This window comes from Equus caballus, chromosome 4, assembly GCF_041296265.1.
Source record: "Equus caballus isolate H_3958 breed thoroughbred chromosome 4, TB-T2T, whole genome shotgun sequence".
Classification (NCBI taxonomy): Eukaryota; Metazoa; Chordata; class Mammalia; order Perissodactyla; family Equidae; genus Equus; species Equus caballus.
The window spans coordinates 44865155-44937243 of NC_091687.1; the positions used below are offsets into that span (position 1 = coordinate 44865155).

Genomic DNA, 72089 nt, shown 5'->3' on the forward strand with positions numbered 1-72089 from the left:
AATTACTAGATTTTGTTTGCTGTCTCTAAGGATTTTTCATTTTACATGTTGAGTTTCAAAATAAGTGGAAACCTGAGAAACTTTCAAAAATTATAAATAAGCAAAAATAAGAATATGCTTTACAAGCACTCAGGCTGTCATGACACCCTTCACATACTGCTTTCCAGCCACACTGCCTCTCAAACTGACTTTAAATCTCATAGACTCTTTTCATTTCATTGAGAATTTGTTGTTAAAAAAGTCAATGTATTTAACCCTCAGATCATGTCTATCTACTAAGTGAAGCTTAAAATCTAGGGCCAGAAAGTGCTCATTGGTGCATCTCTAATCTGAAATTCTAGCAGTGACCACAAATGTGTATCCCTATGAACACCCTCCCTCCTAGTTTTAGTGGGTTTGCAGTCATGTATCCAATCCTACTTTTCATAGACCTACCAAGGTGCTTTGTCATCCCTTAGATACGCTTCCCCTGTTCCCACCTCTCCATCTTTTCCTGTGCTCCTCCCTTTCCACACATCCAAGTTCACAACCCATTCTTCCTTCCAAGAACTACTTGTCTGGGGCCCGATCAGGTTAACAATGCCACCTCTGTCATCTTTGAGTTCCTGTAGCATTTGTATTTGTACTCTACACTTGGATGCTTGGCTGAATACTAATAGCCTCCATCCACTGAGGAGGAGGAAGTGTCTCAATCAATTAATGAAATATTATAGTACAGGGACACTTGACCTACACTTAACACCTAGGCTTTAGAAGGAAAGTGAAAGTCCTCTTTCTTGCAGTAAATGCCTAACTTTTTCTCTGCTTTTCTCATTTTTAAAAATCTGACCTCAAATCACAACAGGAAACTCTGAACCTAAAAGGTAAAGGGTCCTCTGTCCTTCCTTGTTTCAAGTCATTTGTCCTTGTTCCAAGTATGTTCTAATTTAATCATTATTCAAACTAAACTTGCCCTGGGAAATTATGAAATAAGCCAAGTTTTCCCACAGTGCATCTCACCTCTCCTTTTTAACCTAGACTCTAAGTCACTTTTTCTTCCCAACAATCTCAAAGTAGAACAGACATCTGCTGTGGAGGTCAGGTAAGCTGATCTGCTCTACTGAGTGTAGTGGAGCCAAGGATCAGGGGAGATTCCCTTCTCTTTGCCAGGCCCCAACTTAATTAGTAATTTTTTGGAGAACAGTGAGTCAATGTTCAGATCTCCACTAGAGTGACATTTAGCAGAAAGAGTTTTCAATAAAATCGCTCTATTTGCTATCAAAGGTGGCATCCAGGAACAATAATAGCTACAATTATTTGAGCACTTGAATAAGATACTCATTTAATCCTTTTAACCTTTAATGCAGATCCTACTTTTAATGCCTGTCCACCCTTGCCCCACACAATCCCAACCTATTCACGACACAGCAGTCATAGTGACTTTTTGTTTTTCTGTTTGTTTTTTTGCTGAGGAAGATTTGCCCTGAGCTAACACCTGCTACCAATCTTCTTCTTTTTGTATGTGAGCCGCCACCACAGCATGGCCACTAACAGATGAGTGGTGTAAAGCCATGCCCGGGAACCGAACCTGGGCTGCTGAAGCGGAGTGTACTGAACTTAACCACTAGGCAACCGGGTCCTGCCCCCAAGTGACTTTTGAATACCCTAAGTCAGATTATGTCACTGCCCTGTTCAAAACCCCTCAGTGGTGCCCAGTCTTTCTAACAGTAAAAGCCAAAGTTTCCAGTGGCCTCCAGGATCCTCCAGGATCTGGCCCTCTGTTCTCTCTCTGACTTCACTTCCTCCTCCTCTCTCCTTTCCTGCTCCACTCCAGCCACCCTGGCCTTCCTGCCATCCTTCAAATATAACAGCACCCTCATCCTCCTGGGTCCTGCACTCGCCATTTCACACGTTTCAATGACAGCTTCCCAGAGAGAACATCATTTTGAAAATTGCAACACCCATCCTGCTCCCATGGTATTCTTTGTTCCCTTTATTCTGCTCTATTTTTTCTGACAGTTATTATCTTCTTTGATCCTATACTATTTGTTGGTTTGTAGGCTTGTTTCTTTATTAGGTTTTGTTTATTGTTTCTTCCCTCCACTCAAGAATATAAGCTCCACAAGGACCAGGGTCTTTGTGTTTTGTCCAGTTAAACTCCTAGTGTTATAACAGTGCCTGGAACACAGCAGGCATTCAGTAAATATCCACTGAATGTTTGTATTGAATGATTGTATGGAAGAAACAGGTACAGAGAGGTGAAGACATTTGTCCAAGGACACACAGCTGGTTAAGAGGCTGAAGCTGGATTTAAACCATCTCTGCCCAGTCCAACCTTTAAATAATAGCAGAGTGACAGTCTAAGGCTGAATTCTTCAGAAGCAGACCCTGAGGCCAGGATTCACGTACAGGTGCTTTACTAGGGAAATGTTCCCAGAAGGAACCTATAAAGGAGTCTGGGGCAGGCAGGGAGAGGAGGGAGTCAAGAGGGGTGAGATCTCAGGCCAAGTCCTGAGGAGGACAGCTTTTGCCTGATCCCACAGAGGATCTCTGGAATATAAGGCACACCACCAACTCAGAGTAGTTCTAATCAGACCCAAAGCAAGGGAGCTGGGCCTTAGCGGTCCCTCACTGGCAGTCCCTGGTCACAGGCTGGAGGATGGACAAATCGGGCATTCTCAGGCACATCCTTCTGGCTCTCTGTGCTTAAGGGCAAAGTTCCTCCAGTAGCCCCACAGCAGCTATGGATTAGAAGCTGGGTATTAGAAGGGAAAGCACACCACAAGCAGGAAGCCCAGGTGGGGGGTGGACACTAACATGTCTACTATAGTGGTCCTCCAATGTCCTTCAGAATGCCTAAAATCATGCCCTAGCTCCATGTCACCACCTAACACCCCACATCATCTAGCCCCTGTCGACCACATCAAGCCATATCTTGTGCCAGAATTCCACGGCTGACTGTCCACAGGGCCTTTGCACCTGCTGTCCTCGCCTTCTAGAAAACACCTCATCTAACTCTACATGACAGTCAGCTTTTGATATTTCACAGGCAGCGAAAATATCCTCAAAGAAACTTCCCTTAAGCACTTAACCATTGCCGGGGTCCCGCCCCGGCGGAGTCCAGGTTCCTGAGGGATGGACGGCGTCGGCGCGATGAGGGAAGGGGAAAATAAAGGGGATGTGAGACTTGGGTTGGTGTTAGCAAGTCCGACTTTACTGTGCACAAGTGTCGTTTATATATTTTTCAGGATTAGTACAGAAATAGTTTTACAAATATTCTCAGAGAGATAAGGAAGTAAGAAACGAGCACAAGAATATTTATTAGCATTCCATTCTATAGAGCATAAGGTTAATGATCGTCTTCTCTGCAATTAACTAGTGTTTGTTGTCTCTAAGCTAAAGGAGATAGGTACCTAGGCGTCTGTTGTAATTCATGGTAAAGTTAAATCAAAGAGAGAAGGTCCAGGCCTCCGGACAGGACAGCAGCCCGTCTGGTTACATCCTGGTGGAGCCATCCCTGCCTCCCTCAATCATTTACGCCATTAGTGTAGATGGTTAATGGGAACAAAAGGCGACTCCAGGGTGTCTTATCCCCAGGGCTATCTGCATTCTCAGCGGGCAGTTAAACATCTTTACTTTTTCGCGCCCTTTAGGGGCTGGAAGCATTCCTTTGTCTTTTAGATTGTAGAGCTAACGGTCCCTTAAGTACACTGCCGGAGAAAGTATCATATTGTTAGTAAAGTAAAGGGCTGAAAAGCTAAACTAAACTATATATCTTCAAGAATAAAAAAGAGAAATAAGTATACACATAACCTTGATAGAAAGCATGCATATAATTCAGAAAATATCGGGGGTGTTGGCCGGCCATCCTTCACCGAGGGGCATTCTTGCACCCCTCGGCCCTTCTACTCACCAATTATTTATTATTTATTGCTTTTAGGAGAAAACCTCTATAACATTTTAACAGAAAGCAGAAGGTCAAGAATAATATATAGATACTTCTTGATCATCCAATTAACCAGCAAACTTAGAAGGACGATGCATATGTATATTTAGACAAAGAACTGGAGGGAGAAGGAAACATTAACCAGATGGAGGCCATAAACCTAATTCGACATCTTATCTGGGCAGGATTCCTTTCTGATTGTCTCACATGGGACTGTGTGCTCCTCCAATAATTAACTGAAAAATATCTTGAAAGTTACCTGCAGGTGGTCACATTCTCTTACTGTATCTAATTTTCCCGGGAGGTAGTGCCTCCCAAGCAGCCACCCAAAGGAGTGAAAACTGGAGGTTAAGAAAGGAAAAGGAATGAAGGGCAATTAGAAGCAGCACAGGTTTCAGAACTATGTGAGGGGCTGGCCGGTTATTCTTCACCAAGGGGCGGCCCTGCACCCCTCGGCGTTAATCGGCTGGACCCTGTCAAACAGCCGATCAAATGATGTAGCCACGGCTCCCAGCATCTCCCCCTTTTTTACTTTTTAAGGCCAACAGATGTAATTCTGCTGAAACCCGACTTATAGAGTTGAATATTAACTTGAGAAAGACTGGAAAAAGGCAAAGACAAATCATTAGAGCACCAATGGTGACAGCAATATTAACAATAAAGGAGCTCCAATTTTTCTCCCCTACAAAAGAGGTCAGAGAGGTGAAAAGGTTGGTGGCCACTTCAGAAGCAGAAAAGGATTCTTCAGCCTGATTAATATTATTAATTTGTCTATGTAAGTCACAAATGTCTAGACTAAAGTCTGAATGGTTCCATATTCCCTGGATATGATTTTTAATTTTTTCCCAAGAGTGTAGAGATTGATTTACCTTAAGAGGAGTCACACAGATCCATCTATAGGACACATGACAACGCAAGGCCAATCTAACCTTCAAATTTGTAAGTTCTTGTCCTATCTGTAATATTGCCTCTTCCAGAGTGTTTACCTTTGCCTCCAGTTTTTCGTCTATTATTTCTTGGGTAGTTAGGGCAAGAGTGGTATTCTTAGAAAGATCGTCTACATAAGAGGCAGTATGTATTTGTTTAGTCAGCGCTACAGCAGATACAGTGAGAGAGGTTGCTAATGCAATCAAGGCTGAGATACCCCATATTAAAGCAGAGATAAACCGGCGGGGGCGCTGTAAAAGATCAGTAGCCTGTTTCAAAGTAAGCAATCCAACATCATCATACCAGGGTTCAGACAAATGAACGGGTAGCATAAGATAGGGGGGTTGTTGTAATATGATTACAGCTCGTACCTCTATATCAGGGCTCAAACAATTAAGTTAAAAATACAATCTGGACAGGAGATATCATAACGAGAATTATTAAAAGAGATAGACATAGCAAAACTGTGTACAGGAAAGGCCAAGAAATCATAAGGGGCCAGGACACAGGCCTTAACCTTATATAACTGTGATACTGTTGGTCTAATCAATACAACATTCTGTAAAGCGGCTATGGCCTGGCACAAGTGTGGTTGAATTTTGCCAGAGTCAGTAGAAAGAATAGGAGGGCAGAGGCGAGTGCGGACGGGGAGCCAGACGTTTAGAAGGTTTCTCGCGGAGTGAAAGTCGTCTCATCTGGGCTACTGGGGGAGATTCATCATCTATCTTGACTCGGAAGCTGGGGCTCGTCTGCCTTGGTGGAGGTGGGGGCAGAGGCTGCTTGCGGTACATGTCGAATCAGATGATCAGGAATCCACAAGGAGATGAAGCGTCCTGTGGAAATATGCAAACATATCCTCGACCGACAGTTAAGAGAATATCAGGACCTTTCCACTGTCCTGTAAGCAGGTCCTTCCATTTGACCTGTAGTAAAATATTTTGTTTATTATCATTCCAATGTCTCATCATAGGTGACTCACCATGAAAATCTAAATTGAGAAAATTTATCACAAACAGAGCATGACTTAGTAAAAGACGGGGAGAGCTATATTTGAGCTCTCCTCCTTGTAATTTTTCCAATTGTTGTTTTGGGGGGCTCAGATAGGGAGGAAAAGACAAACGTTTCAATTTTGTTTATAAATTGCTGTAAGTCATAGTTCTTTAAGAGAATAGAGAAAAAGATTTTCTTAACTCTGGAAAAAAGCAAAATATTAAAAATCAGTAATATCTCAATTAAAAAGTCATAAAAATTATAATCATCCCTATCAGTTTATTCTGTCCTGTGTAATTGGTTCTTGATCTTAATCTTCTGTCAGCAGTTTGTGAGGTCATCAGTTTCTCTGTTGGAGTTCTGTAATTTTTACCCAGTTTAGTTTTACAATCTGAGCGTTTATTAGAAACCTGTATTCTAGAGTGTTAGAGTCCTTTCCATGAATTTTCCTGAAGATGAGACATATTTGCAAAAGCAAAAAGTAGAGTAAAACAATAACTGACTGTAAACAATAAAAGACTTAAAAATGATGATTGACAGAGAAACTTGGTTATCTCTGTGATATACAACACCTTAAACTAATAATTAGAATTATGGCTGATAGCCAGGATACATCAGAATTTAGGCATGTATATAATTTCTAAAACACTTATATCAGTAACATTTACCCACATACTACCAACCAAGAAAGATTATTATCACTTTATCTGACAATGTTTCCCATGTAACTTTAGACCAAATAAGCCTGATTAGTTTAGAATTAACAAAACAGATTTGTCTTTTAGGTAGAGTTAGAAACCATTTGTTCCCAACAATGATGTTTAGATTACCCACAAGAACTTTGAGACATTAGACAAACAGCTATCATTTAAAGTTATTATGCTGACAAATTTCTAACAGACAACATGAACTTATTTGACTAGGAAACCCAGGCTGCATATTTGCATATGCAGTGCTAACTCTGAGGACATATCCAAACATTTCAATCAAACCAACAAACTTAAGTTTTCATTAACCAAAGATTAATCCATATCATCTTAAAAGACAGTGGGTTAATTTCTATTGTATTTAGAATGTATGAGAGCGCTTAATTTAAGCCAATTAAACAGAACTCTTAGTATTGGCCATATCACCCGGAGGTAAAAATATCACACACATATAGACACACAGACACAGAGCCTTCACACCTATTGTTTTAAAAATCACTGCCATCAATCAGGTAATGAGTCAATCTCCAAGAGAGGGCACCCCACTTGGTTGCCAGGGTGATCAGGCCCGGAAACCAGGGGGGGCGCTCCCAGAGGTGGAGCCTATGATATTTTAAAGATTTCTTTGTCTCTCAACTGCAAAGCTCAAAAGGAGCCAAAAATGGTCACTGTAACTTTAAGAGAGAGGAAAGAAAAGGGTCCATTACCTTGCAAATCTCCTGAGCCTAGGGCAGCGTTCTACTTGTTCTGCCTGTGGGATTCCTATAGCAAGGGGTGATGGGGGCATCCCCCTGCATGTATCTCTTGTCCCCCTGCATGCATCTCTTGTATACCTTCCCTATTATGCCTGGCAGTCATAAGTGCCTGGTGAATGATTCCCAGGATAAAAGGATAGAGAAAAACAGTGAGGAACTTTCCGCCAGTCTGGGGGACATTCTACCCAATTGCAGCCTGGAGCCATTCTCCCAAGAAGGGGTTCCCATACTCAACCAAAGGTTAGAGTTTGGTACTTTCCTTGAACTGGAGTCCCGATTGGGACTTTTCCCGCAGTTCAGAGTATGGTCAGGTGCCAGAGGGAGGGGTCCCATTCCAGCCTTAGGAAAAGAAACCTTCCACGGGAGTCTTGGAGATTGGCGGCCGTCCTAATGACTTAAGTGGCCGACCCGTGCCCATGTAAAATTTGTCTATTAGAGATAGAGTCAGGAAGGAATGGATTAATTCATTTTCCATCACCCTCAGGCTTAAGGTACTGATTCTCTTCAGGCTGAATGCCACAATTTGCCCCATAGAGTAGCCATGGGCAGCAAAAGTGGATTCATACAGCTGTCCGAGAAGGTTCCCTATGGAGCAGTGAATTTAGATCCATCCTTGAAAAAGAGAAAGTCACAAGGAAAAAATAGGGCACTTACCAGAACTTGAGCTCACAAGCCGATGAAGCAAGTCCACCAGAAATGATGCAGGGTTGGTGAGCCGAGGAGTCGAGAGAAAGATTTCCTGGGCTCTCAAGATTTGGTGGCAGTGCTCTTTTATTTAGAGAATAGCGTGGAATAGCATGGGGACAGGACCCATGGGCAGGCAGAGCTGCTGCGTGGTGACAGGACCCACGGCCAGAACTTAACAGGTCTTGCTCTTATAATGTTGCACAAGGAAGTATTCCCAGTTAGACATTTTAAAACATACTTAGGCAAAGTTGATATAACCTCTTTATAAAGAAAATCAGCTTCTAAGTTGTGTTCCCACTATCATCCAGGTTTCCAAATTAACAGTTTCCTCTTCGGGGAACCAGGGACATTGTTCTTGTAAAAATGTAGGAATGTAGAAATCTGTCCCAAAGAGGCTTTTATGTCTCTTTTTTGCAAGCATACATGTTATTATTTCTATACAGAGCCTTCTTTCTTTAGACTCAGTATGGCCCAAAACTTCTCAAAAGTTCTTAATACTTCTTATTCTTCCTAACCTTATTTCACTCTCCCTTTCCGGAGAGGGACTAAAACTTCTCTATTATTATTATTATTATTATTATTATTATTTTTTATTTCACTCTCCCTTTCTAGAGAGGGGCAAAAACTTCTCAATTATTATTATTATTATTATTATTTATTTCACTCTCCCTTTCTAGAGAGGGGCAAAAACTTCTCAATTATTATTATTATTATTATTATTTTTATTTCACTCTCCCTTTCTAGAGAGGGGCAAAAAACTTCTCAATTATTATTATTATTATTATTATTTTTATTTCACTCTCCCTTTCTAGAGAGGGGCAAAAACTTCTCAATTATTATTATTATTATTATTATTATTATTTCACTCTCCCTTTCTAGAGAGGGGCAAAAACTTCTCAAAGTTCTTAACACCTACTACCCTTCTGTCCTTTCCTCACTCTCCCTTTGGCAGAGAGGGGCTAAAGGGGGCTCTTCTTTCCAGCCCTGGGTAGGATCCTATCCGTCCCGAGAAGTGGGGGGAACTTACCCTTCAGGTCCCTGTTCGGGCGCCACTTGCCGGGGTCCCGCCCCGGCGGAGTCCAGGTTCCTGAGGGATGGACGGCGTCGGCGCGATGAGGGAGGGGGAAAATAAAGGGGATGTGAGACTTGGGTTGGTGTTAGCAAGTCCGACTTTACTGTGCACAAGTGTCGTTTATATATTTTTCAGGATTAGTACAGAAATAGTTTTACAAATATTCTCAGAGAGATAAGGAAGTAAGAAACGAGCACAAGAATATTTATTAGCATTCCATTCTATAGAGCATAAGGTTAATGATCGTCTTCTCTGCAATTAACTAGTGTTTGTTGTCTCTAAGCTAAAGGAGATAGGTACCTAGGCGTCTGTTGTAATTCATGGTAAAGTTAAATCAAAGAGAGAAGGTCCAGGCCTCCGGACAGGACAGCAGCCCGTCTGGTTACATCCTGGTGGAGCCATCCCTGCCTCCCTCAATCATTTACGCCATTAGTGTAGATGGTTAATGGGAACAAAAGGCGACTCCAGGGTGTCTTATCCCCAGGGCTATCTGCATTCTCAGCGGGCAGTTAAACATCTTTACTTTTTCGCGCCCTTTAGGGGCTGGAAGCATTCCTTTGTCTTTTAGATTGTAGAGCTAACGGTCCCTTAGGTACACTGCCGGAGAAAGTATCATATTGTTAGTAAAGTAAAGGGCTGAAAAGCTAAACTAAACTATATATCTTCAAGAATAAAAAAGAGAAATAAGTATACACATAACCTTGATAGAAAGCATGCATATAATTCAGAAAATATCGGGGGTGTTGGCCGGCCATCCTTCACCGAGGGGCATTCTTGCACCCCTCGGCCCTTCTACTCACCAATTATTTATTATTTATTGCTTTTAGGAGAAAACCTCTATAACATTTTAACAGAAAGCAGAAGGTCAAGAATAATATATAGATACTTCTTGATCATCCAATTAACCAGCAAACTTAGAAGGACGATGCATATGTATATTTAGACAAAGAACTGGAGGGAGAAGGAAACATTAACCAGATGGAGGCCATAAACCTAATTCGACATCTTATCTGGGCAGGATTCCTTTCTGATTGTCTCACATGGGACTGTGTGCTCCTCCAATAATTAACTGAAAAATATCTTGAAAGTTACCTGCAGGTGGTCACATTCTCTTACTGTATCTAATTTTCCCGGGAGGTAGTGCCTCCCAAGCAGCCACCCAAAGGAGTGAAAACTGGAGGTTAAGAAAGGAAAAGGAATGAAGGGCAATTAGAAGCAGCACAGGTTTCAGAACTATGTGAGGGGCTGGCCGGTTATTCTTCACCAAGGGGCGGCCCTGCACCCCTCGGCGTTAATCGGCTGGACCCTGTCAAACAGCCGATCAAATGATGTAGCCACGGCTCCCAGCATCTCCCCCTTTTTTACTTTTTAAGGCCAACAGATGTAATTCTGCTGAAACCCGACTTATAGAGTTGAATATTAACTTGAGAAAGACTGGAAAAAGGCAAAGACAAATCATTAGAGCACCAATGGTGACAGCAATATTAACAATAAAGGAGCTCCAATTTTTCTCCCCTACAAAAGAGGTCAGAGAGGTGAAAAGGTTGGTGGCCACTTCAGAAGCAGAAAAGGATTCTTCAGCCTGATTAATATTATTAATTTGTCTATGTAAGTCACAAATGTCTAGACTAAAGTCTGAATGGTTCCATATTCCCTGGATATGATTTTTAATTTTTTCCCAAGAGTGTAGAGATTGATTTACCTTAAGAGGAGTCACACAGATCCATCTATAGGACACATGACAACGCAAGGCCAATCTAACCTTCAAATTTGTAAGTTCTTGTCCTATCTGTAATATTGCCTCTTCCAGAGTGTTTACCTTTGCCTCCAGTTTTTCGTCTATTATTTCTTGGGTAGTTAGGGCAAGAGTGGTATTCTTAGAAAGATCGTCTACATAAGAGGCAGTATGTATTTGTTTAGTCAGCGCTACAGCAGATACAGTGAGAGAGGTTGCTAATGCAATCAAGGCTGAGATACCCCATATTAAAGCAGAGATAAACCGGCGGGGGCGCTGTAAAAGATCAGTAGCCTGTTTCAAAGTAAGCAATCCAACATCATCATACCAGGGTTCAGACAAATGAACGGGTAGCATAAGATAGGGGGGTTGTTGTAATATGATTACAGCTCGTACCTCTATATCAGGGCTCAAACAATTAAGTTAAAAATACAATCTGGACAGGAGATATCATAACGAGAATTATTAAAAGAGATAGACATAGCAAAACTGTGTACAGGAAAGGCCAAGAAATCATAAGGGGCCAGGACACAGGCCTTAACCTTATATAACTGTGATACTGTTGGTCTAATCAATACAACATTCTGTAAAGCGGCTATGGCCTGGCACAAGTGTGGTTGAATTTTGCCAGAGTCAGTAGAAAGAATAGGAGGGCAGAGGCGAGTGCGGACGGGGAGCCAGACGTTTAGAAGGTTTCTCGCGGAGTGAAAGTCGTCTCATCTGGGCTACTGGGGGAGATTCATCATCTATCTTGACTCGGAAGCTGGGGCTCGTCTGCCTTGGTGGAGGTGGGGGCAGAGGCTGCTTGCGGTACATGTCGAATCAGATGATCAGGAATCCACAAGGAGATGAAGCGTCCTGTGGAAATATGCAAACATATCCTCGACCGACAGTTAAGAGAATATCAGGACCTTTCCACTGTCCTGTAAGCAGGTCCTTCCATTTGACCTGTAGTAAAATATTTTGTTTATTATCATTCCAATGTCTCATCATAGGTGACTCACCATGAAAATCTAAATTGAGAAAATTTATCACAAACAGAGCATGACTTAGTAAAAGACGGGGAGAGCTATATTTGAGCTCTCCTCCTTGTAATTTTTCCAATTGTTGTTTTGGGGGGCTCAGATAGGGAGGAAAAGACAAACGTTTCAATTTTGTTTATAAATTGCTGTAAGTCATAGTTCTTTAAGAGAATAGAGAAAAAGATTTTCTTAACTCTGGAAAAAAGCAAAATATTAAAAATCAGTAATATCTCAATTAAAAAGTCATAAAAATTATAATCATCCCTATCAGTTTATTCTGTCCTGTGTAATTGGTTCTTGATCTTAATCTTCTGTCAGCAGTTTGTGAGGTCATCAGTTTCTCTGTTGGAGTTCTGTAATTTTTACCCAGTTTAGTTTTACAATCTGAGCGTTTATTAGAAACCTGTATTCTAGAGTGTTAGAGTCCTTTCCATGAATTTTCCTGAAGATGAGACATATTTGCAAAAGCAAAAAGTAGAGTAAAACAATAACTGACTGTAAACAATAAAAGACTTAAAAATGATGATTGACAGAGAAACTTGGTTATCTCTGTGATATACAACACCTTAAACTAATAATTAGAATTATGGCTGATAGCCAGGATACATCAGAATTTAGGCATGTATATAATTTCTAAAACACTTATATCAGTAACATTTACCCACATACTACCAACCAAGAAAGATTATTATCACTTTATCTGACAATGTTTCCCATGTAACTTTAGACCAAATAAGCCTGATTAGTTTAGAATTAACAAAACAGATTTGTCTTTTAGGTAGAGTTAGAAACCATTTGTTCCCAACAATGATGTTTAGATTACCCACAAGAACTTTGAGACATTAGACAAACAGCTATCATTTAAAGTTATTATGCTGACAAATTTCTAACAGACAACATGAACTTATTTGACTAGGAAACCCAGGCTGCATATTTGCATATGCAGTGCTAACTCTGAGGACATATCCAAACATTTCAATCAAACCAACAAACTTAAGTTTTCATTAACCAAAGATTAATCCATATCATCTTAAAAGACAGTGGGTTAATTTCTATTGTATTTAGAATGTATGAGAGCGCTTAATTTAAGCCAATTAAACAGAACTCTTAGTATTGGCCATATCACCCGGAGGTAAAAATATCACACACATATAGACACACAGACACAGAGCCTTCACACCTATTGTTTTAAAAATCACTGCCATCAATCAGGTAATGAGTCAATCTCCAAGAGAGGGCACCCCACTTGGTTGCCAGGGTGATCAGGCCCGGAAACCAGGGGGGGCGCTCCCAGAGGTGGAGCCTATGATATTTTAAAGATTTCTTTGTCTCTCAACTGCAAAGCTCAAAAGGAGCCAAAAATGGTCACTGTAACTTTAAGAGAGAGGAAAGAAAAGGGTCCATTACCTTGCAAATCTCCTGAGCCTAGGGCAGCGTTCTACTTGTTCTGCCTGTGGGATTCCTATAGCAAGGGGTGATGGGGGCATCCCCCTGCATGTATCTCTTGTCCCCCTGCATGCATCTCTTGTATACCTTCCCTATTATGCCTGGCAGTCATAAGTGCCTGGTGAATGATTCCCAGGATAAAAGGATAGAGAAAAACAGTGAGGAACTTTCCGCCAGTCTGGGGGACATTCTACCCAATTGCAGCCTGGAGCCATTCTCCCAAGAAGGGGTTCCCATACTCAACCAAAGGTTAGAGTTTGGTACTTTCCTTGAACTGGAGTCCCGATTGGGACTTTTCCCGCAGTTCAGAGTATGGTCAGGTGCCAGAGGGAGGGGTCCCATTCCAGCCTTAGGAAAAGAAACCTTCCACGGGAGTCTTGGAGATTGGCGGCCGTCCTAATGACTTAAGTGGCCGACCCGTGCCCATGTAAAATTTGTCTATTAGAGATAGAGTCAGGAAGGAATGGATTAATTCATTTTCCATCACCCTCAGGCTTAAGGTACTGATTCTCTTCAGGCTGAATGCCACAATTTGCCCCATAGAGTAGCCATGGGCAGCAAAAGTGGATTCATACAGCTGTCCGAGAAGGTTCCCTATGGAGCAGTGAATTTAGATCCATCCTTGAAAAAGAGAAAGTCACAAGGAAAAAATAGGGCACTTACCAGAACTTGAGCTCACAAGCCGATGAAGCAAGTCCACCAGAAATGATGCAGGGTTGGTGAGCCGAGGAGTCGAGAGAAAGATTTCCTGGGCTCTCAAGATTTGGTGGCAGTGCTCTTTTATTTAGAGAATAGCGTGGAATAGCATGGGGACAGGACCCATGGGCAGGCAGAGCTGCTGCGTGGTGACAGGACCCACGGCCAGAACTTAACAGGTCTTGCTCTTATAATGTTGCACAAGGAAGTATTCCCAGTTAGACATTTTAAAACATACTTAGGCAAAGTTGATATAACCTCTTTATAAAGAAAATCAGCTTCTAAGTTGTGTTCCCACTATCATCCAGGTTTCCAAATTAACAGTTTCCTCTTCGGGGAACCAGGGACATTGTTCTTGTAAAAATGTAGGAATGTAGAAATCTGTCCCAAAGAGGCTTTTATGTCTCTTTTTTGCAAGCATACATGTTATTATTTCTATACAGAGCCTTCTTTCTTTAGACTCAGTATGGCCCAAAACTTCTCAAAAGTTCTTAATACTTCTTATTCTTCCTAACCTTATTTCACTCTCCCTTTCCGGAGAGGGACTAAAACTTCTCTATTATTATTATTATTATTATTATTATTATTTTTTATTTCACTCTCCCTTTCTAGAGAGGGGCAAAAACTTCTCAATTATTATTATTATTATTATTATTTATTTCACTCTCCCTTTCTAGAGAGGGGCAAAAACTTCTCAATTATTATTATTATTATTATTATTTTTATTTCACTCTCCCTTTCTAGAGAGGGGCAAAAAACTTCTCAATTATTATTATTATTATTATTATTTTTATTTCACTCTCCCTTTCTAGAGAGGGGCAAAAACTTCTCAATTATTATTATTATTATTATTATTATTATTTCACTCTCCCTTTCTAGAGAGGGGCAAAAACTTCTCAAAGTTCTTAACACCTACTACCCTTCTGTCCTTTCCTCACTCTCCCTTTGGCAGAGAGGGGCTAAAGGGGGCTCTTCTTTCCAGCCCTGGGTAGGATCCTATCCGTCCCGAGAAGTGGGGGGAACTTACCCTTCAGGTCCCTGTTCGGGCGCCACTTGCCGGGGTCCCGCCCCGGCGGAGTCCAGGTTCCTGAGGGATGGACGGCGTCGGCGCGATGAGGGAGGGGGAAAATAAAGGGGATGTGAGACTTGGGTTGGTGTTAGCAAGTCCGACTTTACTGTGCACAAGTGTCGTTTATATATTTTTCAGGATTAGTACAGAAATAGTTTTACAAATATTCTCAGAGAGATAAGGAAGTAAGAAACGAGCACAAGAATATTTATTAGCATTCCATTCTATAGAGCATAAGGTTAATGATCGTCTTCTCTGCAATTAACTAGTGTTTGTTGTCTCTAAGCTAAAGGAGATAGGTACCTAGGCGTCTGTTGTAATTCATGGTAAAGTTAAATCAAAGAGAGAAGGTCCAGGCCTCCGGACAGGACAGCAGCCCGTCTGGTTACATCCTGGTGGAGCCATCCCTGCCTCCCTCAATCATTTACGCCATTAGTGTAGATGGTTAATGGGAACAAAAGGCGACTCCAGGGTGTCTTATCCCCAGGGCTATCTGCATTCTCAGCGGGCAGTTAAACATCTTTACTTTTTCGCGCCCTTTAGGGGCTGGAAGCATTCCTTTGTCTTTTAGATTGTAGAGCTAACGGTCCCTTAGGTACACTGCCGGAGAAAGTATCATATTGTTAGTAAAGTAAAGGGCTGAAAAGCTAAACTAAACTATATATCTTCAAGAATAAAAAAGAGAAATAAGTATACACATAACCTTGATAGAAAGCATGCATATAATTCAGAAAATATCGGGGGTGTTGGCCGGCCATCCTTCACCGAGGGGCATTCTTGCACCCCTCGGCCCTTCTACTCACCAATTATTTATTATTTATTGCTTTTAGGAGAAAACCTCTATAACATTTTAACAGAAAGCAGAAGGTCAAGAATAATATATAGATACTTCTTGATCATCCAATTAACCAGCAAACTTAGAAGGACGATGCATATGTATATTTAGACAAAGAACTGGAGGGAGAAGGAAACATTAACCAGATGGAGGCCATAAACCTAATTCGACATCTTATCTGGGCAGGATTCCTTTCTGATTGTCTCACATGGGACTGTGTGCTCCTCCAATAATTAACTGAAAAATATCTTGAAAGTTACCTGCAGGTGGTCACATTCTCTTACTGTATCTAATTTTCCCGGGAGGTAGTGCCTCCCAAGCAGCCACCCAAAGGAGTGAAAACTGGAGGTTAAGAAAGGAAAAGGAATGAAGGGCAATTAGAAGCAGCACAGGTTTCAGAACTATGTGAGGGGCTGGCCGGTTATTCTTCACCAAGGGGCGGCCCTGCACCCCTCGGCGTTAATCGGCTGGACCCTGTCAAACAGCCGATCAAACGATGTAGCCACGGCTCCCAGCAAACCATCACACTTTTCATTTCCTAAAACATACTTACTGCAATATGTAATCACTTTTGTTTCATTAGTTTATCTATCTATTTATTTATTTTTTGCTGGTTTCTGTTTCCCCACTAAAATATAAGCCTCATCAAGGTAAGGATAATGTCTCCACTTGCAATATCCCTAGTGCCTAGCACATTATAGGGGCTCAAAACATCTTTTGAATGAAAAGAAACACCGGGAGAGAAATCACTAACCATGACAGATCACAGTGGTATCCACCTACCCAATCCATTTGAGTAGATCTTAAAAAGTTAAATTTATCCAAATAACGGCTGAGGCTGGAAAGATGAAAGACATATTAGTTTGGTTAGTTATCATGACTTTTTACCTGATAATCTTAGCATCAGAGAAAACACAGGCTCCCTTCACCGCCAGAGAAGACATCACTTAAGATATACTGAAAATATAGGCTAAGGGTGAGAGCTAACAACAGAAAGGTTTCATTTGCCCATAATTTTGCTGGATTAGTTAAAATTACCCAGGAACTTCAAGCAAAGGCAGCCCAGAAGGAAGTACAGAAAAATCTATATTCTCCAGATCCATTATTTTCCCATTTCTCTCCTTTGTGAATTGCAAGATAGAGCACCAAATGGAATGGAAAGTAGCATTTTTATCTTTTCCTGTGTCAAAACTAAAATAAAAGGAACTATCTCCCCCAAAGTAAAAAGAATAGTCATTTTCTTCTCTCTTTAAAAAATAGACTGTTTTGGGGCCAGCCCTGTGGCCGGGCAGTTAACTTCGTATGCTCCAATTGGGTGGCCTGGGGTTTTGCTGGTTTGGATCCTGGGCGTGCACATAGCACTGCTCATCAGGCCATGCTGAGGCGGCGTCCCATATAGCACAACCAGAGGCATTCACAACTAGAATATACAACTATGTACTGGGGGGAGCTTTGGGGAGAAGAAGAAAAAAAAGATTGGCAACAGATGTTAGCTCAGATGCCAATATTTTAGGAAGAAAATAGACTTTCGACAACCATAAATTTTATAGCAAATACAAACAAACATAGAAAGTGAATTTTATTTTAAGAATTGTTTAAAGTCAAAACTCCCCATTTGTTGTTTTGACTATAGAAGCTTCAAAGACTTATTCATGTGCTGTCTAATTTGCTGCCAATGATAAAAGCTCCCAATGTAAGTAGTCTATGAACATTTCCAGTTTTCCAATTTTAAATATTTCTTGTGAGGAGTATCTTAGTGATTTCTTTGGAAGAACGTGTATTATCCAATAACATAACTAAGAATTCTTACCTGTACTTAAATTTTAATTCTTCTCTTTTTAATCCCAATAATGGGATACCCACGCATGTTGTCAACTGGGCTTCCGTCTTTATATTACATATAAATAACAAACCTAGAATTGATTTAAATCCTACCATTTCTTCAAGGCCATGCTCAACCGGTATCTCTTCTGGGTAAATCACCACAGTTCTAAGTAATCCATGATACCTTTCTGAAAATTCCCACAATACTTCTCCATCTGTCTTCTGGTTACTTACCTCCTTCCGCCATCTCTGTTAATGATTCTTTCAGCGAATCAGCCTTTTGTCCTCCCCAGGGCAGCAACGTGGAGTTTGCTTAGGAGCAGTACTGCAGAACCACACAGCCTCCCGCAACGCCTACCTCCCCACTGACCAGCATCACAAGAATGTATGAATCTTTCCATCAGCTGCATAAGAAACGTGATTTTTCTTGAACTCAACTTCATCTGCATTTCAATTCCTCATTCCACCTGAGGACAGAAGAAGCTATTTAATTGATTCCAGGTTATCTCAATCAGTTCAGGACTCTCTCTCCTTCCCCAGTCAGGAAAAGACTGCTTCCTGGTGCTGCGTCTATGCAGAGAGGTTGGGGAGGGCTGCCTGCAGTTGTCGTCAGGCCCCACTGGCACTGTCTGAGGGGCAACTCACCTCATCTGCATTTTGCTCCTGGTGCCCACTCACCCTGGCCTACGCTGAGCTGCCTGCTCCCCACCCTCAGCCAATGCTATTCCTCATCATGATGCCTCTAGAAATGGTGGCCTCAGGCTTGTTGCTTGTTCCTCCTGCCTATCTATAGTCAGAACGGCATTTTCCTGGTCATTTTTGTATCATAATAAAAAAATGACAACCTTGCTCTTCTTATGCCCATATAGATATACTATCTTTCCAAGTCCATATAAACACGTAAAAAGTTGAATAACCCAATGCTCCTTTATACTAAAAAAAAAAGTGCAAGAAGGACTTAAAGGAATATAACCAGAAAATAATTTTCTATAACATCTCTTTCAATACTGTTTAATATTTGTTTATCAAAGTCAAAAATGTACATGCTGGTTACAAGCAGCAGTCCCCAGCCCCATCCCTTTCTGCCACCAGGCTCAGCCCCTAGGTGTTCATCCCGGTGCTCCTATTCTCTCTCTCAACAATATGCTTCATGAGCTCGTTGTTTTATCAATTCCCAATATTTCCCATTAACTTTGTGCTATGATAGACAAAGATTTATGTCACTCTACTATCACTTACCTCCCTTTTCTCATCATCCCAGTTTGTACGGCTTTCTTTTTCTTTATTGGCTACCGTGGCATACTTCCTGGATTCCTTGCTCCATCCACTATGGAGAGCATTTCTCACTTGCCATTTAGTATGTTAAGCTATTGCCTTTCCTAGTCTTCTCTTCAGCTCTCCTCCACCCCACCTTCACCTCTTAACTTCTGTCACCCCTACTCTTAACTTTGTACTGTCGAGATTGATAACATGAGGGGCCAGCCTGCTGGTGCAGTGGTTAAGTTTGCAGGTTCGTCTTCAGCGGCCCAGGGTTCACTGGTTCTGATCCTGGGTGTGGACCTACACACCACTTATCAAGCCATGCTGTGGCAGGCATCCCACATATAAAGTAGAGGAAGATGGACTCGGATGTTAGCTCAGGGCAAATCTTCCTCAAAGGAAAAAAACAAGATTGACAACATGAGCATGCTGTTCTGTAACCACCATCTGGTCTTCTGTGTTCTGTCAACACATTGTTCTAGAAGTTAAACATCAAAAAAGTTTACATTATTATGACTAGCTACATATTTTCCAATGCAGAACAATCATTAAGATAACATTTCTTTTCTCATTCTTGTTTTGATTTATCCTAGAGTGTAATTGGCTTCTTGCTTGCTCTCTTTTTAAGAAAAATATCTTCATTTGTCACGTGAGATTTTCAAGGCCCTTGAGGTTTTTTTTTTTCTTTCTTTCACAGGAAAGACTGTTCACAGGTTTATTTCAGTTTTAAAAGTTTTTTAAGGGGCCAGCCCTGTGATGTAGGGGTTAAGTTCGGCACGCTCCAATTTGGTGGCCAGGGTTCGCAGGTTCAGATGCCACTCCAGACCTATGTCACATGTCAGCCACATTGTGGTGGCAACCCACATATAAAGTGGAGGAAGATTGGCACAGATATTAGCTCAAGGTTAATCTTCCTCAAGCAAAAAAAGAGGAAGACTGGCAACAGATGTTAGCTCAGGGCTAATCTTCCTCAGGAAAAAAAAAGGTTTTAAGCTTTGGCAAAGAGCGTTGCTTTTTTTTCTTTCAGTTTTATTGAGATATAATGGACATACAGCACTGTATGAGTTTAAGATGTACAGCATAATGACTTACTTTTTATGAGTGTCACTTTTTACAGTGTTGCTTTTTAAATCATCACTGAACCCCAGGAGGTTAGAATTTAATACCCCCACTGTAACCCTTCCTCTTTCCTCTGCCTATCCAACTGGAAACAAATCGTGTAGACAGTCAAGGCTTGGCTGTGAGTAAGACCTGTTAACTCTGTTTCCATTAGTCATGCTCCATGATGAGCACAAGAGTACATGCTCCTGACTTTGTGGCTGAGAAGTGTCAGTTGGGCTAAAACCCCAAACAAGAATTCGAAGATGAAGAGATATACAACTGTTAGGAAAAAAGGAAAAAAACTGAGGTAATTAGACAACTACACACACATGCTTTACCACGTACAGAATCAGTACTTAATAGTAAGGAAGGCAGTAAATATAGCTCATTGTCTTCAACTGCCAAAAATTGTTTCTATGTATTCTCTCCATGTTTTCGGCTGAACGGTAAGTGCTTAATAGTCAAAAGAGACTCTCAAACTGGATTCTGCTCGCTCGCCTGCCTCGCTCTGCTTTCACTGCAACCATGTCTGACACACCCGATCAGGCTGAGATCGAGAAATCTGATAAGCTGAAACTGAAGAAGGCAGACACACAAGAGAAAAATCTACTGCCTTCCAAAGAAATGATCGAACTGGTGAAGCAAACAGACAAACAGACGAATCCTAATGAGGCATGCGGCCAATATGCCCTGCCCATTCCACAAGCATTGCCTTAGGTTACTCCTTTTAGCTGTTTAACTTTGTTAAGATGCAAAGAGGTTGGATCAGATTTAGATGACGGAGCTGCTCCTTTCACGTCAAAGAATCGAGAACTACTGACCAGGAAGGCCTGTCCCTCCCTGGCGGGCCTGGCTGGCAGGGAAGGAAAAGTACTTGCTTGCCTGTCAGTGAAGCAGCAGCTGCGTGGACCCACAGTGATTTTCAAGTAAAAACCAAGCTGGTCCAAGATGTCCTGCAGGCTGTAAAATGCAATTTAATCAGAGTGCCATTTTTTTGTTGTTATTCAAATGATTTTAATTATTGGAATGCACAACTTTTTAAATATGCTAATAAAAAGTTTTAAAATATTAGGAAGAAAAAAGTCAAACAACCTGGCTTTATATCCTAACATCACTACTTCCTGCTTCATCATTCCTCAGACTCAAGAATTGATGCTGACACAAAAACAAGTCGCTATTGGAAACCTAAGAGTACAAGTTTTGCTGTAGTTCCAGAGTGTGGGAAGGTGGTGACTTATAGAGCATAAAATCATCCTAAATGGATCCATCTCCTTCGTCGACTCTCTTTTTGAGCTTAGGTTGAATTAATCTCCCAAAGCCTCCGTTGCCTTGTCAATAAGACACAAAGAATCATAGTATTTGTGTTAAAGGGGTGCTACAGGAATTAAATGAAATAAGGCACTGAACACACATCTGGCACTTGGTAAGCACTTATTTAAAAACAACTATCATTATTCTCACTATTCTTTACATTTTTATACGGCCCAGCCACTTTGGGCAGTTGCTACCATTGCCTTTTCAATTCCAGTTTGTTTAAAGTGAGCTATGCCTTAATTATGTTATCCAAACTGATGAAGCCTTATTCATAAAATACAAGCCAATGCTGCAAGCTTAGACACACAATAAGAAAAGTAAAGATACATTGGATTTGGTTTCATTTACAGAAATTGACTGTTGAGCAAATTAATTTCATTCATGTATACAGAGCTAACTGCTCCCTGGAAATATTCTCCACACCAAGATACGTGTCTCAGTGAAGTGCTACATTTCCCCTAAAACACCTGAATACTTCGTTTAGAGTGAATAATAATGATACAATCGCATTTGCAATTTACTGTCTACTGTTTGTTTCCCAGGTACTATACCATATGTTTTACAATATGAGTTCATGTTATCATCACAAAAACCCAGTAGGCACATCACAATGTAGGCATATTAAACACACACACACACGCATACAGAACCAGATATTAAGTTATATGCCCAAGGTCAAACAGCTAGTATATGATAAAAACCAGAGTATAAACCAGGTCCATCTTACTGCAACGTCTATATTTCATTCCATTATCTACATTCTTATAATCTCCAATTGATTGTACTCAAACTCATGCTTGGGATACATTTAAAAGCGAGGATCCTAATCGATGGATTGGACCAGGGGACATGATGATGAAAGAGGGGAGAACTAACTTTGATGCTCAGGTTTCTGGCTAGAGCAATTAGATTGACCATAAGTACCCAAGGGTGCTACATTATAAATTTCAAAGAGGAAGACTAGAGGGAAAAAGCCTAAAAAGGTGGGTTGAGCCCATATTAGTGAATATCTTAAATAGTGAGCTAAGGAGACTGTATTTACTTTAGTGAAAAGTACTAAATTACTGACGAGTTTTGAAGAGCAGAATAATATAACCAGAGTTGTGCTATAAACATGTCGCACTGGGAAAATTAGAGAGGGGTGTGTCAGGAGTCAGGGGAAATTGTTAGCAAATTATTCAAATCATACAGAAAGAGATAAGGAAGACTTGCTCCAGGGTTAGTAGTATTCTAATGATAAGAAATGTAAACTCAATAGGTCTTTTGGTTGGACATCTCTATACATTTATATATCTATATCTGTATATAACTTGAGGCTGTTTATAATAAACAAACAATATAAACAATACAAAATAATTTTAACCATTAAACCATAAGAATAAGAACCAAATTTTAAAGGGAAATGTTGAGTAATTAGACTAGGAAGTTGGTACAACTGAGTCCAAAAGTTAGCTTTGAGTTCTCTGACAGCCAAGATAAATAAAATACAAACAAGGGGAAAGAGATGAAAATGCTGGATTATATAGCTCCCATCTGATATAAGGAGACATATTAGTTTTCCAGGGGAGATACACTGAATTATAAAAGAAATAAATCTCACAGTCTTTTATATAAGAAACATTAAAGGGCACAGTAAACTATGCCACAGCAGCTATTGGAGATATATATATATCTCCAATATATCTCCAATAATATATATATATATATACTCCTCATAAACAATTTTTATATCAAATATTCGTATATGTCTTATATCCAAACACCCAATTAAAATTGAAGACATATGGTGCACCTGTGATAGTATTTTTGCAGAAAGTAGTAGTGAAGTCCAAATAATGAGTTTTACAGTGACTTGATTTGATTCAGAAATAGAACTTTGAAAATAAGAATAGATGCTTGGTGGTTCCCTTAGACATCCCCCACCCAAACTCTCAGCCCACTAGTGATATCAACTCTACAGCAGTACAGACAACACGGTTGGTCAGAGTTAGTGGCATGGACTCTGGAACCAGACAGCCTGAGTTCAAAACCCATTTACTATAGACATCAATGGAAGCAGTGTCAGTAGAGTGCTTGCTGATGACAATCGGGAAGGAAAGGTTCCAGCGTGGACTACAATTTCAGCTGGCAAAGAGTTCAGAGTCACTTTTCTGATACATTAACTATTAAACTACTGCCTGGAGGAAGAAATGAATAAGGAATGACTCCACAACTGGGTTTTTCAGTTTGACTTTGAAAAATACACTTCTCTGTTTTAGGGTAGCTGATGAATCGAAATCTTAACGTTCTCATTATTAATCTAGTTCAAATGATTTCTTTCCTGATTTTTAACTGGTGTTTCTATGATGTGTTACAAATTTGCCATTTTTCTAAGACAATCGGGCTGGCTGTACCTAATTTTAATTGAATTTTTGACCTTTAAGGATCCCGTTCAGCTGCCCTGATATCTGATTAGGAGTATTTTCAGTAGACTTATTACTCTGGCTTATTATTTTAAGATTGCAGAGTCATGTTGAAAAGGAGATTATCTTCTGTCTTTTGGCAAGTATGTACGATGTGAATCTCTTAATTGCACCCAGAAGCAATGGAAAGAAAACACATTTATTAAATATTTTTTAAAACTGTTATCCTTGACTGTATGTGAATGGCTCAAAAAACCACAAAACTCCTAATTTTTTTATTCAAGAAACACCAATGACTAGGAGTTTATAAGGTGAAAAACATCTACGAGCTTTGCTCTTCTTTCAGAGTAAGTAATCTTTGCTTGCTCATAGAATTTGTTGACATTTAGACTGAACAAAGTGTTGATGTCAGTTGACTTCACCTGGTTTTACTCCTCCCAATCCCCGTCCCCTGCAACATTTGCCACCTTCGCTCTGGCTATCCAATGGACAGCCAGTGCATATCTCTCTGCCTTTCTTAACCTGTTCTCTCTCCCTGGAATTCCTTCTATCCCATTCCCTCCCATCTAGGGAAATTTCATTCCATGCTCCCATAATACAAGGTTTGCTCCTCTGTTACAGCATCTCTTATACGTCCTGCCTCCCTGACTTTCTTGAGTACTGCTGGGGCAAAAACTGACCCATCCCATCTCTGTATTCCCAGCACTGTATTTGCTTGGCAAATAGCAAACATTAAATAAATGTTTATTGAATTAATTTTCCTATGGTATGTGCAGAAGGTTGGAGGGTTGGAATATTGTGCCCTTTTTCCAGTTGTGTGCCCACTTCTGACTTCACCATACAAGGAACTAAAATGAGTTTCCCATAAGAAGTGGCTTTCTGGACAAAGGGATGGCAACACGAGACTAAACTCCTGAAGAGGCAGCATCATGAAACATAGAAGGCAGTAATTAGATTCAGATGCAGGGGATTCAAATTCCATGAAGCAACCATATATTACCTGGTTTTGAGTATAACCGCTTAACATCCCCTCCAGCCTACCTCAGACGGCGCAGAAGCTTGTAACTCTGCCTTTGCCTCTGTCGTGGTGTCTCTTCCCATACAGCGGCAGATGCTTAATAACTCAGGGCCTGGTAAAAATAGCTCTAGGTATTTTCGCTGTAAGAATCTTTGTCACAAGCAGTCTCACCACACAACTAATTGGCTGTACGGGCAATTTTACCATAAAAGATAAAATAACTGGTCGGCAGTTTGGGGTTTCATTCATTATGGTTTCATGTGGTTACGAATGGTTTTCATTCTGTTCATCTGGTTTCATTTGGTTACAAATATGCATCCTAATATTTGGATGAAACTGATACCTCTCTTAATGAAGAAAGAAATTTTAGAAGAAAAAAGTGCAAGGCAGAAAGTGGAGAAAAATTAACAAGCAAAAAAAACGTACAATACTATGGACAAAAGACTTGGAAGACAAAGTACTTAGGTAACAATCCACAAAATCAAATCAGTTCTTTGCACAGTAATGCCATGAATCTACACACATTTAAATATTCAAATATTTGTACTTAAATAATTTGTATTTTCATTTTTCATTGTTGTCTTTTTAATTTTGTTATTCATTTTTCATGTGTCATTATGAAAACCACTTGTAACTAAATGAAACCATCATGAAACCCAAACTGTCAACCAGTTATTTTATCTTTCACAGCAAAATTGTCTTACTGCAAATGAGTCGTGCAATCAAACGGCTGCATGTTAAAATACCGGACACGGGTAACATAGTGTAGACTAGAAGGATTTTAAGAGTGATTGACATGAGGGTACTCAACTAAAAAATTAATAGAGCAAGTTAGAATTCCCATAAGGCAACAAATAAAAGGAAGTGATCATAGCAGCAAGGTTTCCCATGTTAAAGGTAAGCCATGTGTCAGAGAGGAGAGAAGGAAGGGACTTCGCCTTACAGACATGTTCTACCAATATAATATTTGCAGCAGCAGCTATGTTTCAGAGCATTGTCTAAAGTTCTGGAATCTGGAGCAACAAAACAGTGAAGAATTGATGCATCCACTTGATATAGATGATAGCCAACAATGCCACATTTACTAGTCAGGTAACATGAACATGATACTATTCTAGGCATTTTCCAAGACCTACAAAATAAAGTAAAAATTGTTAATTCCGGGAAAAAATTGAAATCCACAATCAGAAACCACACAAATTCAAAGTCACAATCTAGTTAATGCAATAAACTTCAAGAACTGTAGCCAATGGAAGAAACAGAAAATTCTGGAGCAAAGCAGAGAGGCCCATCACAGCCCGGCTCCACAGAGCCCATGTCCTCCTAATCGTGCCATCACCTTCCAAAAGTTTTATCTGTACATTGACAAAATTCTGAGAATTCTCAATGATGCTACACATGGAGAGAGAAAACTGAGTGGGCAGATCATTATTTTCTTCCAAAATGCAAGGGATAAAGGTGGCTGAGAGAAACTGGTGACACCAGGGAAGAGAAGAACAGAGATGACTCTTTAAGAGCAGAGGAGGGAGGCTCCAGGCCACACAGAGATCAAAGACCAAGGGGTTCCCTTGCAAGAAAGGAACAGACCCTCCAACGAGGGAACTGACATGGAACAAGACCTTGCACAAAATCTCAAGGGAAAGAGCAGAGTCTGGGTATTCAGACTGCATCAGACCTCATCCAAGTGCCTTCTCCCTCTGTCATTCCTTCGGGCTAAGAAATGCAAACAGAACACAAAATTCCCAGCCCTCAGAGGGGAAAAAAATTTCTAATATTATAGGAACAGTCAAGGAGTCATTCTCACTCTCTCTGCCCAGAGTCACCCAAGGAACATCAAGATGGAGAGACTGGCCTGGAAACTATGCAAATATATTATACACTGTGTTAGGATTCTCCGGAGAAACAGAACCAATAAGATGTGTGTGTTGTATGTGCATGTGTGTGAAGAAGGAGAGAAGAGAGATTGATTTTAAGGAATTAATTAAGGGTTTTAAAGAATTAGCTCACATGATTGTGGGGACTGGCAAATATGAAATCGATAGGGTAGCCTGGAAGTCTAGAAATTTGGCAAAAAATTGATGTCTTGAGTCCAAAGGCAGGCTAGAAGCAGAATTCCTCAGTCTTTCTTCCTTAAAACCTTTAACTGATTGGATGAAGCCCACTTATATAACAGAGAGTAATGGCTTTACTCTAAGTCTACTGATTCAAATATGAATCACATCCAAAAAGAAATCTTCACGGCAACTTCCAGACTGGTGTTTGACCCAACAACTAGGCAACATAGCCTGGCCCCAGGTTGACACACAAAATTAACCATTAACACACAGAGATACATATACACAAAGGGAGCCACCTAGAAGCAGAACAGTTGACGTTCACTGCATATGCTAGGCACTGTTCTTTACACTTCACATGCGTTTGCTCATTTAATCCCCACAGCAACCTTATGAGGTAAGTAACAGTTATTATTTGACAGATTAGAAAATGGAGGCAGACGGTGCTTAAGTAATTTGTTCAAGGCCACACGGCTAGCAAGTGGCTAAGCCAGTATTAAAATTGGTAGCACTTGCTCAAAACTCATGCATTTTACCACTGAACTAAAATAAAACATAACTCAGGAAACAGAAGGAAATTCCCTTAATTACTTCATACTAAGAACATCTTAATAAGAACATGAATTCAATAAAATAAGCGCATATCAATAAAACAATAAAGCAATTAAATGAGATGAAAAAGGAAATGACTTGTCTATGAGAACAAATTGGGGACTCTGCAACATGATTATGGAAATAAGTCAATTAGAAACAGCAAGATGAATTACTGACACAAAAGTGAAATACTGACACAAAGAAGGGAAGGAAGGAGTTAAAATAATCTAAGTGAATGAAGATGAAAAGGGCAAAGAATTAAAGAAAGCTGGAAAAGTATTATAGAATGATACCATATATATTACAATTTTTTTTTTGAGGAAGATTAGCCCTGAGCTAACATCTGCTGCCAATCATCCTCTTTTTGCTGAGGAAGACTGGCCCTGAGTGAACATCCATGCCCATCTTCCTCTACTTTATGTGTGGGACGCCTACCACAGCATGGCTTGCCAAGTGGTGCCACGTCAGCACCCAGGATCTGAACCGGCCAACCCCGGGCTGCCAAAGTGGAACGTGCGCACTTAACCCCTGCACCACTGGGCCAGCCCCTACAATATTTTATATATATTAAAATATGTTATGATCCAGAGAAAAAGACCATAATATTCTCAAAGTGGAATTTCCATTTCAAAGATACATTCAAAGACAAAAACAATAGAATTTCCCTAAAATGAAGAAAGAGAATAATTTCCAAAGCAAAAACACTTCATGACACTTCAAGATAATTAGATGTAGGATGATCAATAACAAGACACATCCTGATGGAACTACTGAGTATCAAGTATAAACAAAGAATTCCTCAGATATTGGAGCAAAACAGCAAATCTCATTCAAGCAGGGGGAAAAACAATCCCACCTCAGAATTCTCCACAGCACTCAATTCCACCAAAGGAGCAATGTCCATAAAGCACTGAGAAAAATGAAATTTAATTTTAAAATATTGTAACTGATCAAGATGTCATTTGAGCATAGAAGCCACTGAGAGACATTTGCTAGCATGAAAGAACTCAGGGAATGAAATATGTATGATTTCTTCGGGAGGAAGAAAAATTTGCTTGACAATGACATCCAGCCAAATAAGAGATGATTAAAAAAACTCGAGAATGGCAAAGCTAGATTAAAAGGACTAGTGGTGAACAATGAATCTGTTTAAACATAGAATGAATAGTAGACAACTATTGAAAGTATGGTAGCAAAATTCACTGTGAATTTATAAACCTGCATAACGTTAAAATAATCATATAACTGCAAAAATTGGGAGCGGGGAAGGGGAGATGGGAGGAAGTTTAAAAGATCTCATCTTTCGAAACAGGGAATAAATAGATATTGTCTAAATATCTATTTTTTTTATATGTTACATGCTAGCCTCTTAATGTTTATTCCTAAATCTTGTTTTAGGAATGCATTAATGGGCTCTTTTATGGAAAAAATATCTTGTGGTGAAGAAACATTTTTCACTTTTGTTTTTCTTCTATTAAAGTCAAATAAAATATAAATAACTATCTTTCCTTAAAAATACTTCCAAGGGTCTCATCCTATTTTTATAACTTTTATTTGTCTATTGCTCTATTATTCTAACTGAATAATATGCATAGAAAGATATTCACAATGATGTTCTCTTAAAGTTAAGGGAGGCAATTTCTGAGTTTGGAGTAATCTTTTAAACAACACATAACTGTACTTTTCTTCATTGCTTTATTTTTTATAAGTATGTCTTATTTTACAAAAACAATGACATTTTTCCCTTTAAAAATTGTAAGCAGTCTATCAAGATGTTAACATTGGTTCATTCTGGGTTATGAGAAAATGAAGATAGCAATTTTGTCTTCGTAGTTTTCTTCAGGTTTTTAATTTACAAACAAAGCTGATTTATTAATTACTTACTTTTTCACCATTCTACTTTCATGTATATGTATTTTATTAATATGTATATTTTAACAAATTTGATGTTCTAGGAAATGAAACAAATGAGTATAAATATCCCAAATAAAACAAACTATATAAACATCCCAAAGCCTGCAATGTTCAAGGAGAAAGTGTGTCAGGAAGTGCGTGATCTTACTAGGAGCACTGTTAGCAATTAAAGAATGACTGGAAAAAGTAAGAGAGGTATTTTTTGATCAGTTTCTTTATCTCATTACTGAAATTCTATGAAACAGCCTTTATTTTATGTACCATGGCACATTTACAACAAATGGTATCTGAGCAGAGTTATATACACTGGTTCCATTGGGCTAAAGGAAGAAACTGTGAAATAACTGTCTTCATTGTTACCTCATAAACCACATCAGCAACTGGAAGACCGAAAAAAAAATCTAAAATGCTCCATTTAAGTACAAAATTTTATAAAGCAGAGAAGGATATGAATATGTATTTGCTTATATTAAAATAACAACAATAACAATAGAAGGATAAACTAGAAACCTAAAAAGAAATGGTTACTAGAGAGAAGAGGGTAAGAGACAGCGATTGAAACTACACTTCTTCGAATGCATTATGTTTTGAATATTTGAGTTTGAAACTATGTATTTTACATAATTCTAAAGTTAAATTAAATTTAAAAAGTAACTCCTAAAACTCAAGAGGAAAATGAGCAAACGAACCCATGTGTATAAAAGTTGGTAGCATAACCACACAGAGAAGAACTTTTAAAGCAACTTTAAAACACAGTAAGTTGACTGAACATACCTAGTGTGATATATCCTAAAGATTGCAAATAAAAACTGTTAAACTGTTTCCAATAATCATATTGTTGATGTTGTGTTGGCATTACTGGGATAAAGCAAATGAGTCATCATGTTGATGTCACTGAGAACTGGGATTTTTTGTTAAGGAAGAAAAGATGCAAGAGATCAAGGATGGAAGACAGAAGAGGTCAAGGAAAGTTCCTATAGTATGCTGGTTTGAATAAAAAGTGTCAGTACACATTCACAATTTTACAAGCACACACACACACATTTTCAGTTCTATTCATTGAAAAGGTCTTGAAACAATGAAGACCTCAGTAGCAATGTGCACCCATAATGCCCAGATTATGATCTCTAATTATCATTTCTAATTCAAAGGAAACAAGAGCTCCCTAAATGCAGTTTGCAGGTCTGGGGCAGGAAATACGCAACTTAAACCTGGAATATCTTGTCATACCAAAAACCAAGAACGCCATTAAAGCCAATTTAAGGGGTATCAAATGTCTCAGGAGCCAATTGGAAAAGTCATCTGCTGGCCAAGAAATGAGAAAATTTGAGCACCAAGAAGGCCTGCTTCTATCCTTCTTTGAAGGGTTAAAATACTTCAAATGTGTTTAAATCCATGAAGCCATAATAATCCTAAATATGGGAGTAAAGGCCATATACCAGCTCGTTATTTTTAAAATTAGTAAAGCAATGTAATCAAGCACTTATCCCATCTTTCCTGTTAACTATGTCTTGGAGGAACTAAATAGCTGTTGACGAAAAGGTTTCTCTTTATATGGAAGAAATAGTCCAGATTATAAACAAAGAATGAATGATAAAATTAGCATGACACTATTTTGAAAGTACTAACGAATTAAGGGATCTAGAAAATGATCATCAGTGGCTGCCAACATCTCAAAAAGAGAAACGAACAGATATCATGTGCTTCCTAACAACACAGGTAAAGTATCCTTGTCAGGAAAACCAAACTCACTCCTGATTAAGCTTCCCCATACAACTACCAATTAACAGGAAACGGGCAGGACAGAGGAACATGTTAAAAGAAACCCTTAGGAAATGATTGGAATCTAGTACACTTTACTGACCAGTTTTGTTCACAAACTGCAAGCGAAATCGAGAAAAAACTAGATTAGGGGAGATTTAAGAGATGGACGAAACTTTTTGCATTGCATAGACTTCATTACAATTCTGATTCCAACTAGCAAACTGTATGAGGGAGGAGTTTCTGAAACAATGAGGAATATTTGAATATTGACTGGATATTTAATGTGGTAAAAAAATACCTTATGTTGTTTTTAGGTGGAATAATGATGTAGTTCTGTTTTTACTTTAAATAATCCTTACCATTTATACGGACATAATGAAATATTTACAGTTGAAATGATGTCTGGGATTTGCTTTGAAGTAATCTGAGTGGAGGGGAAATAAGGGTTTGTAGGTGAAACTTGCAAATTTTTTCAAGGGATGATTTTCTGCTTTTGTACATATTTATAATTTTTCATATAAAAAGTTATAAAAACAAAGAATAGAATGCCTCACGTTGGGAGGCTAGGCCTCAAGGAATGAGATAGATACATGGGAACTTCAAAATTCAGGGTTATTTAAGAAAGAACGACAAATACTAGAGGAAAAAATTACTAGTTTAAATGAATTGCAAAAAATTATTTCTTTTATGCACTATGCTAAAAACATCAGAATTAATTGAAAAATATAATACTTACTAAGTAAAGAGAGGAAAACTCCACCCGAGATACAAAGTCATTTGATTCACTTAGAGATGAAAGAAATGTATCTGCAAGACAAACATGGGCTCATGGAAATCTGTGATTTCTATACAGCGGTTGTCTAATAGTTTCGCATTGTTACTGACCACCCAATTAGCATCTTCACTACACTTATTTTCATTCACAGGAGAAATCTATGAATGATCTGTACAGTCCTTTAACGACACCCGGTAAGGATCCTGTACACCCCCTAGCCGCTTTCTCAATCTGCAGCGAGAAAGGGTAGGAGAGAAGCGAAAACGTCCTCCGCCAAGCCCTGCTCCCGGATGTGGTAAAGAAGAGGGCTTAGCAAGCTTGGAACAGAAGATATCCTAGAAAGACACTGATATAAAAGTTCTACGTGCAATGTCACGTTTAAATTCTCTTTTCTCCAAAACGTACAATAAATCTGCTGCCATCGTCTGAAATACTATGGGACTGAAAATCCTTTTGTAAAGCTGAAGAAACGCCAGCATTCTAGCTGATTTGGGAGAAGGATGTTCTGCTCATTGAAAGACGCTATATCTCAGAAACACTTAAGACACTCTGCAAATGGAAATAGAAGGAAAAACATGCCTGCCTCCCCACTTGAAGTACTCCTTTCTTAGCGTGATTTCCGACGACAGTATCTTAATACCTGAAGTTATTTGGCCATCCTTAAAAGTGCAACTTATCCTGACGTCTCAAGGGGCAGAAAAGTTGCCGAAGTCCGAGGAATGAGTCACTTCGCTCCATTTTGATGAGTAATCTCAGGTGTCATGGAACCCCGTTCGGAAGAAGGAGAGGGGAGGGGGCGTCAGATCTGCAGACGGAAGAAGACTGGCCGCTCGGGATTGGATGGCGAGATCTTGAATTTCCTAAATTTGCGTCATTTCGAAGCCAATTGGGTCCAGATGTTGTGGGCACCGACGGGTTACCGTCTCGGAAACTCTCAATCAGACGCAAGCGAAAGGAGGCGGCTAATTAAATATTGAGGAGAAAGTCGCGTGGGGAGCGTGTCACGTGGGTCTCGAGGCTCGTCGAGCTTCGGATAAATACCGAGCGGAGCTGTGCAGGCAAAAGAGCGCGCTGCGACCTCCGCTCCACCGCCGCGGCGACCGAGAGTGCGGAGCGCCCCGCGTGCGCTCAGACCGGCCGGAGGAACCCCGCGGGCCTGTCCGCCGCAGTGAGTGCCTACGCCGGGCCAGGTGGGCTTTCCGCGCCGCGCATCGCTCCCAGGTGGCTGCTGGTGGCGCTGGATGGGCCGCTCGGGCGAGAGACAGTGGGGGGACAGCGGGGAGATGGGTATCACAAATGCCAGTGTCCCTCTTTGTCTTCTACCTGCAGAGGCTCCTGGTTTGAAGGTGTGGATCGGTGGGTTGGGAGCTGGGGGAGTTGGGATGCAAGGAGAAGGGGATTTGAGAAGCTTTGGGGCATGATTCTCTTTCCTAAGGGGCACAGGCAGGACTTCAGCCCTCAGGCTTTTTATCTTGGTTCAGGGGACCCTGAGTTCTTTTGTGGGACTGAAAATTCTGCTCCCTCAATTCTTGGATAGCCACCCCTAATATATATATTTTTCTCTCCTCCGGCTCTTCTCCCTACTCTTCCCAGAAATCCAACATGAAAATCCTCGTGGCCTTGGCAGTCATTTTTCTCGTCTCTACTCAACTGTTGGCAGAAGAAATCGGAGCCAACGATGATCTGAATTATTGGTCCGACTGGTCCGACAGCGACCAGATCAAGGTGAGACCCGGGCCCCAGACGGCCCGCTCCCTTCTTCCTGGGCTCAGGAGCTGTCGCTTTCCCCCCGCGATAGCTCCTAGTTAGCCTGGAGGGCACCGCGACCGCGACCAGAGGCGGTGGAGGCGCGCGGGGGAGTGAGGCCGGCGTGTAAAGGAATGCCATCCGCTGGGTTCCGCGCGAGATTTTGTGCCCACCATCCAAGTTTCCTCCCGAGGGCTGCACCGTCGGGTCTCGGGAACTCCCTGGAGGAATGATGCACTCCCTGACGAGCCCGGGATTCTCATAAGGCTGGAAACCTCACAAGGTTTCGTCCCCGGGTAACGGGATTTCGGGAACTCCAGTCCAGCTGCTAGGACCCGGCGATTGGAAACGCTGGGCAGGGGCAGAGGCGGGCGCGCTGGACGCAGGCGGCAGTCGGGGCAAGGGATGAGCTGCTAGAGGCTTAGAGGGGCTTAGGTGGGCGGGAAGTAACTTCCCGCTTCCACATTGTACGGGCCTGACCTTTACATGGCTCACAGGCTATTGGTGCAAGGGAGCGCGCCTAGCGGGAACAGTAAAAGTCGCCCCGTGCAGGTCGCTTTAAAGCGTTGTCACTCATCTCCACCCGACACACACCTGTGTGCATTTAGGGCAGTGAGGCGTTTCCAAAGCCAGAGCCAGAGTCGAGACAAAGTCAGGTAGCTTCATGGCAGAGGGTCTCCTCGCTGGGAGGAAAGAGTGGAAAGCGCGCAGGGCTCTGAGGCGCTGCTCCTCCTGCTGACTCGCAAGGGCAGGGCTTGAGGGAGGCGGCGGAGCTGGACAGGAGTTGGCGCTAGGAGGGGTGGAGAAAGGGAGCGCGCCGGCCTGGACCCTACTCAGTCTCGCCGAGGGAAAGCCTGGCCTCCTCTTGCCTCCCTGCGGAGCCAGCTTCCCGGCCCTGGCCCGGGGGCCTCACTGCCTGCAGCCGAGGTTCGCCTAGGGTTGGAGCGCACCATCGGAATGACTCGGGGTTCTGGGAGCCTCGCACTGGTTGCCTACACGCCGGTTTGTCCGTACGTCTGTCCTCCAGGAGGAGCTGCCCGAGCCCTTTGAGCATCTTCTGCAGAGAATCGCCCGGAGACCCAAGCCTCAGCAGTTCTTCGGATTAATGGGCAAACGGGATGCTGGTGAGATGGGCAGCTATCCCTCTCTATGTGTCTCCGGGCACCCTGGCCTGTCTGCTCGCTCGTTCTCAGAGCACCCAGTCTCTCTTGCCCTCTGAGTAGAGATTTCCACCCCTAAAATGGGTGTTACTCCCCGGGCGCGACTCTGGGCCGCAGCTCACTAACACACGCACATGTCCGCGGAGGGAGGGAGAGAGCCGTTTCACGTACTGCACAGTGTTAGAGACCCAAACCACCAAGAACAGGAACCGACCTTAGCTAAATGCTCCCTTACTAAAGATCCAAACTAACAGAGGAGGAGAAAGCAAGGGGCCTCCAGAGGGTGGTTCTGGGAATGGGCGAAGTGCATGCGGAAGCTAATTATAGACCGCTGGGGTTAGAACAGACTTAGCTGCCCGGTGTCGTGGCAGAAATACTCGTTACCTTGAATTTATCACACCATCAGTGGAACGTGTAAATAGTTAATGTCAATTCGTCTCTTGTCAGATTCCTCAATTGAAAAACAAGTGGCCCTGTTAAAGGCTCTTTATGGTAAACATTTCTATGAATCTTTATTTTACTATTGTGAATGCACATGTAGGAAAGTGAAGAAAGTCTTTTATGGGCTGAAATATGGATTCTTGATTATGCTTGTTTAATAAAGAGACAGATTTGCATCTGTCTCTCTCCTGAGCATCAAATGGGTGGCCCTTCTTGAAGATGTGTTTCTTGTAAGAAAACAGAGAGGTGGTATGGCCCAACAGTACTTCACAGGCCTCAGGAGCAGTCTCCTGGGCCTGCATTTGAATCTGTGACCCATAGAAAGCACTTCAAAAGTATTCCTTTTGTTTGTTAAAATATTTTGTTTATATTATTAATAATTTGGTTAGCATTTGTGGTTCTGCTGTATTCCTCGGGATAGTACATGAATGGGAATATCACGTATTTTAAAAATCAATTTATTTTATAGTTCTCTTTTAAAGATATACTGTAATTTCTTTAAAACAAATTTATTCTTTGCTCATTTTATCTTTCTTTCTTCCAGGACATGGCCAGATCTCTCATAAAAGTAAGTTCAAAATTATTGTGACATTTATCAAATGCAAATGTAAATTAGATTGAATCCCACGTTATATAATATCTGATCTTATTTTCTATTATAACTTAGGACCTCATATTTTTAGTTAAGACAATATAAGAATGAAGGAGGCTCCTATTACATCCAGATCGCGATCGTTTAAAGCTCTATCGTTGAGACGTGGCATACTTATGAAAAGAATACGTGATGTTAAAAATCCTTTAACTCCCAGCTAAACTGTTGCGAAATTCCTGACACACAGAAACTGTGAGATATTAAGTATTTGTTGCTGTTTTAAGCTGCTAAAAAAAGAAAGAAATCCTTTAGCTCCTATAAATTGTTAGTTTTAGAGAAGAATTTCAGTTCTAGAGGTAGAAATCCACCACACATTTCTCTCCCCACCCCCTCCACCACCACTTCCGCTGCAAAACAAAAACAAAAAGGCATTTACAGGTATCTTCTAAGTCATTTTAGTATGATGGATCTTGTAATGACAGCACTTATTAGGGTAATCCAGCAGCCAATTAAGAGGCTTGAGCAAATGTTTGAATAGAGAATCTTTATTAAAGGTAAATATAGATAGAAATGTAGTTTTTTGATTCTATAATTGAATGGGAAACCTCAATCTATCAAAACACAGTGAAACATTTCTTAGGGCAGTGAAGAAGGCAGAATTGTGGCACTTGATGGTCGTTAGATCCCAGTTAATGGAACCAGAGTTGACAGGAAGTCCCTGGGGTCCATCTTAATTATACTGTCCACTTACTTACTCTGATTTGGATTTTGGTTCACTGGGTGGCAGAGTATGCCGCATTAAGATGGCAGCCTTATTTTCAACTAATAACAGTGTAAACCAAGAGACATTCTCCCAATACAGTTAAAGTAATAACCTTGCCAAAGGCTTCATCTTTGAAAATAAATGTCATTTATACTTAGTTTCAACAGATTTGACTTATAAGGGAATTCTGTGCAGAAAATTCTATGCAATAAAAATAAATGCATTCTATTAATGTCAAAACTAACACACTTTTCCAAAAGGAGTATTTTTTTTAAATCCAATAGAATAGAAATAATGACCTTTTAGAAGTCTCTAATTATCAGGTATAGGAATCTGACTTAACTAAGGTTGAGTTCTTGAGAAATACAACATACTTAGTAACATGAGGAAATAAGCTTGGCTATTTCTCTGTCACACAAATGCGACACTGACTCCCTAAAAGTCAAAGGTAGCTTCAATAGCAACAATATATAAAACTTTATAAACAGATAAAATATAATATGAATAAAGGATACTTGCTAATATCTAGATATAGAATTGAGGAAGTGCTTTCATTGTATTGTTTCCGTGTTAATTATAAGACTTTTTAGGAGTCTGCATTTCTTCAGGCTCACCAAAACTTGAAGTAGATATATATTTATTAAATGGGAATATATTCGGAAGCTTGCTTTTTTTTGGTACTAGTTATAACAGTTTATTTCCTCAAGATATACATATTAAAATACCCCTAAATGTATTTTTCCAGGGCATAAAACAGATTCCTTTGTTGGACTAATGGGCAAAAGAGCTTTAAATTCTGGTATGTATAAAGTAATGACTGAAAATAGACAGTATCTTAAATCTACTTGTATTATTTTCTTTCTAAGGCATAGTTTTCAAAGTATTAAAAAGGAATGATAAATTTAAAATGAGTATTTATGGTGAAAAAAATCTAATTGCAATAAATAAATCCAAGAATGGATTTACAGTTGATTAAGCTAATGTAACCACAATATCAATCTGTCTTTCTCAAACCACCAGCCTTACCAGTGTCTGCCCCATTTAATCATTACCTAAGCTGAATCTTCGGGCTAGTCTAATATTTTTTCCCTTAAATCTGCTAAATAAGCCACATGTTAAATGAACTGAACTAAGGGGAGGAGGCTATATGGGAAATAAGATCAAATTTTAACTTGTTACCAAGGTAATTTGAAAGTCTTACAAGACCTTACATCTGGCAGTCTTCCAACACAAAAATATGTACATAAACAAAAAAACCCAAATCCATTTCTCCAAATCATGTACTTTTCATGAAGTTATAGAAGCTCAAACTCTAAACATCCTGTTGGATGTTTGAAAGCATGATAGTAATATAGTGCATTCCAATGCTTTCAAAAAGGAGCACAATCAAAGCATCCTGGAGGGTTATAATTAGTTCTGGCCGTAAAACCCTTAGAGAGAAAGGATGCCACAATTCTCCACATAACCCATTTTAATTCTGAACGACTCTTTCATTTGATATAAAGGCTGCATGTTAGCTTTCTTCCCTTTAGTTTCTGTCTTCTATGTAAATGCCACATACATATGTCTGAAAACTCTTATTTCTTAACTCATTCATCACACTATTTTCAAGGTTAAATAACCGCTGTATCATTTTCATAGAGACTGATTTTTTTGCTAAGCACGTTTAGGCATTATAGTGCTTAGTTTAGATTTCAAGGAAAAGCTATTCAAATTCTCTTTATTTTACCTTCAGTGAAAATAGAATTAAAATACTAATCATGTGATTATTTAGAAAGTAATCAGTAGCTATCTCATCCATTTAGAGTATATTACGTTTCTAGAAAATCTATAACTAGGATGTGCTGGCTTAATTATCTGGAAAAGTCATGCAAAAAACATCTATCCTAGTATTTATGTTGGTTCTGTACCTTCCATATTTATATACTATATATGTATTTCTTCATCAGTAATTTTGAGACTGCTCAAGTTTAAATTTTAAAGTTACCCATGAATGAAATGAGTTGTTGAAAAACTTAAATGAAGTTTTAAATGAAAAACTTAAAATTGTTTTATTACTATGTATCCTCTTCCCACTTTTGGAAATGGAATATAAATCTAAACCACGCTGGCTTTACTTATGTCAGAAGTATCATTAGCCGTATATAACTGTGGTTTTCTTGATAATCATATTTGTCATCAACTTTCTCTTTCCAGAATTGATACGGGTTTCAGAACAGGCTTAACTTTATAAATAATGTAGATATGCTATTAAATATACTTAAAGAAATAATATAATTATAGATAATAAATAAAATTACTATAAAGAATCAGGATCAATTTGAGACTAAATCTTTACTTCTCCATTTTAGTTAAGAAAATATAAAAAAAAAATGGGCAGAAAATGTAATCTATGCTCAATCAGAGATCTTTTCGATAGTCAGTTGAGGCAAGGTTATCATAGTCTTCTACAGCCCTCTGATCCTTGCCTTTTACAGTCACAGATCCCTTTGACAGTCTGAGAAATCTAGAAACCCTCTTCCCAGAGAAACCTTCATCAGCTCATACACACAAAAATTCACATACAGTTTCAGAGGGTTCAAGGACCAGATAAGAAACTCTGCTTCCAGTTCAGAGGACATTGTGCTCCAGCTAAATCACTGATCTGTCTTTGGTTAGTTACATTAGCATTCACCTCACTTCTCTGAGGAACAGAATCATATTACCTAAAGCTTGTCAGGAACTGAACTTGTGCTAGTCATCCTCCTCCTAATATAAAAATACCAAGATGAGAAACGGACTGTTGCCTTCCTTCAGGACCGCCCAGTTGGAAGTTCCAACTGTTCCACACCAGAAGCGCATCCATGATTGACATTAAACGTTCAGCTTATTGTTAACCTCACTTAAGGGCGTATGGATGCTAAAGATCATCTGCTCAGTGGTGAAAGGGGAAAGTGGTAACACTGGATCCTTTACCTACCTTCTCTCTCAACACGTCCTCTCACTGAGAACATTGTTTACAGTGGCACCTATGATTCCTACCTATCTTTCACAGTTCTTTCTACTATTTCTATTTAAATGCAGTATTTTATACAGAGCATACTGAATTTTAAAGAGCAGAGTAGTTTCACTGTAACGTAAATCTAAGTGTATGAAGTATTAGCTAAAATGATGAAAAATATACTTAAGTATCTTGATCACAACAGTCTGATCCTTACCCTTTTGTGGTTACAGACCCCTTTGAAATTGTTTACAATACAATACACTACACTACAAAATAATATAACATAATTTTGACTTTTTTTTGTCCAGATAGGAAAAGTACTTAAATTACTTGCTTGCTATATGTTAAGTACCTTTGAAAGCACTGATTAATCTTTCACAGGCCATTAGGGTGCTAGAAGGTAAGTCAAACTGTGTTGTCTTTAGATGGCACAATTGCCTTACCTACAGACAGTGAGGTTATTTTTAGTCTCAGGGACAACCCATCATTGTAAAGTATCCACAAGATAGGAAGAGACCCTCACACCAATAGGTACCCCTATAACAGGAATCAGCAAACTTTTTTTGTAAAGAGCCAGACAGTAAATATTTCAGACTTTGTGAGCCTTGCAGTGTCTGTTAAAACTACTCACATCTGCCATTTTAATGCTAATGTAGCCACACATAATACATAAATGAATGTGTGTGGCCATGTCCCAATAAAACATTATTTACAAGAAAAAATAGTGGGCTGGATTTGGCTCATGGCCTGTAGTTTTTTGACTCTGTCCTAGAATAAAAGTCCCACGTTTCATCCTACCACTATTCCTGGTTACTTTAGGCATTGTCCTTTCTAAAAATCACCATGGGTGTCTACCATTGCTTGAGAAAGCTGTTGAGAATCAATGTTGGAATGTATTATGGAAATATGCTTTGGGGTACCAAGTGTTTGATGTATGACCAAAATAACCAAGAATTCTGTGGTTATATCACTTCCAGTAAGGATAAAAACTGAATCAAGATTGGAAGATGTGCAAATAAAGCTCTTAGAAATACTTCCATGGAGGGAAAAAAGTCATTATGAGTTTAAAATAAATTACTGTATGCCTTGAACTTTATTTGTTTAACTCCCTCAGTGAATCCTCTTAAAAACCCCTTTACCTTCTTTTTGTTCTCAGTGGCTTATGAAAGGAGTGCAATGCAGAATTATGAAAGAAGACGTAAATGAACTACCTAATGTATTATTTATTGAACTTCGTGTGTGTCACTGGCCCATGATAGGTAAAGCGAGACAAGCGCTATGAGGAATAATTATTTATTTAATAATAATTGTTGTTTTGAGTTGATAACTGAAAAAGTGTTTATTTTCCGTATTGTGCCAATATGTGTTCTAAAACTGTTATAATTCTAATATGATGACTCCTTCAGAAGTAGACATCAGTGATAATTTCTCAACAAAGCACAGTATTCAATAAAATTGTAAAACCTGTCAATGCTACGGTCTCCAAAGGAAGAAATCATTTTTGTTTCTTGGAAGCGGCCACGTTAGCTACTGCTACAGGCAAGGAAACTCACAGACAGGCTTGTGCTTTTCCATTTGTTTTCATGGTAAAAATGTGCTGAGATTTGGTATCAAACTGCATTTGTATCCCCGAAGCATGTTTCATGTTTTGTGACTATATAGAGATGTTTTAAAAGTTTTAATGTGATTCTAAGGTCTTCATTTCATTGTATAATGTGTTGTGATATTTAACATTTTAAATAAAAGAAAAAATGTCTTGAGAATTGGGTTTTATTCTTTCACTAATATTTATGTCAAATCAGTAACCTTTCTTTTAGTAGATGAAATATATTAAAAGCTGTTTTGGCTGCTAAATAATGAAACATAAATCTACTAAATTTCTCTTTTTTAAGGAAAGTGACTAAAATATAATCTTAGTCTCTCTCTCACACATGCACGCATTTTTCTTTTTTTTTTTTTTGGCTCAGTTATTTGACATGAGATCATTCACAGAGAAAAAAATTACGTTTTGGAATCTGAAGAGTAAAGGCTAACTTCTGTTAATATATGCCTACGATTCCTTTTTACAAATAGGATAATAATCTATTTTAAAGATGCATTTCACTGGCTATTTCTTTGTTGGGTAAAACATCAGCAACATGACCATTTCGGCCCTGCTTGGAGCCCAGGTATAAATGCACCAGTGTGTGAGTCTCACTAGAATTGAGACAGCAAACCAAACTCTCACAAAGGTCATCAGGAGATGATACAGAAAGGTGGGGGGCTGATAATATGGCATCACCCCCCTAACGAAGACAAGAGCCCTTTCCAGCATTTCTACGGTGTGTGTGTGTGAACGCTGACGCCTGTACACTCTCCTGCTGAAGCATGTGCATCAGGAGTGAATACAGAGCGATCAGAGGGAGACTCTAGTGGATTTATGTAAGGGGAAGGATTGACCAATGTCCTCGCAGCCATTTTCTGATTGCGTAGAGAGTGTGAAATATTGAGGAGTGGTAAAAGCAACTCAGGATAAGCGTTGTTTGGTGAAATAAAACTTCACGAGTTTAGCCTGCACTGGAGACTTGTTGGTCAATCTTAAAACCATTTGTGGGACAGGAGAGCTAAAGCATATCTCAACATTTATATCCTTAAATGAATAATTTGTTTAAGAAAGACTCCAACAAACTCATTTTTCTTATTACACATTTAAACATTACAAATTATATTATGATAAGCAAAATGGAGAAAATCCGAGTCATCTAGAGCTCCACTGCCCAACAGTAATAATTGTAATATATAATAATAATCATAATAGCTATCATTATATATATTAAATCACTCAGTGAGAGAAGTATTATTATCATCATCATTTTACAGATGAGCATATGAAGCTCAAGGAAATGTTGAGGTCAGAGATTATAATACGAGAAGAGTCACGATTAGAAAGGAATTATTAGGAGGAAATGCAGAGCAAATTAATATTTAACAATGAGATTGATTAAGCAAATTGGCATATTGATACAACTGAATATTAAGCTGTCACTTAAAAAGACATTATGGTGTGTTTAGTGACTTGTAACAACATATGTGGTATGTTGTTAAGCACAAAGCAGTTGTTCTGCATTATGTATACACATAGATCTCTGCATAAATGTTATAACAAGCAGGAATAATGTAGTGGATAAGAGGGTGGGATTCAGGGTCAAACTGCTCAGGTTGGAACCCTGGCTCCATCACTTAATGGCTGTGTGATGATGGGCGAGTCCCTTCACTTTTTCCAGCCTATTTTCCTCATCAGTAAAATGGGACTAATGATGGCATCCACTACCATCATACAAGGTGGAGAATATCCACCGTGGAGCTTAGATGAGGCTGTGGGACATGATGCATGTGAAGCTCTGAGCAGCTCTGCAGTGCACAGCAAGCATGCTGGGAATGTTACCTATTGCCATTATTAGCTACTCTTCAGAATTTCTCCAGTGAGAAACTTAGCACTATATCATAATCACTGCAATGTTTTCATATAGGCACACTGAGGAAGCAGCAGCATGGGGGTGCTTTTTAAATAGTTGCCACACAAATTAAATCTAGGGCTGTTTCACAAATTGCACAGTGCTTTACGCTGTTCATCACTGCATGAGAAGGTCCCCACGGCACTGTCCTTCTCTAAGATCATATAAATCTCTGCAGCATGATCCCACAGTGCTGCGTAAAGACCTCATTCAGGCTTGCTTTCCCTCCAGGCTCAGAAACCCAGCAACAGCGTGAGCAGGGAAAGGGAGAGAAACTCCAGCTTTAAGTTTGTACTCATGAAATATTTACTAGGACTTCCTCTCTGTGGCTCAGTTGCTTTAACTACAATAAGTTTTCTTCACCTACGTTTTTCTTAAATATTTTTATTCTATTATGAAAGAGCAAAAAGACCAATATATATAGTTAAGTTACCTGAATACTTTATCACTTTGGTTTTTTGTTTTGCTTTGGTTTTGCTCAAGATCCAGGGCAAAAATCAATGACACTCAAGCTGAGGAATTTGAGGAGAATCTAACAAAGGGACAAATTACAAAGTTGTGGGCAGGATGTACAGAAGCCAGCAATGCAAGGTGGTTCTCCAGGCTTGGGAGCCACTGCTACCCCTAGGCTTGAAGGATCAAGACAAGGAGGTGAGGGTCTCTATGTGCAAAGGGCTGCCTGGCAGCTGTTGTCTTCAGTAGGAGGACGGAACCAACACAGGTTAACCAGGTTTGTGGCAGGGGAAGAGCGTACGGAGGCCAGTGAATAAATATCCCAACCTCACTCTCCTCCCGCTTTCTGATCTGCCATTTGTGCCTTGGACAAACCCAGCTGGAAAACAGAGGGCTCGGAGCCCTGGATGTTGTCCACACTGGCAAGCAGCACAGACAGTACACTGGAGCAGGCGGAGAAACCCGGTGGGCGCATTTGGAGGTGGAAAAGGAAGATGTCCCATGCATCAAGTACTCCATTATTTTGAATCAAAAAGAAACTCATAAGCAGAACTTCAAATACAGAAATGCAAAGAGTAAAAAATAAAAGTCCTCCTCTAGACACTCACTTCTACTCTCCAGGGATACAGTTTCATATGGACTCATCCAAACCAACAAATGAACAAAAATAATACCTTATTTCAACTTGAGCACATGCTGAAATCTCCCCTTTTAACACCAAATCATTATACATGGTTTTTTGAAAGGCATATTTCTAAAGAACTAAATCATTGGTATTTGTGAAAAACAGAGTAAGGACTTTTAATGGACCAGAAATTATGTGGATCCCTAAAAAAGAAAGGGCACAGGTAAATTCCTGGCAGGAAATTGCAAAGGCTATGAAAGAAAGTGCTGACCCCAGAAGAGGGAATTGACGGCTGCAGAACACAGACTTCTCATCAGCAACAACTGGTGCCAGGAGAGAAGGGAACAAAATCTAAAAATTCTTAAGGGAAATAATTTACCCAAACTGTCACTTAACAATGAGGATGAATTTGTGAAAGAAGAAAAACTAACTAAAAGCTGTTAGCTTAAGGCTTTATTAAAACCATCACAACAGAACAGCTCAAGATGGCGGTTCTGCCGGAGGGCAGACAGCCTAAAGAATTTACATGTTAGACTGATGAAGGTCAGTCAAAGTTCCACTATATTCTGAGAATTGTTCACTGTTCCAGTTCTCAGAAGGTATGGGGAACTTAGACTGTACCAGTCATGGGACAGGACTTGGGGACTGCAAGACTGGAGTGAAGGTTTGAGCAGCTGTTAGATAGTCAACGTGGATTTGGTAAGAGTGGTGAGGAGGAAGAGGTGGGGCCTACAGCTTGCTAGAGTCAGTGGAATAAATTTAGCCATTCAGCTTCTTTCACAAATTAAGGACATTTTCTAACATATGAGACCTTAGAAAGTTTAACATCCACATTCTTTGAAAGAATTACTAGAGGATGTATTTCAGCAAGAATAAAAATAACTCTGGAAGGAAGTTACGAGCAAGAAACATGGTGAACAAAGTAATCATCTAAAAAAATAGTGCTAAATTGAAATCAGTTGTGTGTGTGTTAAACCAACCATCTGGAAATAAAATTCCATAAGAAGTCAACATGAGAGTTAGTTGAGGAAGAAGGAAGGAGAGTGTAAAAGGAAAGAAATGCTAGCTGAATCTCTTGTCTTGTTGAGAGGAAGAGTAGAACATAGACGCTATTGACTCTAGATTTTTTTTTAAGTATGTTTTTCTTTGATGAGGAAGATTGCCTCTGAGCTAACATCTGTTGTCAATCTTCCTCTTTTTTTTTTTCTCCCCAAAGCCCCAGTGCATAGTTGTATATCCTAGTTGTAAGTCATTCTAGTTCTTCTATGTGGGATGCTGCCACAGCATGGCAGTGAACCGGTCCGCACTCAGGATCTGAACCAGCAAACCCCAGGCCACCAAACTGGAGCATGTGAACTTAACCACTCAGCCACAGGGCCGGCCCCTCTAGACTTTTTTTTAAAGAAAATTTGAGTTTCTGTTTGTGAGCTAAAAGTGTGCACAACTTGAACACAAAAAGAACAGATGAACAGTTATGCAACTATCAGAGCAGAAGGACGACAATGTTGCAAAACACAACCAACCAACAGAAGGTAAGAAAGCCTTAAAAAAATTTTTTGGCAAATAAAAAACAAAAAACTAAGATAGGAATAAAACAAAACTTCTCCATATTTACAATAAATGTGAGACTCGTTAAAAGACAGAGACTTTTAATCAGACCTATTAAAACACAGAGACTTTTAGGTTGGTTTTAAAAAAAATCTAGCCATTGTTATTTACCAGAGACAAATCTGAAAAAATGTAATACAGTATTGTTGAAAATAAAGGCATATTAAAAATATACCTATCACATGCTAACACAATGATTCTACAGCAATATTACTATCAGACATAATAGAATTCAAGATAAAACCTTTCAGGGGATCAAAAAGGATATTCATATTGACAAAAGGAGTAATCCACTAAGAAGATATAACACTAGTGAACATTTATGAATATGAGGTAGGTTCAAAATATATCAAGTGGAATCTAATAGAAATATTAAAAAGTATTAAAAATGAACATACCTATAATAATTGTGAGAAATATCACACTTTTTCAATAAACAACAGATTAGTCAAAAAATAAGCAAGTGTAAGAGGAGCTGAATAACATAATTAAAAATCTTCAACAAACAGACACGGAGAATTAAGACAAATTGACATACGTAATTAAGAATCTTCATCAAAATTAAGATAAATATACATAATTAAGACTTCATCAAACAGACATACTTTTAAAAATATATGTGGAATGTTCAGAGAATTGAGCAATAGACATCACTGAACTCAAAAAACTTCAAAATATTTATCCCATATAAGTCACAATCGCGTAAGATTGCAAAAGAATCAAAAAATCAACATGTTGCCAGAAAATTCGTATGTCAGAAAAATTTGGGACAGACTCCCAAATAATTCTTGAGATAAAGAGAAAAATAAGGAAACAGTTACAAAATACCTTGAACTGAATAGCCATGTGGGTCAGGGGTCCCTGAGACTATCCCCACATTTGGAGATTTGCTAGAAGGACTTATGGGACTGAGCATATAGTTGTACCCATGGCTAAGATTTATTACAGCGATGTAGTAAGGGTACAGGGCAAGTCTTAAGGGAAAAAGACACAGGCAGAGTCTGGAAGAATCCACGTGCAGGCTTCCTTATGCCCTCTCTCTCCCACGAGGAGTCACACAGAGCATATTCTTCTCCCAGCAACAAAAATGCAGAATAAGTGTGAGATGTTTCTGCCAGGGGAAGCCCAGGAGAGACTCAGCACCCAAGGGTTTTACTGGGGACTGGTCACACAGGCACCTGCTGCCTAGTAGGTTCCAAAATTCCAGACTCCCAGAAGGAAAGCAGGTGTTTGGCATAAAGCACCCGGTTTGTACACACAGTTCAGGCACAGCGAGCTACATTTCTCATATAGGGAAAGTTTTGCTTCAGTGAAGGAGTGAGGTTACCAGTCAAGTTCCCAGACACCAGCCAACAGTCAAGCTTGCAGGCTGGTCTTTTCAGGGATAATGGTCTTAGGCCTGCTGTGTGAACCTGTTTCTGCACAACATGTAAGGCCTGTAAATCAAAACCTGAGTATGGAGCCAGAGTAGCACTCAGGAAGAAATTTCCAGCCATAAATGAATTTGTCCCCGAATAAAAAGGGTTGAAATTTAATGAATAATATTTCACCAAAAGACACTGAAAAAAACAATAAAATAAGTCCAGTGAAAGCAGAATAAAGGAATTAAGATAAAGCCAGATATTAATAAAAACAAAGACTATAAGAACAAACACAAAATAACAGGCTTGATCAATAACATAACCGTAGTTCTTCAAAAGAAACAATTTTTAAAAAGATAAAACTTTGGAAATCTATAATTAAGAAAAAGGAGACAGAAGGTAAAACTTGATATTGACAGGAAAAGAGTTATAGATACACAAGAGTTTGAAAATTATGAAGATAATACTATACAGAATTTTATACCACTGAATGTGAAAATATCAGTGACAGCATAGTTTTGGGTATTAGAAATTATAAATGTTAAAATTAGTTAAAATAAACCAGTAATTATGAAAGAATTTCTAGCTAGACTCATTAGCTACACTCCCTCCTTCCGCACTGACGCCCTAAAGGCAGGAGCCCAAACCCTTTGGTAGAGATTACCAACTAAAACACCAGGAGTAGAGGAATGAAATTTTTCATCTTTTACAAACTATTTCAAAACTAGGAAAAAAGGGCAGGTTAACTACCAACCCCAATTAATAACTTTGATCGAGCCCTGAAAGAAACTACCCAACTCATCTTGTAAAGACCAGTCTAACCCTAAAGACTCCACTAAAAAACTGTTAGAACTAATCAACAAATTGAATAAATTTGGAGGATACAAGACCAACATACAAAAATCAGTTGTGTTTCTATACACTAGCAACAAACTATCTGAAAGATAAATAAAGAAAACAATACCATTTTCAATTGCATCAAGAACAATAAAATACCTAGGAAAAACTTAACCAAGTAGGTGAAAAATCTATGAGTGGAAAACTGTAAGAAACTGGTGAAAGAAACTGAAGAAGGCACAAATAAATAGAGAGGTATTCCATGTTCATGGACTGGAAGAATTAATATTGTTAAAGTGTCCATCCTACCCAAAGCAATCTACAGATTCAATGTAATCCCTATCAAAATTCCAATGGCATTTCTCAAAGAAATAGCAAAACAATCCTAAACTTTGTGTGGAATCACAAAAGACAGTGAATAGCCAAAACAACCTTGAGAAAAAAGAACAAAGCTGAAAGTATTACACTTCCTGATTTCAAACTATATTACAAAGCTATAGTAATCAAAACAGATGGTACTGGCATAAAAACATAGACCAATGGAACAGAATTGAGAGCCCAGAAATAAATCCACACACGTATGGTCAACTAATATTTGACAAGGAAGCCAAGAATACTCAATGGGAAAGGACAGTCTCTTCAATAAATGACACTGAGAAAACTGGATATTCGCATGCAAAAAAGTGAAATTGGATCCCTATCTTATACCATTCACAAAAAATGACTTGTAATGGATTAAAGACTTAAATGTAAGACCTGAAACCATAAAACTCCTGGAAGAAAACATAGAGAAAAAGATCCTTGACACTGGCCTTGGCAATGACTTTTTGCATACGACACTGAAAGTACAAGCTGTGAAAGTAAAACAACACAAGCAAAAATCAACAAGTGTGACTACATCAAACTAAACAGCTTCTGCACAGCAAAATAAACAATCAACAAAATGAAAAGGCAACCTACAAAATGCGAGAAAATATTTGCAAATCATATATCTGATAGCAAGTTAATATCCAAAATATATAAAAAACTCATACAACTCAATATCAAAGAACCAATCTGATTAAAAAATGGGCAGAGGACCTGAATGGACATTTTTCCAAACAAGGCATATAGATGGCCAACAGGTACATGAAAAGATGCTCAACATCACTAATCATCAGGGAAACGCAAATCAAAACCACAACGTGATATCACCTCACACCTGTTAGAATGTCTATCATCAAAAAGACAAGCAATAGCAAGTGTTGGTGAGGATGAGGAAAAAAGTGAAGCTCTGTGCACTGTTGGTGGGAGTGTAAATTGGTGCAACCACTGTGGAAAACAGTAGGGAATTTCCTCAAAAAATGAAAAATAGAACTATCATATGATCCAGTAATCCCACTACTAGGTATACAACCAAAGGAAATGAAATCAAGATCTCGAGGAGATATCTGTACCCCTATGTTCACTGCAGCATTATTCATAATAGCCAAGATATGGAAACAATGTAAATATCTGTTTACAGATGAATAGATAAAGAAGATGTGATATATATCTTTATGATATAATGGAACATTATTCAGCCATGAGACAATAGACAGAGAATCAGCTAGCACCCTGGTCTTGGACTTCCCAGCCTCCACAACTGTGAGAAATAAAATAAAATTTCGTTGTTGAAGCCACCTGGTCAATGGTGTTCTGTCGTAGCAGCCTGGATCAACTAAGACAACGGGGATACAATCACAAATATCCAGACTGTTGGAGTCTTTAAAGAAAAACGCTCAGCTCTTCAACAGATAGATTCTAAGATTAAAGAGAAGGAAATGGAGAGGTACTTACAGATGAAAAGAGCCTTAAGAGACACACCAACTAATTGCAATATATGGGCATCGTTTGAATCCTATATAAACAAATAAACTAAAAAAAATATATGAAACAATCCCAGAAGTTTGGATGCTGGCTATTTGCTGAAAATAAGGAATCGTTGTTAGTATTTGGATGTGATCCTCATATTCAGTTAGGGTTAAACAATATCTGAATCACAGACCACAACCCCAAGAAGCTCACAGTTAGTGGAGGAAATATAAAGGTGAAAACTGATTAAAATGGAGAGACAGGCTTACATGAGGTCACACAGGATCTTTCTTGATTGCATACTAAGGGTAATAACGAAATTCTTGGTTTTAATTATCTTCAGAGACAAAGAAATGTCACCGAAGAGTTACAAACAGGTTTCTTTTTCTAGGGATGAAGCCTTCAGTGTAGCACTGGAGAAAATTTGCTTTGTTTTATATAGGTTACCAAAATGGGTCGTTTATCACAGAAATGTTAAGGAAGCATTGAACTTAGACGAAGTCAAGTAAAAGAATAGTGTTATCAAACAAAAAGCATGTAACACTGTTTGAGTTTTATAAGAGAAATGTCAGGAACCACTGTATTAAGAAAAACTCTACTGTGATGGGTTAGCTCTCTTAACAACATTGTATTGTATTACAAGACAAATTGAGGTTTTTATGGACTTTGGGTACAATATATCTTTAATAAAACTTCACAAGCCTACCATTGAATCATTTACAACTACTGTTGCAATACTGAACCACCATTAATTTTCACAGTAATCAATTTTAATAAATTTTAAACAATGCTTGGAAACACTTGAAATAAACAAATACCGACCGTATAGGTACAGTATAACCAGGCTGCACTTTATCTTTTTTCTTGGTAATCAGGAACAAGAGAACAGTAAGTTTAGTTTAAAAAATTTGTAATGTTTAAACATTTTCTTAACCCTTAAATACAGCTGCTAACATTTTAACAATAAGAAATTGATATCCTTTCCTTTTTCTCCTTTCCTCTTCCCCTCCCCGCTCTTCTCTCCCTTTCCCTCTTTCTTAAGGGGAGTGTATATGCTTACATACCATTGCTATAAAGTCACCTGCATATAGATGTTTCAGACTAAGTAGTTGCTGATGACACAAATTAATACATCTTTAGCAGAACCATTTCTCTTCTGAGTTTGCATTTTTCCCTAGAATTTCTCCACAATTTTGGCTGCTTTATGCCTAGAAAGTATCATCTGTTCTTGAAAATTGTGCAATTTTTTATTCAAATACTTGCTCACAGAAATTCCTAGTGATTGCTTCTTCACCTTGACAGTGAAGACAATAAAAAGAGTTGGCTTGTTTCTGGCATGGTGTAAACTGGATTGTTGTTCTCCCGTGTTATATTATTTACAAAACAGGCCAGACTTGGGAGAATATATGGTGACCTGTTGTGATTGCTTTGTCTGAGCCATCAGACCTGTGGGCTGGAGTGGGAGTTCTCCACCCATCCTCCCTATCCTCAATTTCTCTCAAAAGAATGGGTGTTTCATCGACAACTTTTCTGGAACAACAAAGGAGAGTAAACCGCGAAGAAAGAAAGAGAGAATTTTCTCCTAACTGAAGCAAAAAAAGAAAAAGCTCTCTGGAGATTCTCCTCTGTAGGAGCTGGTTTGCTTCTGCTATGGAACTAGGCAGGGACTTGGCATCTGGTTTGGGACCTAAGAGTGGCCAGTTTTATAGCTTTTTAAAGCTACCCTTTGATTGTATTTTGTCATTACCAAAATTTAAGCAAAGTTTTGTGTGCATTATAACCTGCTCTGGCTATCCTCTGAGAGTTTGCACCCTTGCCAAGCTGTGGAGGCATTATACTGTGTTTTCTGTTTTCAAGAGAACTCAGACTAAAACACTAGCCACACCATCATCCACGTATAATGGTAGATTAAAGATATTTTCCAACATTCCAATTAGAAAAAAATCTTACTGTCTTGTCGGTAACAGACCCTTTCTCAAATATTTTTGAGGGGCTGTGCTCATCAAAAAGAGAGTTAAAGAAAAAGTGAGAAATATGGGAAACAAGCTTAGGACACAGGAAAGAAGGGAAAGGATTTCCCCAGAGAATTGTGAAGGTAGATCTCAGGATGACAGCTATGCACCAGAAGAGAGCTGCTTGTCTAGATTGGAGAATGTCAGTCAAGATGCAGAATATAAGTTGTCATCACTAAGACACGGCTACCACTGTACCATCTTCTCAACCCCAGGACAGAACATTCAGGAGAACTGGCCCAGGTGCTAATGAGCTTCCTGCTTTCTCTTCTAAGTCACGATGGCTGGATCAGCTGAGAACAAGCTTCTGTTTCTATACTCCTAAGACCTGGAGTAGGCCTCAGTGACCTGCAATCTGAAAGAGAGATCAGCCCCCTCCCTCTGACAAGGTTTCTTCTTAGTATGCGATTCCAGGCTTATCCCATCTTTCTGCCAAACTGTTTTATGTTTCCAGAACTCATTCACAGCTTTACCTACTGGTTTCCTGGAAACGGCACTTGTAAGCTCTGAAGGAAGCTGAGGCCAGCTCACAGCCCAGAAATTCTGTTTGGCTTACCTTCTCCTGGAGCCTCCATTGATAGTGGCAATATTCCCCTTTCCTTGCACAGTTAGGTTTGTGCTTGTGTCTGAGCTAAAAAACAACTACATATTATTTAGAGATACATAAGTAAGTGGCAAAACTATAATGTACAACAAGGATTTCCTTGTTTCTACGTCCAACACATAGACAGGATAATGGTTTCCTTTGTTGGGAGAGGGAGTAGAGAGGCACACGGGGCATTTCTAAAGTGCTGGATATGTTCTATATCTTAACATAGGTCGGGGTGCATTGGTTTTTGTTTTATAACCATTCTTCAAATTATATGTATATGTATTATATACTCTTTTGTATGTGTGCTACGTTTAATCATTCCACACGCACATAAACACACAATTTTAAAAAGTTACTGGATTCAATACAAAAACCTCTATTGCTCCATCATCTGAAACTTTTCCTCCAGACACCAGCCTTGCAAATCGACAGCAGAGTGATGCTGACGGATATTTGCCTTCTTGTAATAAACAACCCGCCTCTCGAAAGGAAGAATGATACAAAAGTATTTGAGTATACGAGGAGGTGTAGGTCCATTTTACTATTCTTGACTGACTCTGACCCCAAATCCCTGGGCAAACTCATAAAATTGAATAAAATCTCCTCCCTTTGCTCCATGCTCTTGAAACTGAAAAATGGTTTACAAAGTTAAGAGCTAAATGAAATACCTTCTAATAGAAACTCTTTAAGTGAATCTGCTCATGAACAAAAATAGTGTACACAAAAATAATTCAGGCTTATAAGAAAGAAAAGAAGACAGCTGTTGGGGCAAAAAGTACAGGAAGAAATTAAAAGCTAAAGAGAGAAAGAAATAAACCCAATCACACTGACAGCTCCTCAGATAGAAGAGAAGCCACCTCAAGAGAGGACCTTTCCAGCAGATATTACTTTTCCTCAGTTCCCTAAACTTTGTGTGTATTAATCTCAATTCTTTAAAATGCTTGCCTACACAATCTCTTCCCTCTAAGCTAGTTTATACACAAGAAAACTATTTTCTAAAATAAACCAAAGTATAGAGATAATTTCTAATTTTTGCTTCATTGAGTTATTATTTAGCATAAAAAAAATTTGGGAAAGTTAAAAAAATTCTCCTATTGCTATTTCATAAAATGGTATTCTCCCCTTACACACTTTCATGGCCTCTTCTGCATAGGTATTCAGTCTATTAGGTAAATACATCGTTCCGCATTTGCAACCGTTTTTCAATCCTGATTCAATTAGGTTAGGCTACAAAAATGTATTCTATAATTTCACAGAAAATCTTCTCAATGATTTTTTAAAAATTCCATTGTAATGGCTTCTTTGGTACCCAAATATTTCATGTGACTCCAACCCACAATGATGGAAGTTGAGTTTGTTTTGTACTGTTTCAGATAGGCAAAAATTATGTTGCATTATTCAAGCATAATAGATAAGAAATACTGACTCATTCATTCACCAACTTATTCACTCACTTGTCCATTCATTCATTCATCATGGTCAATTATCTTTTTTTTTTTTTAGAGATAAAGTTTAGCCCTGAGCTAACATCTATGCCAATTTTCTTCTATTTTGTATGTGAGTTGCCACCACAGCATGGCCACTGACCAGTGGTATAGGTCCACGCCCAGGAGCCAAAGCCAGGCTGCCAAAGTGGAGGGCGCTAAACCTGACCACTAGGCTACCAGCCAGCCCTTCAATTGTCTTTTAGGTCTAAAACGTTGTGATAAGTGAGTTAGGCAATGATACTGACATCAAAACCCCCACTATCTCATAGGAGGATAAGATATGCCCAAATAACTAAACTGTAGTAATTGCTGTTAGAGAAATACAGATAAAGTATGATTAGCCATGTGATGGCAGAGACCATTTCCCTCTGGTTCTCTGGTAACTCTTTGCACCTGGAGCAGTGCTGGGTCATAGCAGATGTTCATACTTGCTGAATGGGGAAAAAAAAATAAGGAATGAATGAATGAATAAAAGAGGAATTGTCATTAATCTAGGCTTTGATGATGGCAGGATCTGGTTATGGGAAGATAAAGAAGGCAGGCTTCAAGAACCAAGATGAATGGATAAAGAAAAAATGTGGTATATACACACAATGGAATACTATTAAGCCTTACAAAAGAAGGAAATTCTGCAATATGCTATAACATGGATGAACCCTGAGGACAGGACAAGTGAAATAAACCAGTCACAGAAAGACAAATATTGCATGATTTCATTTATATTAAGTGTCTAAAATAGTCAAATTCATAGAATCAAAGAGTGGAATGGTGGGTGTCAGGGGCTGGAGGGAGGGAGAAATGGGAGTTACCAGTCAATGGGCATAAAGCTTCAGTTAAGCAAGATGAATAAATTCTAGAGATCTGCTGTATAAACACCATGCCTATAATCAACAATAATGTATTATACACTTAAAAATTTGTTAAGGGATGGTCCAGTGGTGTAGTGGTTAAGTTCAGCGGGCTCCACTTTGGCAGCCTGGCTTTTGTTCCTGGGCGCATACCTACACCACTCATCAAGCCACGCTGTGCCAGCATCCCACATACAAGATAGAGGAAGATTGGCACAAATGTTAGCTCACCAACAATCTTCCTCAAGCAAAAAGAGGAAGAGTGGCAATAGATGTTAGCCCAGAGCCAATCTTCCTCACCAAAAAAAAGAAAAAAAAGATTGTTAAGAGGGTAGATATCATGTTGTATTCTTATGATTAAAAAATACAATTTAAAAAATTTAAATTATTATAGTAAAAATTGATGTTCTGTTGCTGAAAAAATATGCCTTTACCTTATAGTGGGTAGTTGAGGGTTTATTTAAATAAAACGATAATGTAACCATCTAAATCAGTCTCCTTTTCCTTTTGTATGCTTTGTCATCATGTAGAGCAAATATTCTTGGGATGTAATTGTGGTGCCTCTTTAAATATTCAATAATAACGTTGCTGAATTGATCTATTTGCACATTTAAGTGGAGGAAATATCAGGACTCCCAAAGATCAAAGCCGCTCTTAAAGGATAAAAAAGTAACCATTTGGAGGCCTGTCTGGTGGTGTCATGGTTAAGTTTGCGTGCTCCACTTCAGTGGCCCAGGGTTCACAGGTTCGGATCCCCAGCACGGGACCTAGCACCACTCATCAAGCCATTCTGTGGTGGTATCCCACATAAAATAGAGGAAGATTGGCACAGATGTTAGCTCAGCAACAACCTTCCTCAGGCAAAAAAAAGGAAGATTGGCAACAGATGTTAGCACAGGGCTAATCTTCCTCACCAAAAAAAAAGAGTAACCATTGTGGATGTTCAAAAAGAGCTGATATAGATTCTGGAGGAAATTTTCAGCATTCTAAGTGTATATTGAATAATGTCAACATCATGGAACTAAGTGCATAAATCTCAAGGTGACTCTTTGAAAAGGACAGCACTCATTTGCTAGGTGGATCATAGTTCAACAGATGTTCCCTAGTTTCTGGGACTGCATTTGCCTTTATGTTCATCAAGTAGTTGTGACAGGATGGTGTGGAGAGGGGGGTTTGGGACCACATGGAGGCTGTTATTGCTCAGCTGGAAAAGAACTAAATTCGAATGATCAAATTAAGTCTCATAAGCATGATCCCGGTTCTTGAAATTTAACTTCTTTCTCTTCCCATAACCAGATCCTTCCATCACTTAGATTACATGCCACTTCCTCTTTTATTCATTCATTCACTCATTCATTCCCCTCCCCCATTCAGCAGTTATAAGCACCCGCTATATGCCAGCATTATTCCAAGTGCAAGGCATTTTCTGGACATTTAAGTTGTTTCCACATCTTAGCTATTGTGAATAGTTCTGCAATGATCATAGGAGTGCTAATATCTCTTTGGGATTCTGATTTCAATTCTTTTGGATAAATACACAAAAGTGGGATTTCTGGATCATATGGTATTACCAATTTTTTTTTTTTTTGGGAGGGAGATCTCCATACTTTTTTCTATAGTGGCTGCACCACTATAGAAATGTTGCACACCAACAGTGTGCAAGGATATGTGGTGGTGTATTTTTCAAAAGCTCGGTGGAAATGAAGTACTAATTAACCACATACTGGAACTTCTGAGTTGCCAGCAATTCAACAAGAGTTTGAAGTAAGATCAGACTAACAACTTGAAAGCCTTAGATTATCATTTTAAAGAGTTATTTCATAGCAAACAAGCACATCAAGAGGACTAGAATTTTTTATTAATGAAAAATATGCCAGTGCTTCTGAACTATAGAAAATAGCCTTGCAAAAACTTCAAAGAGTGGATGAGCATCTCTGACATAATACCCAGCAGTGACATATACCATGGAACAAACAAAGGAACATCCTGTTTTTAAAAAGCATAAGATGGCTCAGAAAAGGATCTTATCTATGCTCCTAAATGGTTAGAATACTTTCTCTTGTATCATCCTCATGACGTATTATTAATGCTGTGTGTTCAAAGTCACACATTAGTGAAGATATGCCAGTGTCTTTCCCTTAATGTCCAGGATGGACTATATTTTATGTGTACCATCTTCCTACGTTAACCATAGATTTTTTTCTATTGTTCAGTAATAGTTGAAGTATTCACTTTACAGTTGACCCAGAAAATGGATCAACTTTGTGGCTTCCCTCTAATCCTGGTAGTTTTTGGTTTTTCTAAATACTTTCAGAAAGTTCTATTAACTAACAATTGTATAAAGAATATTTAAAAGCCCTTATTGTTTACTTTAAAATATGTCTATCTCATGTTTCTTTTCACTTTGCATCTTAGATTGTGAAGGTTTTCCGCAAAATTATAGTCATAATGTACGAGAGAATGTCATGTCCCTTCACTCTTCCAAAACTTTACAAGAATTTCTTACAAGCTTGTGGATGTCATTGTCTTAATTTTAATAGAAGAAACAAAGGAAGAAAAATTTCCAGCAAATATTTGTCCAAATATTTTAGAAACTAGTGAAACTTAAGAAGAATATTTTTTCAAATAGCAAATCATTTATGTAATATATGATAAACAATTACCACTCAGTTTTAAATATACTAGAACTATTTTCCTCTATGATTTATATTATAAATCATTAGGCCAACTGGAATAACATATTTCAGTGGTTATCAAAAAGGACTTCACCATGGGACCAAGATGCGTGATATTCATAAAACGTGTGACCCGATCCTAGATGGAGGGCTGCAAAACAGTCAGGACATTCTGAAGATTATGAATGATTCTCAGTCACGCTACCCTCGAAAGACTCATGCTCGAGGGAATGCAAGTGGATAAAAGTGATGCTATTGTTTTCACCTTAACTTTTCTCCTTTTTAAATTTCAAAACCTTAGAATTTTAACTATTATTAATAATAAAAAAATGTGTTGCAATCCACCTCACATCTGATCCAGACATGCCAATATTTTATTGTAGTTGCCAGCACTACTTTCTGTGTCATTCGTTAGTTCATTCATTCAAACACCATTCTTTTGCCACACATTTGTTAAATGCCTACTGGGCTTCAGGCTCTGTGATGGGCACTGGCATTATAGAGGAGTCCTTGAACTCAGTTCTGTTCCTTACTGATCAATATGCCAAATGCCTGTGAATGCTGAATTGCTGACTTATGTTAGACTTTTTTACTGACAAATTATAAAATGTTCTTTATCTTAACTCAAGATTCACTGCAATTTTTAAATTACTGAACATCTTCCCTATTTCACTTAATATGCATTTACTGATCACTATGTATTTGATAGAGAGGCTGAATAGAAAATTCTACGTCTTAAGAAGACCAGTCAGAAATTAAACCACAAGCTTCTGGTAAAGATGGCAGTTTGCATGTGTGATATGCTCCTCCCCTCCCTGAAAGTAACTGAAATTAAGGAAAAATAGGATATTATATGTATAACTAAAATATTCCAACTTAGCTTTCTGAGAAAAATTAAGAATGAACCCTGCAGCTCCTCAATAAAATGAATTGAGTTGAGACAAACACTGAGCCATCAAGTAAAAGAAATAAGAGTTTTGTTCCATTTCTAGCAATATGGAATACTGGAAAATCATCTAGCCTCAAAGTATCTTAAAATATTCATAAGAGGAAAATATTTTTGAATATGCTTTTAAATTAACGAAAGGTGCTGCAAGAAATTCAGAGAAATCATGCGAGTCCACTAACAAAGTGGTAGTTTTAGCTTGGGAAGTAAGTTGGGAGCCCAATGGCCCAGAGCACTGTAGTGGTTCTCAAAGTGTGGTCCCTGGACCAGTAGCAACCTCATCACCCAGGAATGCGTTAGAAATGCAAACTCCTAAGCCCCTTCCTAAACTTACTAAACCAGTTGAGAGTTGGGAGTTGAGCCCAGTAATCAGTGTTTTAACAGAAGCATAGAGATTCTGAAATTACATGACATATCAGAATCCTTTAAAGGGCTTGCAATTTCCTCAGTGTAGCCTGGGAGTCGGTAGCATTGTTAGAAATGCAGAATCTCAGGCCCCATCCCAGACCCACTGACTCAAAATCTGCGGTTTAACAAGGTACACAGAAGACTCGGGAATATTACAGTGTGAGAACCACTTGTCCGCAGTAATGTCTTGCAAACTTTTTGACACACAGAAATTTGTCTTTGTGACACAGTACACGCACATTGCAGCAGTCTCAGTGCTACGTGAGATGAGTGAGGCGCCAAGGGTGCAAACTCTAAGAAGGTACTCACTCTCAGGGTCATGCAAATACACTTCAATGAGTGCTGGATTAGGACTATGGAATATATTTATTTTTGCTTGCCTGCATTAATAATATCTCTACAATGAACCTGAGTCAATTCTATAATTTAAAAAAGAAAAATTTCCTCTTAGTCTTCAAAGATAAAAAGAGGAATAAACAAAACATACTAAGACTCTTCTTAAGATTGTGTGTTAATAGAAGCCCCAAATCACAGTGAGGTGGGTATAGAGACATTACAACTTAGAATTGCATTCAGGAAATTTTGTTCATTTATAGGAAAACTGGAATCACTAAATGCAATGAGTCACTAATATCTATTAAGTTGCAGAACAAAACCAGTTTATTGACAGTCAGGAAGACTGGCTTTCAAATTAATACAACAACCACGGTGGTGTCATTCTTTCTCGGTACTGAGTTGGTGTGAGCAGCATCTCACACGTTTTTTTTTCTCCCCATGGCAGCAGCCAAAGAGCATTACACTGAAAATAAATTGTGTATTTGGCCTGCCGTGAAGCAGAGACAATATATCCTGAATCAATCAACTGACCTGTTTTTGTTTTCTTCTTCTGGGCAGTTTGGCATTGTTTGTTTTGTTTTAAATAAAATAGTGTAAGGATGATTCTGCTTAAGACGATAGACCTAGGGACCAGTCCCATGGCTGAGTGGTTAAGTTTGCATGCTCTGCTGTGGCAGCCCAGGGTTTCGCCAGTTTGAATCCTGGGCTAGGACATTGCCCCGCTCATCAGGCCGTGCTGAGGCGGCATCCCACATGCCACAACTAGAAGGACTGACAACTAAAAATACACAACTATGTACTGGGGTTTTGGGGAGAACAAGGAAAAAAATAAAAAATCTTAAGAAAAAAAAGATGATAGACCTAAAACAGGACATAATTAACTTTTAAAAGACTTATATTAGTAAATCCCTCAACAAGGGCCAAGCCGTCTTTAAGGGTTTGAGTGTTTGCTCAGAATGCTGAACCTATAGTTTTCAGTATCTGTCTCAGGAGGGTAGCACAGGTGAGTAAGCCGGGAAATAGGAATAGAAAGATAAAACCGTATCTTCAGTAAGCACGACAGCATTATTTCCAGCAACTGCACTTCCTCCTTCCCCCACAATACTGCAGGCAGAGAATGGAATTACTCTTTCAGCAGTAACTTTCATTTTGTCAGTTATGGGTAGAAGTGGCCAGAAGAGAATTATACAATGTTCAAGCTACGGAAACCAGATAGGATCTTACCTAGCTGCTTCGTTTATGACTGAGGAAGCTGACATCCAGAGAAGTCGTGTGGCTCCTCAGTGCCAGCAAGGCAATGAGGAGAGGGCCTTCTTCCTCTTAGTTTATGAGATAATTATTTGGTCGTAGTTCTGAGAACATGATTTATTGGCTTTTCTTAACATGAGGCAAATTTCGAGTTTAGGATCTGCTTTAGTTTCTATTGCTATCTAACAAACCACAAATTTATTGGCTTAAAACAACTCCCATTTATGAGCTTACAGCTCTGTAGGTCAGAAGGCCAGGCACAGCACGAAGAGGATCTCAGCTCAGGGTCTCCCAAGGCTGAAATCAAGTTCTCAGCCAGCTGCACTCTTGTCTGGAGGTCAGAGTTTCTTCTCAGCTCATGTGGTTGTGGCAGAATTCAGCTCCCTGACGTTGAAGTACAAAAGTTGCCGTCGTCTTGCTGATTGCCAGCTGAGAGATGTTCTCAGCCCCTTGAGGCTGCCCACACTCCTTGCCACGTGGTCTCCTAATGTTCAAAGCCAACAATGGAGAATCTTTCTCAGGTCCAATCCCTCTCCTGCTTCAAATTTCCCGGACTTTGAATCTTCCTCTCCAGGAAGAGCCCCATTCCTTTTAAGGACTCACCCAATTAGGTGAGGTAACTAGAATAATCTCTCTTTTTTAAAGTCAACTGTGCCATATAACACAACCCAATCATGAGAGTGATCGCCCAGCATATATACGGGTCCCTCCCACACTCAAGGGTGGGAGATCATCTTGGAATTCTGCCTACTACAGAATCCATGCAGTTCAGCAGCCTAACACTGGCCCAGCTGTGAGCTCCACTGAGCTGAAGAGAAGGTGCGTCAGGATTCAGCACATTTCTGAGGGCAATGCTACTGAGATTGTAGGCGTGGAGATTAACAAGCTACAAAAGTTGTTGCTCACTCACCAAATTTTAAAGAAAAATTTTAGAGGCTTACAGCCTTATGTAAAGAGAGGTACCCGATCTAAATAACAAGATTATTGAGGGAAACAGGAACACTTTAAATGTCTGGTTTGAGATTACACACATCAACTATTCAAAATTATGCTCTTCCTGTGAAAGAGCTGTGTTCTGATTCTCCCCTTCATCATGAAAACAAAAGTAATGACAAATGATGGCTTTGCAGATTGTAAAAACAATGCTCCATCTATGATGATCTGAGGCCTCTTTTTTGAGCTAAATCAGTAAAAGATGCGTTCATTATACAGACCAAAATCTATTGCATGCTGCTGGCAGCTGTCCCGTCTGTCCATTTCCATGGCTACAGCTGTATTTCAGAGCGTCTCAATCTTTTTCCTGGAGCCAGCATTAGCCCCTCACCAGTGGTCCAGCATCCATTTGGTATGCCTTGTAATTTTTCCAGACTTGTTGCACTAGGTAAAAGGAAGTGCTAGAAACAGGCCTTTAGTAACGTGATGGTGAGGTATGGGGGAAGCGGAAGTGCTCTGAGTCCTGTGATTAGGTCTCAGTCTTTTCGTGAGCCTGTGCCTCTGGACTGTGAACTTCCTAAGAGTGTCTCAGTTTTTTTCTCCCTGCTTAGTTGGGACAGGATGGCTAGAGTGGACCAAGTTGGTATTTCCCTTCGCTCAGGTCGGTTAGGCTCTGATAACATCCCAGTACATTTAGCTGTGGTTAACTAGTTCTCCTGAGGGCAGGCCTTGTTAAAAAGAACCTAGAGCTTTGGCCTATTTCAAAATGGTTCCTTTTCCCTCCTCCTGCTGGAAGCATGAGGGGATTTTTCTCCCATATTTACTATGAGAACCTGGCTGAGCGCCTGGAGGTAAATCTCACAATATTGTTGGGGCTCCCCCATGACTGGGTTCCTCTGGAGTTTTTAACTCTCAGAGTTGTCTACACTGAACCTCCTGCAATTCATCAATTCCAGTTCTGGTTTTCTTTCCGCACCCCACTCCCTCCAGCACTGGTTCTCTCTGGAGTTTCCACCTGTGAGTCTGCTCAGGTGAGCCCTGACTGCCGTATTTGACTGTTGCTCCCGTCTCGGAGGTCACGGTTTGCCCTGAGTCCTCTCTTCTCTTACAGACCCAAGAAGAGTTGCTGATTTTTCAGCCTGTTTAGCCTTTTACATGTTAGGAGGGAGTAGCCACTCCCAGGCTCCTTCTTGCAAACCCGGTAGTCAGGATGCCTTTAACTCGTGCGCTCTTCCAAATCCTAATACTCAGGATTTCATTAGGGCCCAACTCTAATTCCTTTATGCAGAACATTTAATACTATTTCCTTTTATTTCTGTGGCCAAACCATTACATACCTGATATTGAGAAATTTCTCTCAAAACCTACAGTGTATAACTGAGAAAAACATCTGGTCACAGCACCTGGTTAAACTGCACTTGACCCAACAAATGAGTTTTGCCTGAAATGTGTATTCTAGAACTGACTTTCCATGACCTTGACAAAGCTGAGTTTGTTTTTCTGCCTCCCCCAAAAGTTCAAGTCTTACTTTCAAATTCCTCAATATTTAACCAGTGTTAAGGAACATTCTTATACCAACTCTGCCCATTATACAACTGACACCAAACCATTTGTCACTTACCATATACTAACTATATCAGATACAAATTGTATGATAAATATGCTAAAGTTGAGACAATTGTATAATACCAATGCCCATATTTATACAAAATAATAACAAAATTGGTATACCAACACTAAGCTGCTCACCACCAGAGCTTCCAAGCAAGAAACAGTAGCTGCCTGTTGCTGTCCACCTCTGTCCACGGCGCAGGCATGCAAGAGGAGACTTGTGTTCTGTCTCTTTCAAAGGGCATCTGTTACACACTTCCATGGTATCCAGCATGATTCTCAGAATCATGGAGTGTGATAAGAAATTTGCTAGCAAAAGGGGAGTAAGGATACAGCCAATTTCAGGAACAAAGTTGCCTTTCCTAAATATTTTAAGCATAATATGTTACGCACACACATACATTAAAGTTTTTACTTATGACATTGACATTTTAGAAGAGAAGTAGCTTCCATTTGAATTTTATTAGGAAATCATGATATACAACTTCAATTTCAGTTTGGATTTCTCGTGCTTACTATGATCTTTCCTACAGTTCTCCCTTTATCCATCTCCCAAATCAGTTCTAATCAAGGATCTGGTATCAGTAATGGAGGCCTTAGTTTGAATTTAAATTATTGTGTTATATTCTCCCAGGGCAACTTCACTTTAAAGCTTAAATCCAAAAGTAGAATGAATGGATTGCCCACTGTCATGGATATTTACACTCTCAACCAACAGATGAGGAAAGGTTTTAGAAAGCACGAGAACAATCCAGATACACCTGAGACCATAAAACATAGGCAACAATGAGACCAGCCCTTCATAAACTTGGCCTTCTGAACTCAAATTTGTTCTTAATACACAGAAAAGTTCATGCTTTCTTTGGTTAAAATTTTCAGTAGCTCACGTTTCCCAATATGTTCCTTTATTTACAGGTTGTCACTTCCTCTTTGATTCTAGAGTGAATGACTTCCCCCACATCTTAATCTTCCATCAAAATTCAGAAACACTGCCTAATATAATTAAACTGTATTACGCTCAAATGCTTTCTCTAAGACTGGTTCCTATTATCACCGTTTATATATTTCTATCCAAAGGAACATGTTGTTGAAACAGAAGAGGGGTGTTATTATAGTGTGTTTTCTGTAGTACACAAACACCTAACAGCTTCTAGCAACAAAATAAAGGATGTTTATTTGAGATGACAGTCTGTATTTGCAATATGCTATAAAGCACTTCTCTTAAATTGTACTACGTAGGTGGGATGCTATAAGAAGGATGTTTTTCTTTTTGTACCATGTACAATGTTACATTACTTTAAATTTTTAAAAAGGCTTTTTTAAAGAAGAAGCAATCCCACTTTGTTATTTTTTCCACATGCTATTAAGTTTGTCATTAGTTTACAATTTAGAATCTCAGAGTCTGAGGCTGTTTCATTTACAAGAAATAGCAGCTACCCCCCTTCGACAAATAAACTATCCAAGGTGAGTTTGGTTCACTGTGAGTGGTTATATCTAAATAATAGTAAATCTTTGTTTCAATTCTGGTGCTGAAACCATGTTAGACAAAGCAGTCAATAAGTACTTATTTAGCCATATCAAATGCAACATTATCTGTTTATTTCCATGTGGGATATAAATGCAAGTTCTCTGTCCCTTACAGGGTCAACACTCAAGTTGAACAGATAAAGCAAAGATATATCAAAGAAAACACAATGGGGCAGTTCATGGCTAATGCCAAATAAATAGGAAATAACACCGTGGAAGCTCGCAGGAGAAAGATCTCATAGCAAGGGTTTATTGAGCCAACTCTCTCTTCTACGTGGTGTGAAAGTGTCTGTTTTATTTTTAACATACTGTGTACGTGAATGTGTTCAGACAGCATTCATAGAAGTGACCCTTGTCCTCTTCACCTTTCTTTCGTGTACAGGGACTTTAGATATAGGGATAGCAAATCTATTACACAGGAACTATCTCTTCCTCTCCATCAGACGGAAATCCTTCCTCAAATAGCCCTGCCAGCAGCAGCTGCCTCGACTGATCAGCATTGGCAAGGCAGGAGAAACCTGCCTGCAGTCTGTAATAGGCTGTGGGTTCCCTGTATCCCCAAAACTTAGCAGTCAGCTTGGCGTACAACAGATGTCTAATAAAAATGAGCTGAGGTAATTAATTAACTTATTAAGTTACATAACTCTGTTCTTGCCTAGGTATGAACAGTTTCTTTGCTCACAGAATACTGCATTTTACTGCTCTCCGGGACCAAGGACTATCGGGTTAGGTTCACAGGTTGGTGGCAGGGAGCGAAGTAGTAAGGAGTCAAGGAGACAGTGGATATGGAAAACTGAAAAGGCATAAAGCAGGAGGGTGAGAGCAGGAAGGGAAGGTTTGAAATAAAAGCAATTTAATGGCATAAAAATCAAGTTAAGCAGACTTAAAATCTGAGGGAATATACTGCCCCGTCTATAGCTTCCTTTTGTTAAAATTATAAAATAAAACACATACAAACGTGTATAGACAACATTCGCACAGTTTAAAGAGCAATAATAAAATAAATGCCACATGCCCACTACCCTGGCCAAGAAACAGAATACTCCCATCCCCAGAAGCCACTCTGTGCCCTTCCCGATTGAATCCCCCCACCCCACTCAGTAGTAACCACTATCCTGAAATTGTAATCACTCTCTGCTTCTTCTCTCAGTCTTTATAACCAATGTGTCCCTATGTTTGAACACTTGTAATGGAATAATACTGTTTTCTTCTTCTATAACTTGCTTCTTTCGTTCAAGTTTATGCCTTTGAGATCATCCATGTTGATGTACGTACTGGAGTTCATACATTTTCACTGCAGTGTAGTATTTTACTGTGTAACTATTCTATACTTATTTATCCATCTTGCTATTTAGGAACACTTGGGGTTTCCAGTCTTTTTCCCATTACGAACAACGCTGCTGTAAACATTCGGGTGCCTGTCTCCTAGCACGCACAAACCAAAGTTTCCCAAGGGCAGATACTTGGTATCACAATGGCTGGGTCATGTTCAACTTTACTAGATAATGCAAACTTTTTCCAAAGTGGTTTACCCATTTACCTTCTCGCCAGCAGCGGATGAAGGTTCCTGCAGATCTGCGTCTTTGGCTGCACTTGATATTATCAGTCTTTCTAGCTTTTGCCAATTTGATGGAATCTCTCTGCAGTACTAAATAGCATTTCCATTCTTTTTTTGCCCATTTCTTCTATTGGATTGGCTGCCTTTTTCTTATTTAATCATAGGCATTCTTTATATATTCTAGATACTAACCCCTTGTTAACCATGATTTTGAAAATATTTTTTCCCAGTTAGTGCTTTGTCTTGTCCCTCTCTTGATGGCATCTTTTGATACCTTTAAGTGAAAGATAATCTTGGTTGGTTGGGGAGTCAGGGAATGGTTCACTGGAGAATACCAGAAAAAGAAATCAAGAGAGGCTAGAATAAGGAATCATTTTAGAGAATAGAGTCCATTTCCGACACAGGGTTCTAATAAGCTGGGCCAGGCAGCATTTAAATATAAGTGAAGAAGGAATAAAATCATACCTAAGTGTTTTCCTCTAAAAGCCTGATGCACATTATTTTCCTTTAAATACAATGTTTATTAACATTTTTCAAGTTAGCTATTTTAGGGATTTTTGTTTTTGTTTTTTTTTAAAAGAAGAAAAGCATGTTTGCCTCTACCTCAGACACTTCCTGGAAGGCACTTTCAAAAATTCATAGCAGCATATTCAAATCGCAAATTTATTTCTGCGGGTGCAGGTAAACTCCATGAAAGCAAAATCCTCTGTCTAAACGCGAAATGCAATAGTGGCAAATATACTGTGCTTTAAGGTTTGCATTTTATTGTTTCATTTTTATTTCATTTGTTCATGGCAAATGAGCATTAGTTTCATATTTTTTCATTTCTTAATTTTGTCAATTTCCTCCCATCTCCTTTCTAAACTCTTATCATATTGCATCATTAGAGTTACACATTAATTCACAAATGTTTTGAGCATCAACCAAGTGTCAAGGTCTCTGCTACCACTTAAAATAAAACAACAAATAAAACTGGGCGCTCCCGTCAAGAAGCTTACACCCTAATGCAGGGCAACAGACAATTGCAATACAGTAAGATAAATGCCATTCTGGGTGAGAACCAGGAGCCATGAAAGCAAATTACAGGGGCATCCAACTCAGTCTAGTTGAGTCTTGTTGCCTCGTGCTGAAAGTTCTTCAGTAACACTTTTTTTATGCATCCCTCCCCAGAACCTCTGGCAACTGCTGATCTTTTTACCATCTCCATAGTTTGCTATTTCCAGAATGTCATGTAGTTAGAAGCATACAGTTTGAAGCCTTCTCAGATTGGCTTCTTTCACTCATCAATAGGAATTTAAGGTTCCTCTGTGTCTTTTTTGTGGCTTGATAACCTATTTCTTTTTATTGCTTAATAATGATCCATTGTCTGAATGTACCATACTTTATTTATCCATTTATCTACTGAAGAACATCTTGGTTGCTTCCAAGTTTTGGTAATTATGAATAAAACTGCTATAAACATTGGTGTACAGGTTTTTGTTGAACATAAGTTTGTAACTCATTTGGGTAAATTCCAAGGAGCGCTATTGCTGGACCGTATGAGAAGAGTGTATTTAGTTTGATAAGAAAGTGCCAACTGTCTTCCAAAGTAGCTGTACCATTTTGTACTCTAATCAGCAATGAACGAAAGTTCCTCTTGCTCTTCATCCTACCAGCATTTGAGTGTTGTGAGTATTTGGGTTTTCACCATTTTAATAGGTGTGTAGTGATATCTCATTGTTTTTCTAAGCCCAATAGCATTTTTGTTTCAGAAGAAGTAATTGCATTCTTTAACTGCAAGCTTTGCCAAACCCTTCACTGTAGGGGTTTTGAAAGAATTTTAAAACTCTCTCATAACAGTTATATGGGAAAGCAAAAGGCAAATAATAATAATAAGCAAGACAATTTTGTAAACTAAGAGTAAACTTTTGAAGGAAAACATCTATGTGTAATTTGGTGCCTTCTTTACTTGCATTTAAACCCTGTCCAACTCAGCTTAATCTAACCTTATGTCAAAAATATCCCTGGTATCAAGATTTATTACAAAGCTATAGTAAGTTACTATTGTAATATTGGCATTGGGATTGACAAGTAAACTAATAGCACAGAATTTGGATGCTGGGAAGATACCTACTCATACAGAGAAACAGGCTGCCTTTGCAGATTAGTGGGGAAAGGATGGACTCTTCAACAATTGTGTTGGTACAATTGATCACCCATAAAAAATGCTAATTGGTACTTCATTTTATACCCAGCAATAAATTCCAAATGGATTGAGAACAAAATGTAACATTTGAAAATCAAACCTTTAAAACTTCAGAAGATAATTCAAAAGAACATCTTTATGACCCTGAAAAAGAGAAGGATATATTACACAAGGTAAAAAAAAAAGGCGCAATAAAAAAGGAAAGATAGATGAATTCAGCAACATTAAAAATGTCTCTTTATTGACAGACATTATGAAATAAAAAACAATCTACTGATTGCTATGCATATGGCTGATAAAGCGTTAGTGTCTAGAATAAACAAATAACTCCTACAAGTTAATAAGAACCACCACTCCCTCCCCCAGCAATTGTCTAGGAAAGTTTTAGATGCAGATTCTATGGTCTAGAATTTCTATTCTTAGGCATTTAGCCTAGAAAAACTCATGCATATCTGTTAGCAGGAGGATGAATAAAGAATTGTGGTATATTTAGTCAACAGAATACTTATACAATAGTTAGAATGGCTAAATCTCAAAAACACAATGTTGAGAAAAAGTTGAAAGTGAAAAAATGTTGAGAAAGTACATACCCTCTAATTAAAATTTTAAAATATGCAAGACAATACTATATATTGTGCATAAATACCTGCATATGTCATAGAAATAGAACAACATTAGTAGCAATGATAAACACGAAGTTCAGGATGGTGCTTACATCTGCAGATGGGCCTCCACAGTATGTGCATTGTGTTATTTCTTAAGCTGAGAGATGTGTACATATGTGGTCATCTGTCTCTTAAGCCCTTTTTGTACGTCTGAAATATTTCATAGTTAATTAGATGTTAAAAATCTATTTTTTTAAAGGAGGAACTAAAATAGAGTGCTGTGAGCACAGCAGGGCTTCTGATGAAAAGATTCTTCTTTAAAGACCTAAATAAGGCCTGCACCCTCGTCCCAGGGTACATTGCACACCCAGTATGGAAACCCTCTGATGTGACCATGCTGCTGCTTCCACTGCAGTGTTGACCCCTTTGACCTAGAGCTCTGTTCCTCCATCCTTGCATTTGCCCTCAGATGACACCACTCCCAGGGTGCCATGCCCCTGCGCTACTCAGCACACCCAGCCCTCAGCAGCTTCTCATGCAGCCTGGCCTCTGCCAATAGAGGCCCCGGACAACCCGCTCTAGCTATTCCCACTTTTCTCTGGTACATCTCAATTTCATGGGATGCCTCAGGAGCCATTTTTTAGAGGCATTTCTGAAATGCCAGTGATACAGCATTAATAAAACATTCCTCCCAGCTCGGGCATTTACTGAGTGTTCTCATTACTGAATCTCAGATGGCGTCTGCAGAGTGACTGGTTTCTCCAGTAGTCCTTGGCCTTGTACACAGCTGGCTTTCCCATTTGATATTCTGCTTAAACATCTACAACTCTGTGTTTAATAGTTAAGTGCAAAAACGCTCCAAGTTTTATTGCCACCATTGGAACTATTTTCCCACACTTTCTGCACACAATACCCAAGGCTGGACTAGCATTTGGTGAAATAATGCCACAATTTATCATCTTTAAAAAGTTTTTTGTTGCAAAACACTACACCATTACTACCAAAGGGCGTTTTGGCTTTTGAAAAAGTCTAAATTCCCTGAAAATTGGCAAAGATGTTTTATAGGGAAATTTTTGGTCCTAGTTACTCAAACTGAGTGATTTTGTCACCCCCAGTGTGTGCAGAGAAAGACAGGGTAACCCAAAACTACAAAAAAGAATTTAAAATACTGAAAAAAAAATTAGTGGAGAAAAATAATTCAAAATGAAGCTCAACAACTGAAAAGAACCTAATCAAAGGGTTGGGACCGAAAGGTTGAGGTAACTAACAGGTCAGGTTTGAGTATGTCACCAACCCTCCCGCTCTGACCACACACTCATCTCCCTTTTCTGTTTCTCTTCTCATTCCCAGTAACTACTCTTCTCACTGCGTCCCTGTGTCCTCATTCTGTCTCCTGCTGAAATGAATACCAAGGCTGTGCTGACCTGGCACCAGTTCTTACTGAGCTGTTCTTAATTCCCAGAATCTGTCCTTCCCTTCCATGCCACCATCAAAACCCACCTGTTCTGTGTCTCATCTACAAGGGCTCATTCAGTTTTCACAACGGAAACTTGTCTTCTTTTAAGATACTAATGGAAGGTTATGGCTCCCCATCGTACCTTTCACGGACATTTACATGAGCTGTAATCCAAACAAATGAATCTTTGATGGTGAAATTTTAATGCCATAAAAGGCAGCTAGGAGAGATGTTTGGTGGGCTAAAGGTGCTTTTTCCATTTCCCTAAATCACAGTCCTTATAACTGATCACTCCATCTGCCCCAAAGCTATGTAGTGGGTTGACCTTGAAGGAGTAAACAGCGCCCCGCTTCTTTGTCTTTTTTGCAGTTTTGTCACTCCAAGAAAACCTGTATTGTGCCATGCTCCTACAAGACAAGATGGGACAAGCAGATGGAGACGATCTCAATACCCTGCCTTTAACTCAGGCCCAGGACAGCCAGCTCCCAGGACAGCCAGCTGTAGGCAGCCAGGTGTCCTGACTCTGAGCCCTCATTAGAAGTCACACTGCATCTCACTTCTGGCTCTTCCCCTGCTGTCTACCAGCTCTGCACCTCTTGCTTGGCTTTCTGTTTGAGACTTTAGTGCTTTGGGTCTGGTGTTCTGCTCTCCATCTCAAACCTGGTCCAGCCTCACCCACTTAGACCATTTCACCTGATTCAAGCCTGGCCCTGAGACTACCCCAGTGTCAGCCTGTCTGGCTGGTGCTCCCCACTGGCCTTCCCAAGGACTAAAGGTAGGTCTCAGCTCCAACTTCAGTTCTCCAGTCCCTGATTTAGTGGTCAGGATGAGCAAAGCTAGCTTTAGACATGGGTACAGGAAATGCTTACCTCATGGTAATTCCTTGTGTGGTATAATCTGAAGGGCTATTTTACAGAAAAGTGGTTAGGAGCCCAAACCTGGAGTTGGACCACTTGGGTTCAATTTCCATCCATTACCTATAAGCTGTGTCCTTCTGGGAAACTTCCTTAACCTCTTTAAGCCTTGCTTTTTGAGAATGATCGTGGCACTTACCTCGTAAGATTATCATTAAAATTAAAGGAGACGTACAAGTACCGTGCCTAGTATAGTAGCCAGCATGTAGCGAACAGTCAGTGCATTAGCTAACACTATAATCATTACTACAGTCAGGTGTCATAGGACCTGTGTTTCCACTACTGGAGATTCAGTCCTTTAACAGCTCCTCTTCAGACCTGCTACACTAATACACAGTGGACTTTTGGTGACAGTCAGAGAACTTTATTCTTGACAGGACAGCAGTGAATTTAAGGAAATCTGAGGGTGGAAGTGGGTGGGAAATGTTGAAGCCAGAGGTATAAACAGAGAAGGAAACACTAAAGGTGAACTTCACCTGATTCACGGGCGTGCCTGGGCTGACCCTTCTGACCAGTCAGGGCATGGGTCTGTTACTGGGGATGAAAGGGGAGATTGTATATTGAATAGGTAACCATCAAGGTTCTTCTGTGTGGAACAACTCAAGGAGTGTCATGTACAGGAGAGATGTGCTAGGGGTACCATTAAATAAAATGATGTGAAGAGTGCCCTCTGGAGTTGTGTGACAGGGTGGCCCTGAACTGACAATGCTTGTCACACTCCTCGATGTCCATTCCACACCACTCCACCCCATCCACGTTGTGCAACACCCTGCTCCAAGGTGAAGACTGATTGGACTAAGCCGGTGGTTCGCAACTGGGAACAATTTTGACACCCAGGGGATATTTAGTTGTCACAACTGGACAGAAGAGGGGATTGCTACTAACATCTTAAGGGTAGAGGTCAGGGATATATGGCTAAACATCCAACAACACACAGAACAACCCCCACGGCAAAAAATTATCCAG

General features: G+C 39.3%; 1 protein-coding gene and 1 long non-coding RNA gene across 10 annotated transcripts; one reads left to right on the plus strand and one right to left on the minus strand.

The window, feature by feature from the left end:
• Positions 1-9142: 9142 nt before the first annotated feature.
• Positions 9143-15178, minus strand: LOC138923738 (uncharacterized). Its single transcript, XR_011437807.1, has 2 exons — positions 14990-15178; positions 9143-11656 (listed from the first exon to the last, which is right to left on the minus strand). It is a non-coding gene; the product is annotated as an uncharacterized lncRNA (long non-coding RNA).
• A 17648-nt stretch (positions 15179-32826) lies between these two features.
• TAC1 (tachykinin precursor 1) lies at positions 32827-41334 on the plus strand. Of its 9 annotated transcripts, none has more exons than XM_023639248.2 (7): positions 32910-33107; positions 33480-33611; positions 34660-34756; positions 35240-35284; positions 35778-35801; positions 37334-37387; positions 40728-41334. In XM_023639248.2, the coding sequence occupies exons 2-7, from the start codon at positions 33489-33491 to the stop codon at positions 40775-40777; spliced, it is 393 nt and encodes a 130-aa protein (XP_023495016.1). In that variant the 5' UTR covers positions 32910-33107; positions 33480-33488; the 3' UTR covers positions 40778-41334. The 9 variants fall into 9 exon arrangements, with proteins under 9 accessions (XP_014594520.1, XP_014594519.1, XP_014594521.1 ...); XM_023639249.2 differs by having other exon boundaries at positions 32923-33054; NM_001434681.1 differs by having other exon boundaries at positions 32965-33076; positions 40728-41332.
• Positions 41335-72089: the final 30755 nt, after the last annotated feature.

Excerpts from the sequence above, each read along its gene's own strand:
- TAC1 (XM_023639248.2), top strand. The coding sequence starts at position 33,489 with ATGAAAATCCTCGTGGCCTTGGCAGTCATTTTTCTCGTCTCTACTCAA. Across the intron at positions 35,285-35,777 it reads CCTGTTAAAGGCTCTTTATG|GACATGGCCAGATCTCTCAT; the intron begins GTAAACATTTCT and ends TCTTTCTTCCAG. Across the intron at positions 35,802-37,333 it reads TGGCCAGATCTCTCATAAAA|GGCATAAAACAGATTCCTTT; the intron begins GTAAGTTCAAAA and ends GTATTTTTCCAG.